This window comes from Eublepharis macularius, chromosome 8 (genome assembly GCF_028583425.1).
Source record: "Eublepharis macularius isolate TG4126 chromosome 8, MPM_Emac_v1.0, whole genome shotgun sequence".
NCBI lineage: Eukaryota > Metazoa > Chordata > Lepidosauria > Squamata > Eublepharidae > Eublepharis > Eublepharis macularius.
In genome coordinates, this window is record NC_072797.1 from 98,674,854 (window position 1) to 98,746,942 (window position 72,089).

Below are 72,089 nucleotides of genomic sequence, written 5' to 3' on the forward strand. Positions count from 1 at the left end.
AACCTGCCCTGAGCCTGCTTGTGGGGAGGGTGGGCTAAAAATCTAATCAATCAATCACAGAGCAAACTTTTTTGAAAAGGGACATAAAGCAGAAAAAATACTGGCACACAAATTGATGAAAAAATGGAGAGAAATACTATTTTAGTGATAAAGAGATGAGGGCAGGGACTGGTGACAAAAGGAACTATTTACATCTCAGAATCTAAAGATCAAATAGCATAAAAGTTCTTGGAGAAATTGTGAAGGCTGTCATTAGGAAATAAAGTAAAATTAGACCTAGGGATTACAGTAGAAGAACTAAAAGTAGCAATTAAAACAATTTTAAAAGAATAAATCCCAAGGGCCAGATGCATGTATACCTGACTTTATCCATTTTTATAGATCAAATTGCATATCCATTAACAATGTCAGGTAATAACATTTTTGCATTAAAAATACTTCCCAGAATATGGTCTAAAGGCAAAATACTTTTGATCTTAAAACCCAGGAAAGATAAGACTTTACTAGGTTTGCACAGACTCATTAGTCTACTTAACTATAATTATAAGATATTAGCAACCATTCTAGCAATAGACTAAAACCTGTTATTTCTAAATATGTATCATTTGACCAAGCTGGATTTATCTCTAATTGGCGTGTGTCTGGAAAAATAAGGAAATACTATGTAATTGAATGTGTTAAAGCAAAGTTGTTCACAGTGTTTATTCTATCATTGGATAACGAAAAAAGCCTTTGATAGGAAGGAAAATAGATTTCTCATGAAGTGTTTAGAGACTTTTTGGCTTTGCAGAAGCTTTTAAAGATTGGATTATATTCAATGCCTTCAGCAAGGGTAATGATTAATAGAGAACTCATGAAAATAATGATATATGGTGGAAATAGACAAGGATGTCCACTGTCAGTATTATTTGTTGTATCACTAGACCCTCAGGCAACAGGGAAATGATAAAATTCAAGACGAAGCAATGCGAGATTAAGTATATTATTTGACTGATCCAGCAAATTGTTGTAAGGAATTAATTCAGCATTTAAACGAATATAGTTAAATCACTGCCTATAAGATCAGCTTTAACATTTAATATGAACGTTTCTCAACTTGAAAATAACCCAGTTTTACAAAAGGTTAAAATTAAGGCATTCGAGTATCTTGTGATTGTTATCCCAAGGGAATATAAAGATCTAGTGTGCCTTAACGTCAATCAAGTTGTCCACAAAATTAGAGCAGTTCTTGACTCTGGGGAAATTATAGACTGTTATTCTTAGAAGGAATTAATGCAATCAAAATGAACGTGTTGCTAAGGCTGACCTTATTGTTTAACAACATCCCAGCATGCATCCAAATTAACAATGCTATCCTAAACTGAGTTACTCCAGTCTGAACCCATTGAAGTCAATGGGCTTAGACTGCAATAACTCAATTACTGAAGGAATATCAGAAGATTATAAATGATTTTATCTGGAATGGTAAACAGCTAAGAATTAAAATTAAAACAGTTCAGTAGAAATGGATAAAAGGAGTGTGTGGAGTTCTGTAATTATTATGCTGCAAAATAAATGGGGAGGGGGTTGGAATGGATTAAACTACAAGAGACTAGATTATTATTGGCAATTGAAGGTGATTTTATAAAAATACCTTTATATGTGTGGATTTGGATGAAAATGTAGGAAAGAAAATGACTTGATGATGTCCTGGGGAAATTTTAGCAATAAAATAATTCTGGCTACTTCTCTCATATCATCAGCAGTGAGATAAAGGGATGTAAAAATTACCCAGATTATGAAAAGTGCAGGAACCTGGAAAAAAACTTGGTTTAGCACACTATGGAGACTGAATTAAAGAGAATAAAATCATCCCTTATGAAGCAGTAAAGCCAGTAAGACGGGATGCAAGATTTTTAAAAATTATTATCTACAAATGAAAAATTATTTGGCTTATTTTTGAAGAAGTATAAAATCTTAAGAAATCTCTTCAGATAGGAAGAACTGGCAATAAAAAATATAAAAAATAATACCTAAATTATATTCTCTTCTAGTGGAATTAGAGGAGGTGGAAAAGCCATGAGATAAAGTGGCATAAATGTCTTGCATATTCATTGACTCAGGATAAGCTCACTGCCTATAGGCTGGAAGTTGTGCCATTAGAGAGAGAGATTTAATCAGGAGGATATTTGGCAATATATGTACTAAAAGAGTCTCTGTTTTCAATGTTTACAATTAAGGAAAAATTGTTTTAAAACAGGACAACAATGGCATTTGTCCCCCTGGAGATTGTCATAGATCTACGGTAATCTGTCAGGCAGATGTTGCTATTGTTAAAGATTTTTTATTCCTTGGCTCAATCTTCAAACAAAAAGAAGAGTACAAGTAAGAAATCAGAAGGAGATTGAGACTGGGAGGGAAAGCCATGAAGGAACTAGAAAAGATCCTTAAGGATAAGGAAGTGTCACTAGGAACCAAAATCAAGACAGTTCATACTATGGTATTTACCATTACTATATATCAGTGTGAAAGCTGGACATTAAGCTGTCAGGAAGAAAACTGATGCATTCAAAATGTGGTTTTGGAAGAGAGTTTTGTGGATACCATGGACAGTCAAAAAGATCAAATTAAGTCTGAATTCTCCCTAGAAGTTAATGTGACAAAAGTGAAGCTATCATACTTTAGTTGCCTCATGAGAAAGCAAAACTGGGGTTAGCAACATCTAGCTGGAGCATAAACTGATTTCCAGACCACAGGGATCAGTTCCCATGGGAAATACGATAGCTTTGGAGGGTAGATCCTACAGAATTATACCCCACTGAGGTCCCTCCCTTCTCCAAACTCTGCCTTCTCCAGGTTCTACCTCAAAATCTCCATGAATTTCACAACCTGGAGCTAGCAACCATAAACATTTGAAACATTAAAAAAAACTTTAAAATGTGTTTAAAATAAAAATATATGGACACATCAACAAGCACACACACACACACACACACACACAACCAGGGAGGAGGGCCAATAAGAGTTTACTAGGAGTACACACAAAAAAAGTGAATTAAGAAATTAGTTGGTAACATATATTTAATGTATATTTATGTATTTTTCTATAATTTATGTATTTATATATTTATAAATTTAAAAAGAAGCAAAGAAGAAACAATTAAAAACCTGAAGCGACCGTAAAAAATAATAAAACGAGAACATGGTCTTAAAATGAGCAGCAAAGCCCAGCAATAAAGCCCAGGTAGTTTAAACATATAAGTTAACCAATCAAAATTTAAAAGCTTGCCAAATAATATAAAATAACAGTGAAACAACAGAGCAAAGTCCTATATTCAGTTCCTTTCCAAAGTTCTCCATGGCACCATCTCCAGATGGTCAACGATGATGGGCCTGACCAAGTATCATGGGACAAGGAATTTCAAGGCTCATGAGGGTGATTGCTGGAAATGTCCTTTCTTGTGTATCCATCCCTTTTCTTCACTCTGAAGAGGCATGAAGAAAGGGACAGTTCTTCCACTTCATCAGTTTTTCTTCTTGTGCAGGCAGACTCCTGATGTAAGGAATACAGAGGCAGTAGCCTCCTGTTGGTGCAAAGGTACCACTAAACCCACATTTTAAAAAAATGTTGGCCGAATGTGCTCTGCAAGCACAAGGAAATTTGGTAGCCATCCCACTACACCCAAAGGGCATAATTCAAAGATAAGACTGCTCTATTAGCAGCTAGGACTGCCAGCCTCCAGGTGGTAGCTGATCTCCCAGAATTACAACTGATCTCCAGCTGACATACATCAGTTCTTCTGAAGGAAATGGCTGCTTTGAAGGGTGGACTTGATGGCATTATACCCTGCTGAGCTCCCTTCTCCAGGTCCCACCCCAAAAATCTCCAGGAACTTCTCAACCTGGAACTGGCAACTAGAGATGGGCACGAACCTAAATACGAACCAAAAAAACCCACAAACCAGCCTGGTTCGGGGTTCGCTAACCAGGGTTCATGGAAGCTTGTTTCCACGATCTTCCACGAACTGGACTACTGGTTCATTTGGTTCATATTAAAGGGCCAGTTTAAATGGCCATTTCTCCAGGGGAAATGGCCATTTAAACTTTTCCTGCCACTTGCAAGCAGCAGGGCCCTTTAAACGGCCCAATCCCCAGCCCCAGTCCCCCCCCCCAAGCCCCAGCCCCAGCCTCCCACTTACCTTCCATCTGATGCTGGGGTGGTAGAGGCATCCTCCGCTGCCCTGCAGGCCCGCACAGCAGTGGAGGAGGTGGAAAAGGGCCATGGCTGCCATTTGAGGGGCAGGAGGGCCCTTTTCCTCCTCCTCCACTGCTCTGCGGGTGCGCAGGGCAGCAGAGGAAGACAAAAACAGCCTTTCTGCCACAGCTGCCATATTTTCCCTTTTAACAAATCCTTAATGGTCAAAAAGCTAAGAAAGTTTTTTTTTTACTAAAGTCCAGGAAAGCTACACCCTTCTGAGCTTTTTAAAGGCTTGCACTGCCAGACTATCGAGACTGCAAATTCTTAAGCATTTTGTTCAAGAAACTTTGATAACATGTGACGGACTTCTCAGAATCTGGCTGAATGTTAATGGTAGGACTCAGAAAATAACAATCTTGCCCTTTTTCTTCAATTTTAACAGGATATCCTCTAAAGCTTAATATTAATTTGGATAATATAGATTTGCTGGATTCTTTTTTGTCAATCTGTTACAAGTTAGCTGAAATAGAGCAGGGCTTACTGGTGGCTTGCATAAGTAGCAGCTGAAAAGTTCTTTCCATCATGCTAGCCAAAAAACAAACACTCAAATCCAGATGGCTTGGTTGACCTGTACCAGTGTCACTCCTTAGCCAACAGATTTTTGTTGCCTCCTATGCATATTGACTCAGGAGTAAGACCCAATTTCTTCAGTGGGGCTTAAACCTAGATGTGACCCAGAATTCCATTCCCATTTAGTTTCAATGCACTGCAGCTCTGCAACTGACCAGAGTCTTTTTAGGAGTGATGATAAATCATCTCCTAAGGCTTTTATATTTACTGTATTGCTCATGGGCTTTCTATAATCCGCAGACAATGCTCACATTCAGAAACTTTGTGTGTCAGCAATCACACAATGACAGCAGTGTTTACATTCCCACACCTGGTTGCACAAAGACAACCCAGCAAAGAACATGAATTTTTATGACACACCAAAACTCTCAGCCCATAGTTTTCTCCCACTGGCAAGCACAGGCTTGAAACTGAGAGCAAATCCTTGAGTTTATGAATTATGCCTAGCTGAGGACAGATGTCCAAAACTAAGTGTGTGCAGTAAGAAAGAGAGTACTACCTCCAATCATTCCAGGAAAGTATGAAAGAAGTTCCATTAAATAAGAAGTTCTGATATGGAACTTTCAGGGCTGGCAATGGGTGGTGAATAAGGGTCCTGAGTTGGCCTCTTACACTGGATGAAATGAGCTGCAGTCTTTTGTAGAACTCCCACCAAAGCCACAAACTGAGCCCCACATACCTTTAAATTAAGAGTGTACATGTACACAGTTAAGGTGCACTCAGAATGCTGGTTAATCCAGTTTTGCTGGATTTTAATTTGGCCTTGGGCCCAGCCCATAGGCATTCATCTGAGTGACAAACTGACTTGTCACCACTAGAGATGTGCATGAAGTAGGAAAAGACTAACCCTGAGTTTCATGGTTTTTAGTATTCCATGAAACATGAACTTTTGTGAAATTGTCCCATTTCATGAAACAATTCATTGGGTTTGTGATGCGTCAGATCCTGGGGCCCTACAGTGGCCCCCTTCATACCCAGAGATGCCAAACACACAGGGAGACTTCAGCAGGCTCTCCTCCAGCCACCCTCCAAGTAGCTCTCTTCAGGCTCTTTGCTGACTTTTCCCTCCCATCCTCCTGGCCTTCTGCTTTCTGCTGCTGGAAGAAAAATCAAGTGGAGTGGATCTGCTTAGGTTTTCCTGTCTTCAGGTTCTCTTTGCTAACTTTTCCTTCCCATCCTCCCGCTGCTCTGACATGCCCTTCCCCCACCCCCACCCCCACCTCCAAGTTCTTGAAGGAAAAGCCAAGCAGAGTGGATCTGCTCAGGATCCGTTCCGGGGAGCACGGGGTGGGGGGGTGGGGTGGGAGGTGGGAAGGCATGTCAGAGCAGCAGGAGGACAGGAGGTAGAGAGTCAGGGAAGGTTTCCTGAAGCTGGCAAGCAGTGGCAGAAGGAGCTGCTGAGGCTGCCACCACCACTGCTATTCTACTATCCCATTCCTAAAAATGGAGAAGGGAAACAGAGAGGGGAAGGAGTCTCCGACTACAGTTCCCAGGTAAACTTGCACAGACCAGCATTGCTCAGCTATCAGGTTGGCAGGGAGAGCTGCCTATCAAGGTTATGTGAGCTAAGATTGGGGTTTCCACAGCAACAAAAGGTCTGCAAACATTCTGGGCCTATGTTGCCTATGGAATCAATGGATCAATGCCAGCCTGTCTGGCATCACAAAGCATTCATGAATCGAACAAATTGGCCCCCAAAGTTGTGGATTTTGTGAAAAAAACAGTCCCACACAAGGCATTTTTGTGATATATGAATTGGCCCAATTCATCACAAAATTTGATTCATATTTCGATTTGTGCCCATGTCTAGTCACCACCACCAAGCCTCAAGGGGAAGTAGTGTTTCTTTACTACCCTATGATGCCAACTTGAGGACTGCTAAATAAAATTACACATCTGGCATGTGGTAAGTGCATGGTCCTGTAGACTCTCCAACATTCCAGGGCCGTATTAATGGAGTGGGATGACTGCAATAGTTAACCATCTTTTATATTTAATTTAAATGCTGCAATATTCTCTGAGCCTTTCAGATGAGATGGGAAAAATTGCAAATGAACCCCTGAAGCAAATTGTTTTTTAAAAAAATATGCACCACTAGGTTGCTTTATCTTACATCAGTCAAGCTTCTTTCTTTTGTAGCTAGTTCAACTGTACCATGTTAGTTTCTTGCCTGATTTGCCACATATAGGAGTTAAGGCAGAGTTCAATTCTTATATTTTGTCTTATCTGTACATTTTGCCATACTGTCCATTTCAGTTTTGATGAGACTGCCATGCTAGCACAGGGCATTCTTATAGCCTTGTGGACAGATAAAGAGAGAGAACCAGTGTGGTCTAGTGGTTAGAGTATCGGACTATGATCTGGGAGACCCAGTTTTGAATCCCCTCTGCAATGGAACCTTGGACCAGTCACACACTCTCAACTTAACCTATCTCACAGGGTTGTTGGGAGGATAAAACAGAAGACAGGAGAAATATGTAAACCCCCTTTGGTTCCTGTTGGGGAGAAAGGTGGGGTATGAATAACTAACTAAATAAACACTTCTGTACAATGCTTCTGTACAAAGAGTTAAGAAAGTGACTGAAAACTGAAATATGGCTTTTGGAATGTTATCCCCTTTTGCAGCCCTGCTTCTTAGAACATCATTTAATCCGGTTCTGACAGGTCTTTTAGCTGTTGCACCAGTTAATCTGTCTGGTGTGATGGTAGCACACTATAATTCTGCATCTTCAGTTATTCGCTTAAAGCTATCATCCAAGTCTCATAGGTCAAAAAATGGTGTGGAGTTGCCATTTTTCTCTGCCCTTCAATGCTAGTTCTGTAGAAATGACACAACTGTGAGACACCTCATTGCTACAGCAATCACTTTCCCCATTAAATTAGAATATCAAATGTTTGACTGATTTTCAAAGGCTAACTAGGCAAAGGTAGAGATGGGCACAAACCAAAATACGAACCAAAGTTCATGACAAATCAAGCCGGTTCGTGATTCATGAACTGGTGGTTCGTCAGAACCCATTTCTGATGAACTGTCGTGAACTTTAGGCTGGTTCATTTAGTTCATTTTTTGGTTCGTCACTGCAGGCAGCCTGGTGCCGATCAATCAGTTTCCTAGGCAACTGGAGATAGACTTCCTGCAGACTTTCTGCTGACCTGGAAGTGGCCTTCTACTAGCCCAGAAGTGACCTTCTGCTGACCCGGAAGTGACAATTTGCTGACCTGGATGTGGCATTTTCACAAACCAAATGCACTGGTTCACGAACCGGGGCAGGTTCATGAAAGTTCATGGTTTGTGGTTTGTGAAATGCGACGAACCACAAACCGCACGGTTCTTTTTTTTCCGGTCGTGCCCATCTCTAGGCAAAGGCTATCTCAAGCAGGCAGGCAGTGAATGTCAATGTTGGTATGATAGCTTTGAAAACTATTAAGTACAACTGCCAGTGTCCAAGCTCATGCTGGAAACATTTGCAGGGATAGGCATATTCCTTGACCTATATTGGCTACAGTGGTTGATAATAATAACACTGAGAGGCAGGCTAAGTATCTTTTAAATAAAACAAGGAATTATTAATAGCAGGACTGGGCCCACCAAACCTGTGGCAGAGCTGAAACAAGGCAAGAGGAAATATGCTAGAATATCAAACAGGCAGCAGGTGGACTGCTGTCATGGGAAACAGCAGAATTGCTCAATATAATGAGCAAACTGGGTTTGGTATGTTGGTATTAAGAAGAGGCTTCTGTGATAGCTTGACCAATCACCGTCAACCCCTTTTTGGCTAGAGCAGAATGATAGCATGCAAGCTGAATTTGCTGCTTCCTATCCCTCAGGTCTCAGATCAAGGGTCTGTTGCAGAATTCAGAGTGATGCTGCCATGTTTCCATTAGCTCCTAGGTACAGCAGAACTTTTTCAGCGTGCTCTGGTACAGGACACACTATCAGATTTCCTATTGACTTAAGAAAAAGACCAGGCTGCTAGTCTCAACTTGGCCAAAGAAAAAATCTTACTTGCCAATAGCTTAGGATTGGCAAATACCTCAGAAGTCTTGGGAGCATTAGGCTCCTGACAGTGTAACATTATTACATGGAACAAATGGGAACAGTGTAAATCAGAATATGAGCAATGAAAAGCTTTGAGTTATTTACTCCAGAAACGTATTAGGAGAGAACCTATCAGGTCATTTCCTGGTTACAGATGAGGCCAGTACATTTTGCACTGCAAAGCTGGTGGCTTCTGTTTCTGAGTTTTGGCTGATCCCAGCTTTAATTTAAACAAATCTAAACTATCTGTTGTGGGTGGGTGCCTCCAGCTGTTACCCAGATGTGGGAATCAGGTAGAGAGTTATGTTGCAGTGCTCATCTTGTTTACTGTGAGAGAAATAGTTTTCATTTCCTGTAGAATGAGAAAGCCAACTGTGCTTGTGCTCCCTAGATTCTGGTTGAATTCGACTTGCAAAATCATGAATGAACACAACTGACAGTCTGTAGCTCAGGCTAAATTGCCGCCTACAGTGATGAACATTTTGGGAAGATCTTACTGCCCATGCAGGGACACTGTACTGAAGCAAGCAAGCATGGGATACAGCTGAAGTAAAACAGCACCGCTTGGGCAAAGATTGCTTTGGTGTGTGTATGTGAATGTGCAAACCAAGGAGGAAGATTTTAGGATTTCAAAGTAAGCACAAGCGCAAGACTGAAGTCTACAGGGGGAGAAAGAACTCAATAATAGAGAACATAGGTTATTTTTATTTGGAATGTCACTTTTGGCTACTCAGTTCCGTACCATTTGCATTGGTTAACCCTATAAAAGCAGATATATCTGTTCTTAATATACTTTTTGGCTTTGGATAAACATAAACAAAAAAGCAGAGATGAAGATCTACGTGCATTTTCCAGGCGACAGCTCATCCCGACATCAAGACTTGATAACGAAAACCAGAGATCCCTCTCTGTTTAAAACTTTCTTATACAAAGATATGTAACAGCTTGAACTAAAAAAAAAGTACTGGAGAGGCAGGAGGGCAGCGGAAGGATATGGTGCTCAGTAGTCCTCACCACAGAGAGCCACCAGAATGGTTTCATAATCGCCTTTTGTTTCATCCTGTATAGAGAACAGCAAAAGAGTCGTGTTATTATGGCTAAGTAACCACCTAGACTGAAAGCTCCTCATTGGCAGGCACTGTATAAGAAGAGATTTGTCCCCAAATGACTATACATTGGGTTGGATCCAGCAAACTTTTCCACTCAATTTTACCCAATTTCCCTCCGTATTACAGCTCCCCTCCCGCAATGCCTTTTGCAAATGCAGATCCCATGATTTCTCAACACAGCCTCTTTGAGTGGTGAAAGAGGATACCATCAGAAATCTTATTGGATCCAACTCACTTGGTCTTTATCTCTTTGATTTTGACTGCAGCTACAAAGCTAAGGAAAGAGTCCCTTAAACTTCAGCTTACTCTGGGTGAGTGAAACTATAAATGTGAATTATGTGACTCCAGTGTGCATGAGCATTCTTCAAGCCTTGCAGAAGCATATAGCTTAGCTCTGTTGAGAGATGGCTATCAAGCTCTAAAAAAAACCCTATAATTCAGCCAGAAATATTGTGATCGTATTTGACACTTGAGTGGATGTTAACTTTACACCAAAAACAAAGCGGATACATAAAATTAATGGTCCAGATCAGAGAAATCTTGGGACAAGGAAACCTGCTCAATAAGTGATCCATCCAGAACTCTGTTTAGCGTTCTGTCCTTGATAACCATGAGGGGTGTGGATAAGCGGCTAATTAAGTGCACCTGGTGGTTGTCCTTGATTAGGAGGCTCCTCCCCCAGCCTTAAGAAAAGGCTGGGTGGATTGAAAAGAGGGAAAGGAAGCTGAATCACAGGCGCATGGAAGTTGAGTACCTATTTGTCTAGTGGGCTTTGTTTTAGCTAAGATTAGGTCAAGCTCTTTTTTTTCTATTGCCATTGCTTTGCCTCAAGAGTGAGTATTGTTATTTTAACTATTCTCTTGAGCGAATAAATATCTTTCCTGTGTCTTGAGTGTCTGCCTGCTGTGCACAAGGGTTTCCAGCTAAGAACCCTGAAACGGGTGAGTCTGGTATAAACTGGCGGGGCATACTACTTTGGGAGAGCTTCTGGGGTACTGTGTGGCTGTTATCAGCACAAGAACCAGGCCCAGAGGGTTTGCCCACTCTTTACAGGGTGCAAACTGCCAGGAGAAAAAGTCCTGTCCTGGGTTGTTTGACCAGGTGATGTTTGCCTCCATCCCATGAAAAGCATCATTTGCCCATTTCTACACATTATGCCTCTGTTAAAGAAGCAGGATTTTTTTCTTCTCTAGACCTGTTGGCAACCCTAATAATGGCACCTAAGTAGTATGGACTATTAGGGTTTGGGTTTTTTTAACGGCTATGTATCCACTTTTCATTTTCAGTGTATCATTTTCACTTTTAAAACAGCACAGCTGGCAAAGGGGTGCCTCTGCTGTAGGATCTCTAAAGTTCTCCTACCCGTTGCTGAGCAATTGCGAAATAAACAGCAACAGGGAAGGAAAAAAACACTGAAATCACCAGCCAAGCTTGTGGTGCCAGGGTTGAAGGCCCCTGATGAAGACGGGAGATGGTCTGCTTCTAGTCAGTACTTCCCACCACTGCTCAGCTGATCAGCAGGGGGGAAAAGAGGGGAAAACTGTTAAGGTTAAAGGCAACACAGAACTTTACTGGAGATATCATGTCATGGCAATGCTCTGAGGTCACTTCCAGTGTGCCCAGAAGTGATATTATTATGTCTTTGGGTGAAGTCATGGTATTTGGGGAAAAAACAGAGTTTTGTCCAAATACTAGAGTGGTTCTGAGAGCACCAGCACCATGATGATGTCACTTCCAGGAGTGACATTAGCATGTTGCTAGTGATGACATCACTAGTGAGCACCCCAGACACCTGTTAAGTCCCCCCACACACACACCTTTTGGCAGGGAGGACATGGGGCAATCCTGTGTGGTACATATACAATTACTGCAATTTAAAACAAATTACATACCAGAAGGGCCTGGCGTAGGGATGTCTTATACTTCTCCTTGTAATATCCTTTGATCTCATTCATATCAACTTCAGAACGCGACACCATGATCCTGTTCAGCGTTTTTCTGCAAGTTCCAGAACCCTGTTAGAAAAGGAAGGAAACATGTTATCTAACTCTTTGTGGTATGGCTTAATTTTATGGCAATAGCATTTTTGCTATCTAACATTCCGAATTTTCAGAGTTGTTATGATGACTGTCCTCCAGCCTTCCAGTGGTTAGGTCATGGCAGTATCAAGAGGGCAAAGGACATACCATCTTTATTAAAGGTAAGAGGGAAATAAGTCCTTTTACATGAGCTCTTCTGCCTATTTCAGTTTAGCTTAAATAATTCTCTGACGTTCTGTCTGCTTCAGTTATTAAATTTGCATTGCAATTACTGCAATCTTCATTGCAACATAAAGCTTACATTGCAGTCCTAAACACAGTTACACTTTTCTAAGCCATTGGACTTAGAAGGGTATAACTCTGTTTAGGATTGCACTGTTACAGGTGACCCCATAAGTTTTGGTTAAGATACATCAAGGGCCATTTATGAGCATTCACCCCGATCACAGTGGCTTTTGCATTGCACCTGTTCATTTCACACTGCCTGATGCAGTTTCAATTTGGCATCTGTGCTTCATTTCAGACCCACTTTGAAGCCTCAGTGCAGTTTTGGGCTTTTGGGGCTTGGCAATCGGGGCTTATTTCTGAGGGTCAGACTACATGAGACATTTTAAATAAGTCCTGACTCTCTTTTCTTGCAGCCACACAGCAGCTGAGGGGAATACCACTTCTAAAGCCTGCAAGGACCTGATATAGCTTGGGAATGCTACATGGATGGGGGGGGTGAGAATCCTGCCTTTCACTGCTGTTTTCTGGAACTAAAATAGCTTAAGTGGGGAGTTACATACAAAACATTGAAGCTTTCACTTGGAAAACCTGTGTTTGGCTTGAAAAAAATCATACGGGGGGTAGGGTTCCCAGGCCCCTATCCCATCCTGGTGGGAGGACCCCCAGGACTTATCTGTTTTAGTCTCCGCACACACACTTTGCACGCACTCACTTCTGGAGAGGCATGATGATGCCACCTTCAGTAAGTGATGTCATCATACTGGCCATAGGTGTGCTCTCGTGCATTGCACGGGCCTAATTCTGGAACCAGCAAAATGCAGGAGCAAACCCTCAGCTGGCACAATGACGTCACTTCAAGAAGTGATGTCCTTGCATCCCACCGGGAGCATGCCTGGTGTGTGCTTTCCTGGGTTGTCTGCCAGTGGTGGGCAATTGTGGGGTGTGTCACTTTCTGCTGATCTCAAGCAATCAGTGGGCAACAGAGCAAACCCCTGGGGGATTATACACCACTGGCAGGCAACTGGTAAGGAGGGAGGCAGGAGCTCCTTTCCCCCATGCTGTGGTCCCCAGCCAAATCATTCAATCACATTTCTTGAACCTGCAGTGTGTCTGTGGGAGGACCCATTAAATAATAACAACAATAACAATAACAACAATAACAATAATAATAACTGTACTTATACACCACTTTTCTAGACAGATTAGTGCCCCACCCAGAGCAGTGAACAAATTAGTGTTATTATAATCCCCACAATACAGCCGGGGAGCTGAGGCTGAGAGGAATGGCTTACCCAAGGCTACCTCCTAATCCCATGGCAGTAGTGGGATTTGAACCAGTAGAGTGCTGATTTGCAGCTGAACCACTTAACCACTGTGCTACAGCAGCCCTTATGTAGTTAGGCTCTGAGTAGACCTGCTTAGGATTGTTCCCACACCAATCAGACTGTAGGAATCCTAATGTTCAAGTAAAATATCTTATTTCGAGTTCCAGTCACTGGGTAGTAGTGCTACCAGCCTAAGAAGGCTTCCCTCAGTGAAAGAGCCACTTAAGATGCAGGGAGGCTTCTTAGAAGAAAGGGTTCAACTTGGTTCAGTGGCATGGTATCTAGAGTTACCAACCTCCAGGTGGCTGGTGGAGATCTCCTGGAATTAAATGTGATCTCCAGTCTAAAGAGATTGGAGAAAATGGCTGCTTTGGAAGGTGGACTCTATGACACTATACGCTGCTGAGGCCTCTCCTCTCCTCAAACCCTGCCCTCCCCAGGATCCACCCCCCCCGAATCTCCAGGAATTTTCCAAGACAGAGTTGGCAACCTTAATGGTATATGTGCCACTACCTCCAAAAGAGGTTCTTTGGTATATTCTTAAGTTTTACAATTCACCTGAAATCTGTGGGAATCTTCCACGTATGCATAATGAGATAACCTCTAACCCTACTAGTCAATGGGAACATATATCATCTATTTAAAAACAGCTACATTAACTGCCAGTTTGTTTGAGTCCCATTTGATACTCTGGTTATGAACTTTAGAGCCTTGCACAACCTAGGATCTACCTGTCCAAAGTATCATCCCCTATCACTTCCCCTGCAAAAACTACAGTCTCCCTACTGCCACCGCCTAGCTTTTCCTCCACTGTGGGTGGCTTACCTGGTATCCATCACAGCCTTTTCCATCATAGCTCCCACCCTATGGAATGGGGCCTCTGAGGAGGTGAGGGGGGCACCCTCTCTAGAGACATTTGGGAAGTGCTGCAAGGCCAATGTTATTTACCAGGGGTTTTAATGGGGTGTAAGATGCCCCCCAGGAGGGACCTATGGGGGGTATTGAATATTTGAGTTTGTAAGCCACTTTGAGCCATGTGGAAAAGTGGAATATAATAAATAAATAAATTCAGCATATATCTTTAGAAAAGAGTTCCCTTTTAATCTCTATATTGGCAATATGTTTTACCTTCATTGCATGATACAGTTTTTCAGCAAAGAAACTTGGTTTGCTTGCGGCAGCTGTCACTGGAATGCAACAGAAGGTTTATTTATAACAGTAGCATAACAGAAACAACATATACGAACAGAAGCAAATACAGCTCATGAAAACTGCATGTTGTCCATGTCAGTATTTTCCACACAGAGAAAAGCTTGTATAGTTTCCCTGTTGCTGCAGCAGCTACCGATGCAACACAACAGCAATGGAGCTTCCATATGACAGGTTTTGCCATCATTTCCTTGCTCCAGCTCTTGAACACCACCTATTCCCCTCACCCTGAGCCACTAGGGCTTTTTCAGATACTTTGTTTAATATTGCAAGTTGAATATAGTTATAACATTATAATGATCAGTTTATTGGGTTCTCTGAATTCTCAGCTTTCAATTATAAAAGTTAACCCTCTAGCCCCTTTTGTTGTGGAGATATGCCTCTCCCTTTATATACAGACTTTTTAAAAAAAAATTAAAGCTGGGAATTCAGAGAACCTGATAAAACAATTGTTATAACTTTATAACAACATAACAATATTCAATTCCTAATTTAAAAATAAAAAGCTACCTATGGCAAGTAGATGAAATGGCCACCATAGGGGCAGGGGAAAGGGCTGCCATGTGGGTGGGACTAGGAAAATCCATACTTTTCCATCCACATGACGACTATCTGGGGTTAGCTGAGATCTTTCCCAAAACTTCACAGCAAAGTAGGTTTGGGAAATACTGGAGAAAAGCCAGGAAATCCTTGGGTGGTACATGAATGTTCCATGAAACTGTGGAGAAGCAGGGCAGGGGGAATGCTACAGCATAATTAAAGCAAACTACAGATTACACAGACATGCATGAAACGAAATCCAAACAGCTACATTTTGTAAGTAAAACAGCTTTGAGATAAGACAGCCTTATACAGAGAAGTAAAAAGGAGTGTGCTTAACCTTGACACTTGTTTTTCATTCTAAATCAGATTTTCCTTCATATGGTCATTTGGAAGGGATTTAAGGAAGGATTTAGGCTTGTCAGATTCCCACCAATGGTGGGCAAACAATTGGCAGTTGCAGCCTCTGCCTCTCAATCGCTGGCAATTGGTGGAAAAAGGCTAGGCCACCCAGAGGTTCCCTGCAATTAGCTGGAACCTGGCAAGGAAGCTAGGGGAATGGGTGTTAAATGCAACCAATCCCCTGACAATGACATCACTTCCAGGCAGGGCTGGATCTAGGGTTGCCCGCGCCTGGGTCAACCCAAGCCCTGTAGTCCCCTGTGCACGCACAAAGCGCGCACACTCCCAGCACTGCATGAAGACATCACTTTTGTGACGTCATCATGGGGGGCCCCTCGGGAAAAGCATGCCACCCTGCTGCCACTGGAGGGAAGGGAGCACGTGGCAAGCTGGTCACCCCACAACACGGCACACCACGGAGCTGGCAGCAGCCGCGCACATGGCTGAGTAGAGGGCTGGAAGGCTGCCTGCGCGCGTTCCCCTTCTCCACTGATGGGGCGGCCAGCATGCCACGTGATCCCTTCTCTCCAGCAGTAGGTAGCATAGGAGGCAAGCTTCCAGAGGGCACCCTGCACTGCTGCCAGCCACCCCATCAGTGGGGCAGGCAAATGGCTCGGCGGCCTTCTAGCCCTCCATTCTAGCCTGTGCAGCCACCGCCAACTCCGCAGCGTGCCGTGTTCTGGGGGGGTGGCTTGCCGCCCCCTCTTTGGTGGCACCGGGGGCAGGGTAACCCCCTGCCCCCCCTCAATCCAGCCCTGCTTCCAGGGAGACCCAGTAGTAAGAACATTGCACCAGGACCAATGTTTTAGGAATTGTTCCAAGACATAGTGAAACACTATTGTGTTTTATGCATGAAGCCAGTAAATCAGTATTCGATCCGTTCGAAATAGAGTCGGCATGGCTCTCCTGCATTCTGCACGGTCAGAAGCAGCTTCGAGTTGGAGTCTGGGTGTAATTTTACACATATCGAATACCTCGTTTGAATGAATCGATGTAGTGGCATGTTTTCCGGGGGTTTGGTTTTTTAAAAAATTCGTGATTGCGTAGTGTTGTTGCTATGCTACTTCCGCAGACCCTTCCTCATGGCCTGTGGCTGTGTACTAGTGGCGGCAGTGGCAGCAGCAAATTTCTTTTGGGGGACTGCAGGAGGGAAGGGAACAGAATATTGACTGAAGAAAGCAAGGGGAAGGGGAAAGCGGGAAGAATCTAGAGAAACAGCTGCGCTTCAGGGTTTGCCCTTTGAATGAGCTGCTGAAGATGCAAATTCTTCTTCCAGGCACAAGCCCCCCTCCCCACCCCCAACTCGAAGGCATCCTGGGAGAGAACAGCAGCAGCAGTCCACCTCAGAATGGTCTTTGGGTGCCCTCGCGTCCAGCAGGCTTGTGCCTGGAAGAAGGATTGCGTCTTCAGCAGCTCATTCAAAGCGCACACCCAGAGGCGCAGCTGTTTCTCCAGGTCCTTCCCACTTTCTCCATTCCCTTCCTTTTTGCTTTCTTCTGTCATTATTCCGTCCCATCCCCCCCAGTTCCCCAAAGAACTTATCACTTTTCCTCTGCTCCTTTCCAGTATGTGTCACCATCCTTTTGTATTCCTGTTGCATAGCCTTGGTTTTTGTACGGCATTCAAAAGCCGTCCTCCTGTGCCCCCTGACCAACATCTCCCATGCGATCTTCTCAAAGGTGTTCTCCTCTCCCCATATATCAAGGAGATCAAGCGTCTTCCGCTCTCTCCAAGATACCCCTCTGCCTCCAGGGGCTCCAACAGCAGCCATATCCATGAACCTGTTATGAGGAGAATGACACTAAACAGCACAGATCCAGAGGAGTTAGCCATGTTAGTCTGTAGTAGCAAAATCAAAAAGAGTCCAGTAGCACCTTTAAGACTAACCAATTTTATTTTATTGTAGCATAAGCTTTCGAGAATCAAGTTCTCTTCAAGTTCGGATCAGGCATCTGATGAAGAGAACTTGATTCTTGAAAGCTTATGCTACAGTAAAATAAAATTGGTTAGTCTTAAAGGTGCTACTGGACTCTTTTTGATTTTACTAAACAGCACAGTGAGGGGAAAATGCTTTTGGTGCCAAGAGGACAATTTACCTAACAGGATCGAAATCTACATCGCAGAAATGTTACCTCATTATTAGATTAAAAAGGCAGGGGTGAAGAGCTGCCATTGCAGGAGGAACACTAAACTTATTCCATATTAGCTGTTTTATGCTTCATGGCATTTTCAGTGCTGTAACTTCAAACACTGATGATCACTTTTCTGAGGGAAATCATGCATTACAAATGTATTACATTTCACAGCAGCGTTACCACAGTACCCCTGACTCTCTTCCCCACCCAAAAAAAGGACGGAATTGTTTACATATCATAGCAGCATTACTACTTCTTCGCCAAACAAAAAAGAGTGGTCATATTATAGCAGTGTTACTGCGTTTCCACTAATTTAAAAAAAAATGGTTCTCACATCACAGCAGTGTTATTGCAGTATCTCTAATAAAAAAAAAATGGTGGAAAAAGTAACAGGAGCTGAGGATGATAGACCAATCAGCTCCCAAGAAAAAAAAGGGGGGGCGGCTCAAAAGCAGAACTAGAGTATTTGAATCTGCAGTGACAGAACCCCAAATGCTCATGGCATGTCATCAGCTTTTTAAGAAAAAATTGGGGAATGAGCGCAGGTGGAAAAACCGGTTAAAACCGGTCAAACCCCGTTTCTGCTTCCCATGACCCCCCAACACATGCAGAACTCTGGAGAACATGGGAAGCAGAACTGATTCACAGACACTATAAAGTGACCATGCACAAAACACTTATGTTTGGGGTAAATTCCTAAAGAATTGGCCCCGATGTGATGCTGTTTCTTTCAGGTTGCACCAAAAGTGACATTGGCAGGCATCACTGCAAAAGGAATGTAACTGACACGCGCAACCCTCCCCTGCCAGTTGCCAGCAGGGGCCTGGCAACCCTAGAGTGATTACATTTTTTATAAACCGTCCTACGTAAGTTTTCCTATGCTCTACTAGAACCTCTCACTCGGATCTGTTTATCTTTTCTTTTTCTTTCTAACATGAAATATTAAGCACCTGACCCTCCTCCTTTTTAGTCTAAAGTAGTAATGCCCAGTCTGCCACCTGAGAATTTGACCACCTCATTCTGTTGCACATGTAGGCTAGGTCTAAGGAATACAGAGGAAGGGTCCTGGGAGCTCTTTTGAGTGGAAAGAATAGCCAAAGTTGGGGGGAGGGGGAAGCAGAGCCCTCTCTCCTCAGATTTCCTCAGCCAAAACTTGCAGCCTCCTGAGGGTATTTTTGGATTTAATCAGTTTGGACGGTTTTGCTAGCGCTCCAAAATATCTGACTAGGTCTCTGGAGCCATCTTTTTCTGCACTCTCAATGTAGCTACCATGAATTCACTTAGAAAGCAATTTGATTACTGGGAAAAGAGGAGTCTGGCTATATCCTATGTTTACTTTAAGCCACGGGCTTATTAGTTTATTTTTTTTTTTAAAGAAAGAAAATGAAGGCACAAATGAAGTAATTATGGAACCAAGTTGCCTACCAATTGCTGTCAGGCAGGCCTCAATGTCTCCTTTCAGTTCCAGGTCCAGAGCTTTGGTCATGTCATGTTTGCTATATTTACAGTATTTTTGAAAAACTGAAAACAAAGCACAAGTAACAGAAAATTTGAGCCGCACATTTACTTCCTTTGCTCTTAGATATGAACTATAAATTTTATGCAACTTCTGCAGAATGTTGAGAGTGCAAACACTGCAGCTATTCATTTCTAAACAGTTTTGTATGGTTAGAAGCAGCAAACCACAGTCAGGAAAGGAGTATCAATGGACCCTGGTACTCTTGCTTTCGGTTAAGGTTACTGTCGTTTCTTGTGCTTCTTGTCACTGCTGGCTGAGCTTAAGTCCAAAATGGTTTTCAAGTGTAGGTTTCTCTTTCACAAACCAAATGCTGTACTGAAGCCAAGCCATGGCGAGACCAGGCACACTTATGCTCCACTGAAATCTACATTGTCTGTTGCACTCCACAGCATATATTTATTAAATTTATACACAACAAACTCAGAGGAGCTTAGAGTGGCATTTCAATCTCACCCAACCAAATGAGGTAGATTAAGGTGAAAGATTATGATGTCCCCAAAATTCATAGGAGACTGAGTAGAGATTTAAATCTGAGTTTCCCACATGCAAACCACAAGACTCTAAACATTATACTATGCTGATTCCCGTAGCCCACAGTCTCTTTCCTGGACCATGATACTTTATCTCCAAGGATCTGACAAGCCACATATTCATCTATTCTGTAAAACTTTTAGGAATAAACAGATGTTCTTTATTTTACTTTATATATTAACAGACTTTTCTCAGCTTCATAATGGGGTGCAAAAACTACCATGGTGACGGCAGGAAGCAAAACAAGAATAGGTGAGATTGGCATCCACACCCTTTCCTGTGCTGCTCACTGCTGCCACTGTCCCCCCAACTCCTCCCCCCCCCCCGTAAATCTACAGCTCAGCAGGGAATGGGGGAAAGCCCTTTAAAGGGCTAAAGAGGGAGATCGTGTGCTGCCCTGCACCATTTGGGAAGTGGAGCTTAACTCTGCATTTGTCAGTTACGGCTGAACAAAGGGGGTGTCTATATGGGCTCCACCACACAGCCACTCTGTAAATTCCCCTTTGAGTCAAATTAAGACAAGTTTATTTTAAAATTCATTTTAAAAGCAAAAGCAAAAGATTTTAATAATAACAACAATAACATTTGATTTATATACCGCCCTTCAGGACAACTTAATGCCCACTCAAAGTGGTTTACAAAGTATGTCATTATTATTCCCACAACAATAATCACCCTGTGAGGTGGGTGGAGCTCCTAGAAGCTGTGACTGACCCACGGTCACCCAGCTGGCTTCATGTAGAGAAGTGGGGAATGAAAAACGGTTCTCCAAATTAGAGTCCCACGATCTTAACCACTCCTCCACTTGAAGCTAGCTGGGTGACCTTGGGCTAGTCACAGTTCTCTGGAGCTCTCTCAGCCCCACCCACCTCACAGGGTGTATGTTGTGGGGATAATAATGACATACTTTGTAAACCGCTCTGAGTGGGCATTAAGTTGTCATAAAGGGTGGTATATAAATCAAATGTTGTTGTTGTTACACCAAACTGTATTGTAGATTATATTGTGTGTGTGCATGTCATACAGTTTTTATATACAATTTACAAAGAATTAGGCACATAATCTCTACTATACCTATGAATGCTGATTTACTGTTACACAAATAACATTGAAATAAATGTGCACCTTGTCAGGAAGAAATCGTGTGAAAATAAAGAGCTGTGATTTCCATTTGCAAAATCAAAAGGGGAGTTTACTGGATGAAACAGCAAGGAAGAAAAAATTGAAATCATCTTATACTTTTGTGCTGTAATACAGAGTTCCTGATTGGACTATTGGCTGGACTGGAACTTTTTAATATAAAATGGTGTTTTTAGAGAAGACGTTTATCCAAGTGTAATGGGAAAACATCTCCCTAAGATTAGATACATTCATATTCCATCTTGTGGCAAGTGCCATAAGGAACATAGGAGGAATGGTCCCCATTTCTTAAGACCGCTGAACATTTCAGTTAGCTTGATTGAATCCATCTATTACTCGGATGAAAACTTGTTCAGATCAAGTAGCTGCATTTGTGTTTCTTGATATCTCTTGCATGTGACCAAAATCATTTTCTCCGACAAAGCTTGCTTGCTTTCCACCTACCTCTTCGGAGATGTGAGTGACTTCTTGTAGTGAGGATGTTAATGAAAACATTCACATCTGTTCCTTTTCTTCTCTCTCCAGCTTCATACATGGCCTGTTATAATAAACCAGATAAATGTACATAAGAGCCTCTAAGTATCAGCACCATTAGGTTCAATCCGAGAGAGGTAATCATGCAACAGCATTCCATTCAGAAACCAAGGCCCTTCCTTTCCCAGCACTATATCCCACAATTTAGCGCGAACTTTTCACTTTTCCATATGACGCCTAGTCTTATCCCAATTGCCATTAGATGGTGGAGATGCTGAAAGACTGTGACTTGTATAAGACCCCCTATTCAATTCTAAGCTAAGGTTCAAGCCAAGGACTTTCTAGCACTCCCTGAAAGTGGGATTATCACACTTCATAACACAACACTCTAGCCATTTCCCCATCTCTTAAAAATAGCACCACACTCATGGAATGCTGGTGGCTTTTTCGCGCAATTATGATGTCACTGTTTCCAAAATGGAGGAAGGCAGTTATGATTCCGTATTTGGGCACCACGAGAATGGAATCATATCTGCCTTCCTTCATTTTGGAAATGGTGACATTAAAAATCGTGCGAAAAAGCCACCAGCATTCTGTGAGCAGGGTGCTATTTTTAAGTTATGGGGAAACGGCCTCTCACATCTCAGTTTACACAACCAATATTTGCAATCAACATTGCTAAGATGAACACCAAGCATTTTTTTTCAGTGAGTCAATCATCAATTCTTATAGTAAATAGATGACTCATAGGATGGTTCTCATTTGTTGTAGCAACATCAGAAAAAATGAAGTGCGCCTTTGTGAAAGATGATTTGATAAACTGCCATAGGGACTTAGTCTTTTTTTAAAGACTAAAGCTGTACTTTCACAGCTGCTAATACACAGCTTTTAATGAATGTTGTAGTAATCCATTATAGTAACAATCTTTATTTACAGAACAACTTGTGATCAATATAAAAAGAAAAAAGCAATTTCACCCAGAAATTGACCCTTTTAACTTGGATTATTATTTCTTGTTTCTCTGCTTGAGTCTCCAAGGTACAAACAAAGCAAATGCCATTTAAGTACAGAAGAAAACTGCCTGCAATTTCACATATTCTCTGTTGTGATGACCTAAGTTCGTGTTACATACAAATCAATGTAGATGCAGCCTGATGGCTGCTTCAGGAAGGAGGGACTTTGAGAGCAGAACAAGATAAGGGGAGGAGATGTTTAACCCTTTGCTTGCCAGCCATTTTTTCTGCCCAGATGCTTTCATATAGAACTCCACAAGAGAAAAGAGGCTTGGAAGGTGGAATATGGAGCAGAAAAACTGCACATGGAGAAAGCATATCTTTCTTACATCTTTCTCATCAGGTTTCTAATCAAAATCACTCCCTCCAAAGTTGCTCTTGCCTACAATGGGATATAGAGCCCATTGGTGGGGTTTTGTTATATGCATTTATGTGCAACATATAGTTTTCCTTGAAGCCTAACTTCATTTGTATATTGCATGAAGAGAAATGCCTAAATTTCCTGTCCATATATGGATGGTACAATGAGGTTTAAAAGAAAATTGCTCTATTTTATTTATCAGTGATATTGCAGAACACAGAAATGGATTTTTTTCAACTTCATGATCGACTCAAAAGCTGCCTTGTTATGACCCAAGAATCAAATTTCTGTACATGAATCATCTGCAGATTGCTTCTGAAGCACATGGGCATTCAAGATCTCAGTCATCAGGGAAAGACCTTGGTCTATATACATTTGATCTATTTATGGCCTACTTTTCAACCAGATTGGCTCCCAAAGTGGCATACAATTAATGCCTTTTTTCACATCATATTTGTTCTTTGACCTTCAAGCCACAATGTTTTTTTTTTTAATTCAACAAACAGCTTTGAAATCTCCAGTTAAACATCAGTCGCAACCTGGAAAGGACATTGGATAGATCATTATGACAAGCTCCAACTTTCAATCTACTGACAGGCAGAAGTGACAAATTTCCCATGTTAGGTTGCCAGCACGTCTCCATAAATCTGCTCTTCAAAAGGCCCATACAATGTAAGAAAACCATCTTTGGAGGAAGGCTCACTCATATCATGATAAGCTTGAGGGTAAAAGCATAAGGAAAGATACCAGAGATGGGGAAAGAATGGAGGAACCTCTTGTCATGCTGTGCTCTACAGCAGACAAAACAATGAGTTTGTCCAGTGCTTCTTCCAAACCAAAGTTCAGCACATGCCAGAACCCATGAATTTTCCAGCATGTTCAAACCATTGGGGTGAGTGGAGAGGTTGGCTCATTGTGGACCACAAATTACGTCTGGCTAGTAAGCCCAGTCAAATTTGTTGACCCCTGGTTTCCATAATTCAAGTGCCACTGTTCCTATTCCTGTAACCCACTATCAGTCAAAGCTGTTGCGGCAACTTACACAAATAAAGTCATACAACAAATAATGCAATATAGCCATCAGCAAAATCAGAATCCACAGCAAAACATGTAAAATTTCCAAGGAATTGTACATACTCAAGACTAAGAAACAACATCTCAGAACATTTGCCAGTTAAGTGGGAATGGTTAAAATTAGGACTACCAACAAACTCCTTAAGGAAAAGCCTCTTTGTTTCACCGGGGAACTTCCCAGGGGTGATCTTAGTGATCTTGGGACCCTGAGCAAAAGTCCAGGAGAAGGTTCCAGAATCACTGCCAGCAGCACCCTCAACTGCGGCAAAGCCGAAGGTGGACTTCACCCTGTGCAAGGTGCATAGGAGCCACCACTGCCACCATAAGCTAGCTGCCTGAGCCCAAGGTGGGGCAGGTACAAGCAGTGACAGGAGCCTGCTGTTTTTCTCCCCCTTCTTCAGAGGGGTGGGGCCATGGGCAGCTGCCCTCCACAAGTGCAGGGTCCAGGGCAGCAGCCCCTGTTGCAGTTGCCCATTGGCTAAGAGCTTCCTGGAGCCTGCTTGTAAAGGCTGTGTACCAAAGCACTGTCGCTTAGAGAAAAATTCTCCAAGCACCACAGTCTGCTGGGGCACAAATGCTTTAAACAATATAAAGAAGAAGGGACCAGATCTGCAGGTCACCTACAGGCCTTTTCTTCAACTAGGCCTTGTCCTCCCCCAGGCCTGGAAAAGATGCTTCTGTCATGTGGGTCTGGCTGTTTAGCTGAGTCCTGGCCTTTTTAAGGAGGGCAGTCTTTTTGTTGTTGGCTTGTTTTTGAAAAATGTGTGTTAGGAAGAGGAAATTTATAAACGCAGTATATTGGGGAGAGTCACTGGATAGATAGTTTGGATAGGTAGTTTGGAGCAGTAGTAGTAAATGGTCTTGGGTCTCTTGTTCCTTAGCAAGAGGGGGAGGCATATGTTTGAGGAGAATTTATTTGCACAGAGGAGCTGTCTTTGGTGAAAGACATGGAGAGAGAAATAGCAAAGGTAGCGCACAATGACTCAGAATGCAAGGCTGTTCTTACCCGGGCATCGTTATCTGCCAGCTCATCATTCACGTGAGGATTTTCATCACGGTCACCCTGCGATAAATTAAACACTGCCTGTTAGTGCCTTTTTTAAATGCTACAGTCCTGGAATGGCTTGGAACTTCTAAAAGAGGAACTTCTGATTCTGTTCCAGGTTAGTTTACCATGTGTGGTTGAAACTGCATACCTTTACTAGGGCAAGCAAAGCTTTCTGGAAGTCTCCAGATGTGTCTGAGGCAATGTCTTTGGCAAGATCTCTCTTATAAACTGCAAAAAATGAACACACTCTTGAATCACATGGCCTTAAAGAAAATAATCATCATGTTAATGACTCGTTCTCAAACAGTTGATATTTTTATTTCCTGTGTCATCTTGAGAAAATGCGCCCTTTGAAAAAAATGTGTCCTTCATTCACATAGAGTTGTGAATCTCCCAACACAGAGACATCATCTCAATGGGGGAAATGTGTGTGTTTGGAAAAGAAACAGGCACTCTAGTCAACATCACACTTCACTTATAAGTTCAAAAAACTGCTCTGTGATCAGTCAGGTCATTGGTCCCTCTCGCTCAGTAATGGTGGTTTAAGGTCTCAAGCAAGGAAAGTCTTGTTCAGCTGAACAATCAGCTGCAAAATACCCCCAATAGCAAAAGGATGGCAAGGTTGCATTCTGGTGTTTCATGTGCTTTGCTGACCAGATACCTATAGGATTCTTCGATGCGATGACAAGACATGCCCTTTCCTGCTTAGAAGGTAATAAAAAACAGAATAGTTCAGCAGAAGTCTCCTTCCTGCAACAGCATGTTCCTTAAGTTATTGTTTAAAAACTACCAGGAAATTACCTTCCTGATATGCTCTGCTTGCTGCTCTGATTTCTTTGTTGTTCCTTGTTGTCAGAATCTCAATTAAAGTTGCTTCATCTGTTCCAAGCCCCTGTTTGATAATAAATCAGTTGATTTCATTTAGGAAATGAAAAATCAAGAGGCAAAAAAAACCCCATAAGCAACAATGACATATTCATTTAAGGTTCAAAATTGTTTTGGCTTCAGCTGGTGAACGTAAACTGCAGTTTAAGGGAAGTGGGGGCAGAATGCTCATTTGCACTATAAACAACTCTCTTCTGCAAGAACAAGTATCAGATCAGATCATTCAGGAGAGAGGCTCAAAAGCTATTTGAACCTCACATACAAAAATACTCAGAGAATGTTTTATTATAAGAATTAATTATTAGAAGTTATTAAAAATTTAAGTAATGAGAGGCAGCATTAAGCATATTTTTTCAGTAACATTCAAATATATCTGCATGTCGCAGACAATCAGTAATCAAATACTTAGAAATCTTGACCAGTCACAGGGGCCACATTTGTCAGGGATGATAGGATAACTGTTTATTGCATGTTTTTAGCCACGCAAAAGCCTTTCTAGAATTACTGGGGAAAGATGCAGCCAGGTGAAACTGTAAGGATTAGTCTTCTACTATAATTGTGTGATGTGTCCCTAATTCCTTGTGAGTAAGACCATACAGACAGCACGGACTACAGGCAGAACTTAAGCATTCACGGGAAGGGTGGGGTAAAAATCTAATAAAATAAATAAAAGTGCCCTTGCACATTGCTTGTGTCAGTTGTGTGTATCAAGTCCAAATCACAATCTCATAAACCCGTGGTCTGGAAATGCACAGAAATGCAGCTATCTGTTGATATACCAGTGCTGGTGTGAATCTGAAAACTGGTCATCATTGGTGGTCTTAGTTATTCAAGGGCTCAAGACAAAGGCAAAGCATTCTTTTTATCACACCCTTCTCTTAAGGAACAGGTACAGGCAGGCTTTGGAAAAGGGCATGGCTAAGCAGCAACTCCTGCCAGGGAGCCTGGCAGTATCCACAGGCTAGAAACGGTAGTAGTGGCTTGTGCCAGCCCATTAGCCACTTGGGGCACCTCTTGCCAGCTTCTTCCAATCTCTTCCTAATGGCTCAGGTCCACCTGCTTTGTGCTAGGAAGGTGTGAGCCTCTATGAGCAGAGAGTGGATACAAGCTGCTGCCAGCCAGTAGGCATCATTGTATACAGGGTGGCAGATACAAGCCAGCAGCCCTGGCTTACCCAGGGCCAGGTCAGCTCCTGGTGAATCAGCAGCAGGGCAAAGCTGGTGAGAGTTACTAGGTGGCAGGGGGCTGAGAGCTGCTGTCATCCAGCAAGCACCACTGCCAGGATGCCTGATGGGAGCTTCCACACAGTCAGCAGCCCTCCCTCCCTCCCTGCCTCCTCCATCTGTTGGTTTAGGCCCTTTTCCAAAGCTGTTTTGGCCTCAAGTCTGCCACTGGCTGATTGCTGCCACTGATCTGCCTGAGAGTCGGGCAGCTGCTGGCTGAACAGTCAAGGTTGCCAAAGGGGCCACTGGTCTGCTGCTAGTGCTTGGGCAGCATTTGGACCAGCTACACTGTTAGGAACCCCCCACAGTTCAAGGCTGCAGTAGCTGCCCCGGTTGCTTCATGGCTAAGCCTGCCCCTGTATGGGATCCAGCTGATCAAGTGCATAAATAATAATGATTCTGATTGTAGCTGACCTGATACTCTTGGCAGGTTAGTTGGAGCCAATGGAACCCACTCAATGTCCTCTCTCCTTTCAACTAGCATGCACATTGGGCAATATGCATGGGATTTGCTTTCAGGTCATTAGTCTCAAGGACCAGCTTTCCTTCTGGAATAAGGGCCAATCAGGCCCTGTCCTCACACATACCTTCATGGCAGCCCTGAGCTCATCAGCATCAAAATGGGCTGGAGTCTTCAGCAGTGCCAGAATCACCTCTTCCAAGGGGCTTTTGAGTGCTTTTTTCAAGCTGTCTTCCAGAGGCTAAGGGGGAAAGCAACAAAAAATTCAACTTGAACACACCTTCTGAATATTATGATTTTCCCCCAACAGGAATATAATTCTTACAAGTCTTGTTCGTTCAGTCAGTCTTTTTTTTTTGTCCATCAAACCACACCAAGTTTGTCTCTTGATATCATGAATAAAACCAAGAAGATCCTAGACCCCTAGAGCCTGATGACCTCATTTCTTTTATTGCTCTTCTTGCTTCAGCCCTATTGTCACAGACCCAGATGATGCCAAATATAAACTCCTTGCGGAGGACGGTCTTTTCCTATAGACTGTACCTTTCCCTTTAATTGCAAGTAGGCATCTTTGATCTGCTGGCGCTGGCTGTTAGTTCTTCGGGTGCAAATATCAATGATGGTTTGTTCATCAACCCCTGCAAAGAGGATTGTAAGAGGTTACAGAATCATTTTATTTTTCAGTATGCAAAAGATTATTTTTATCAAAGCAGTATACTGATATCAATTAAGGACAGGGACCAAATTCCTCATTGTTTTCACAAACATATTCTGCTGCTCCAAAATCCCCCTTTTCAACATCTTTTAAAAATGCTCTATGTTACGCTTTTCATTTAGATGTTTCAGTCGCCCTCGCAAGCCCCAGTATGTCATCATGCAGCAGGTGTGATTAACTGTAGTCATCTCACACAGAACAATGCCACCTCACAAGTCATGATAATTTGGAACTTCAAAATCTCTCTGTGCATAGAAAGATAATTGCCTCCCCTGGTGTGTTAGGTTTCCATATGCAGGAAAATTTTGGTGGGAGTGACCATATAACATACAATTTACCCATTTACTCACAGGCTGTACCACCTCCCAAGCAAGATACTTTGAGTCATTTCAGTACCATCTAAACCTTTATTTCAAGGAATGTCTTTCTTACCTTTAGCAGTTATGGCTTTGTCCAGTGCCGCAGCATCAGCTGAAGGATTGAAGTTTGGGTAGGCATTGACTGCTGAACCACTTTTAGAATTTTTCTAAAATAAAGCAACACTGAGTAACAATAAAGGAGCTACTTGCAGTCATTAATTTAAGTGGGGATCATTGTCCCAATCCACAGTTATGAGACTGACTCCATTAATAAAAAACACCAGAAAGCTTTTAGAGAGAATTACTAAGTTAAGCCCCTTGGCACAGAGTGGTAAGCTGCAGAGCTGAAGCCCAAGCTCTGCTTACAACCTGAGTTTGATCCCAGCGGAAGCCGGGTTCAGGTAGCCAGCTCAAGGTTGACTCAGCCTTTCATCCTTCTGAGGAAAGTAAAATGAGTAACCAGTTTCCTGTAGGTAAAGTGTAGATGACTCAGGAAGGCAATTGCAAACCACCCCATTAAAAGTTTACCAAGAAAATGTCGTGATGTAATGTCCCCCCATGGGTCAGTAATGACTCAGTGCTTGCACAGGGGACTACTTTTACCTTTTTTCTTTTTTTTACTAAGTTCAGCAGCATCTGTTTCTTACATAAGCTCAGCTGAAGTGAACAGAAAGTGAATTCAAAGACCCTGGCCCTCTGCAGTCCCCAACAGATGAGAATCAAGCGGCTGTCTGGAGGGATCAGTGTGAGGTCTCTGCAGCTACCATTTGGTGGACAAGCCCATGTGACGGACTGCACTTTTTAAAAGCCTGGAAGTGCTGTACAAATAGCTGAAGGACTGTTAAAGGGGGTAATCCTTCACAGACACAGAAAGTTTGAGTGACAGGCTACTCTAAGGAGTCTGATTGGGTAGCATGAGCTGGAAAGAGGAGAGTCTGTTTTCAGTCCTAGCTGAGAGAAATCCAGCATGAAGAGCTGGGAGATGGAGTCTAACTGAAAACAGTTTAACACCAACAAGAGAACTGGGGAAAAGTTGGCAAAGAAGTTTGGGAAGTAGGTGCAGACTCCCAAATGAGCTAAAGAAAAGGGGATAGATCTTCTAAGGAGAGGAGATTTTCCCTACCCAGTCAAACAGGGAAGTAGCTCTGGAGAGTGGAGAGATCCCTGGTCAGGTGTGGGTGGAAACTGCCTGTGGAGCCCTTAAGATTCAGTTAAAAACTGAAGGAAACCCCAATCCCCTTCTCTTCAAACAGTTTGAAGAGAACTAGAAAGTGTGTACCAGTATTTTTAAATCCAAAAGAGAAAGAGAATACTAAAAGAAAGTGTGCTAAAGAAAAGGAATGTATCTGTGAAGAACATAAGAACTAAAGTCTGTGCATGTACTGATTTGACCTCAGAGATATCTATGTTGAATTACTTCAGAAATTTTCAACCCCTACTTTCACCTGACCTTTCCCCTCTAAAATAATTTCTTTAAAAAAAATTTAAAAACACCACTGGTCCCATTTCTGATGTTTAAGGATGAAGAAGAGGAAAAGAGGATGAGAGAACCTAATAGCCCAATTTTTCACAATTCAACTATCAGGTGATAACCTCAGAAATTATAGGACCCTTCATAACATTTTGTTCAATTCAATTCCTATTATTCAGTGGCTGAAAAATGCCCCAATTTCAACAATAATTAAATTCAATAAGCAGTTGTTTGCATGTATGACTAAAGGATCTCCCACTATCATCTTGAATTAGGGGTTGAATCACTGGCCGTTTTCACACTGTCTATAAATTGCGCAAGACTCACAGAAGGCTGCCAGCTTCCTCGGTGATTTTTGACGCCATCTGTTTACAAAACGCCACAAACAGTGATTTACGGCGTTTTGTAATGGATGGTGTTAAAAATTGCGCGAGGGAGCCGGCAGCCTTCCATGAGTCTTGTGTGATTTATAGACAGTGTGAAAATGGCCACTGATTCCAACCAACATCAGTCATTACGAGAACATAGCCAAAACCAGCATTAATTCCTTATCAGTCAATCAGAAATACATGTGTGTAGGTCTTGGTTTGCACAGCCTTACATGCATGGATTCTTATTCCTAATACATCTTATACAACATACCAGCACTTATTTTTACATTTGTTCAAGTAAGAATGCTACGAATTGTTAATACTGGGATTCTTACAGAATCCTGTTCTGACCAATGTTAGTTGACATGCAGTTTAAGCATTCTACTTGTGCTGTTATGTAACTAAACTGATTTATGTCATTTGCATTTAATTCTGTTCTTACAACGTATTGTGGTTCTTCATTGTCTATAAAATAGGCCTGCTTCAGAAATTCCGATACAAAAGACATGTTGATTCAAATTTCTGCAAAGAGAAAACAAAAGCATACATTATAAAATTTACTTCTTACAGTCTACAGATCATCTGTGCATTATGCCTTCAGGTCATTCTGACAGCCATGAAATAAGAGAACACACACACACAAGCTGATCCTCATTTGCAACCCCAACCGGAATGAAGAGGCAGACACAGACTTGGATTAAAGGGCCGTTTATTAAAATGACCATAACTTAACAAGGCAAGGGCCAACTAAGCGGTACATGTCAAGCCACGGGGTCAACTCCGGACCTACCGCCTTGACCTGCCTGGGCGAGCCCCAAAGCCCCGAGTGTAGGCCATCCTATGAATGGCTGCAACCCGGCCAGCCAGGCAATGGATCCCCCCAACAAGCACCTAATGCCACAGCTGTACAGCATGAGGAGAGGCCTTGTGTTTGGGGATCCCCGCAGGCTAGCCGTCAACAAGCATACCACACTAAATGGCAGGCCCTGTTCCCCACCCTTGGGGAAGCGCCACTGGGTGCTCACCATCCCGCACCCTATTCCCAAAATCTCCTGCCACCGCATTCTGACAGCCATGAAATAAGAGAACACACACACACAAGCTGATCCTCATTTTATACTGGGTGGTGTTCTGCTAGGTCAGAAGCAGGACAGAAGTTTCTCACATGCTACTTTTTACCCAGACAGTGTTACATCTGTAGGGAAACTTGTAGTGGGAGAGTTATATGTGACCTGTAGGCTGCCAATCAGCCCCAGCTGATCTGAGCAAGAAAAAACACTCACATCTTGTTAACTTGCTGTATCCTTATTTGTGGCCCAGTGGGTCTACTCACTAATGAGGGGCAGTAAAGCAATAACACAGTATTCATCTATTTTATAAGGCAAATTTAAGATTGAAAGATTGCTCAAGTCAGGTCAAGTCTGAGAAGAGAATGGCATTGAGGTCTTAAGAACATAAGTAGAACCTCGAGATCAGACCATTGGTCAATCAAGTCCAGCATACTGTTTCTCAAAGCTGTCAATCAGAGCCAAACAGGGTAGAGAGGCTGAGGTTCTCCCCTGGGGCTGCCTCCCAGCACTGGTATTCAGAGATGTACGGACTCTGTATGTGAAGGTTCTTTTCAGTCCCTGTGGTTAGTGGTCATTGATGGTCCTCACTAGAGATGGGCCCGATCTGAATTACGATTTCAAAAAAACCCCGATTTTGGCATTTGCGCCATCATGACTCAGCTAATCGGTTCCATCCACGGCATCCGTTCCAGCAGTCAGGAATTTGCTTGTTCCGGACTTGATTGGATGGGTCAGTTTCTGTTCGGAATTGCAGACACTCTGGCACCAGTAATTTATTTCCGGGGCAACGGAGTCAGGGGAATGAGCTGTGTTTGCCCTCCTTCTGTCGCCCTCGAAACATGAATGGAAGCCCAGCTTTCCTTGATTAGCAGGCTTCCTTCCAACCACAGAGGCTGGGAGGCTGCCCGCGCCGTTCGCCTTTCCCCAGAACAAGGGGCGGCCAGCTTGCAGGAGAAGCAAAAGGCAGCACAGGTGGCTGGGAGGCCGCCTGCGCCGTTCGTCTTTCCCCAGGACAAGGGGCGCGTGGGCAAGCCAGCCGCCCCTTGTCCTGGGGAAAGGCAAAAGGCAGTGCGGGTGGCTGGGAGGCCGCCCGCGCCGTTCGTCTTTCCCCAAGACAAGGGGCACGTGGGCAAGCCGGCCACCCCTTGTTCTGGGGAAAGGCAAAAGGCAGCGCGGGAGGCTGGGAGGCCGCCTGTGCCGTTCATCTTTCCCTAGGACAAAGGGCGCGTGGGCAAGCCGGCCTCCCCTTGTCTTGCGGCGCAGGAGAATGGCTCAGGCAGCCTCCAAGCCACTCGCACTGCCGCCAGCTCCGCAGCGCACCAGGACAGCTGGCTTGCTGTGTGGGCGGGGGGGGGACGACTCAGGAGCGCACGCATGCATGCAAGAGCCTGACTACGGTTGCCCTGGGCACTGGCAACCATACATCCGGCCCTGGGAATGTCCCCTCCCTGAGGGGAGGCAGCTCATTGCCCGGTTAAAAACTCCCCCCCTCTACTGTAAGTGTGTGTGTGTGTGTGTGTGTGTGTGTGTGTGTGTGTGTGTGTGTGTGTGTGTGTGTGTGAATGTCCCCTCCCTCCCCCTGCCCGCCAGGCCTAGCGGCCGCTGCCACCAACCACCATTCCTATATCGCTGGAAACAGAGGGGCACCCTCCTGCTTTGGCCTCCCCGATTCCCGATTCTGGACCAGAAACAAGACTTGATCGATTAGAATCGGCTACCTGCGTTTGGCGGCAGCCCAGATCCACGAATGGCTAGATCGGAATTTTTTGTTGGATCGTGCCCATGTCTAGTCCTCACTTTCTTGGGTCTGCCTAATCCCTTTTAGAGTTATCTCTGTTTGTGGCCATCACTACCTCCACTGGCAATGAATTCTACAGTTTAATTACTTGTTGACTAAAGTAGTACTTCCTTTTGTCTGTCCTAAACTGTTTATCAACAATTTCATTGGGTGCACCTGAGTTCTAGTATTATGGAAGAGGGGCAGAGGAAGCTTCCTCTATCTAATTTCTCCATCTCATGCATATTTATATAAACCTCTCTCATGTCTCCCCTTAGCCTTTTCTGGACTAAAAAGTCCCAGACTCTTCAGCCTTCCCTCATAGGAAAAGTTCTCCCAACCCCAAAATAATCTTGGGTGCCCTCCTTTGTACTTATTCCAGCTCTGCAATATCCTTTTAGAGATATGGTGACCAGAACTTCACACAGTATATCAAATGAGGCCATGCTATAGATCTGTACAGGGGCATTACAGTATTGAAAGTTTTAGTTTCAATCCCTTTCCTATTTATTCCTAGCATGGAGCTGGCCTTTTTCACCACTGAGGTTATAGCTTCAGACCCATCACTCTTCCACATCATGGCTCAACTATACTAGTAGTCCCAATAAAGTGTAATAAGTAACACACCCTTCATAATTTTACAAAAAATCCTTAGCTGTAGTCTGACTACCAGGTATTTTGAATTATGTGGTAGATCAATCTTCAGCATTCAGTTCTAGAAAAACAAAAGCACCTAGGTTTTCTCATCAATGTTCAAAATAGTTGGGATGTTCTAGTGCTGCTGAGATACTGGTATTGTGTGTAATTAGGAAACTACTTTATTAAATAGCTGGTCCAAGACATAAATTCCCACAAAATGGCTTCCTTTCCAGTTATGTGCAGGTTAACTTGCTTTAGTGAGATTTGGAGACAGTCTTCTACAGATTCCTGTATAATCAACTCCACCTTCGCTTAGACTTTAGCACAATAGCAGGTACTAAGCTAAGGAGTATGAAGAAAGGTCTGGCAGTGTTACCATTCCCCCAGGCCACTAACATTCAGGGGTTCAGCAGAGTTTCAAGGCTGAAGGGATTCCCGATCATCCCATATGGGTTAGTTTGGACAAGTCTCCTTTCAACATTCAGATTAGTCAGGGTGTTTCTCTATTATACCTTACACTTCTGCACTCCAAACCCATGAAGACATGTAGATGAACTATGTAGTTAGGGTGAAAATAGAGGACAGGGCCAAAAACTTGCCCTATTCCATCTCCCCATCATAGTTAATTGCACAGAGAGAGCCTGACGAATTCTTGTTTGGCCCATATAATGATCCACTAGCCCTTGCTAGTGGAATGGCAGTGTGGAATGAGTGGAAGGGCAGTGTTCTAAAGCTGCAGGACGCTCAGTTCCAGGGCACACCACGCCACCTGCATTAACTGGCTAATTTATTTATGAAGCCCCACTCCTTCATCTCATTCTTTTGAGCAGGGACACAGCAAAGTTACTTCTGCAGTTGAGGAAGTGAGGTGAAGGTCTCCTGAAATGAGTAAGAAGTGGAATGGAGAAGCACAGACAAATACTTCAAATCTTGTATCCGTGGTCCACTTAGGAACGCTTGGGAAGTTATATTTTTGAAGACATTTTACAGTTGACATGCATGTGTTATATGAATTAAATAACACATGGATTTCACTGGATGGTCCATGAAACGCAGACCTCCAAAGCCACTGTTTTGGAACAGATGGCTGCAAATGTTGTCTTGTTAGGGAAGAACTGTCAGGACAACAACAACAACAACAGATTTATATAACGCCCTTCAGGACAACTTAACACCCACTCAGAGCAGTTTACAAAGTATGTTATTTTTATCCTCAAAACAATCACTGCATGAGGTGGGTGGGGCTGAGAGAGCTCTGAAAGAACTGCAACTGACCCAAGGTCTCTCAGCTGGCTTCAAGTGGAGGAGTGAGGAATCAAACCCAGCTCTCCAGATTAGAGTCCCGCACTCCTAACCACTACACCAAACTGGCTCAATGCACCTATCTGTCAGATTGAACAAAATGTTTGTATAAAAGACATGAGAAGGATTTCTGTGTTTGTAAATGTGAACCACAACACTTCAGCTACAGGAGTGTGTAAGCATTTGTTTCAGTTCTTAGCAGCATGTTCATTAAGAAGTATTTCCCAGTTTTCAGTAGGATTTGGTCTCAAGCAAATGTGCCAAGGATCACAATTTGTATGTCAAAACTTTCTCACAGCAAACACAGGACTATTTTTGTCATCACCCTACACTTCTGTAAAATTCCAACAAACAATATGAATGGGCCAAAAGCTTGAAAAACCTGTCCAAAACAAAAGAACCACAAACGAGGAACAAGCAGCCTCACCCATCTTTGAATGCATTTGTGGAAAGTCTGAGCAGATCAGCAGTGAGATTCTGCCACTCTTACTCATACTTAGAACAGTTAACTACATAAAAACTAATTAATGGGTAAGCAATTACTTCCTTTGCATGCCCCAAGATCATATGTTAGTGGACAGCTAAAGTTGACAAGAAAGTGACAGCACTGCTAGTGTTAAATAGTTAAGCAATGTCATCATAACCACTTTTTTTTTAAAAAAACCATTTAAGGAAGACAGGCACATTTTTTCCCTCTAACTCACTTGTTAGAGGTTAAAAATAATTTGCTTTTCCATAGTAACCCCCCTCCTCCACCAGCACAAACATCTTTGGTTCTGAAAGTTTTAAAATGTTGTACGTACTTAGAGGGGGAAAGTAAACTAACATTCGTAGTTTTGAAGTTATACAGCATTAATGGCCCCAGTGAGTCGAAAACATACAGCCTGCAGACAACTTAGTTCATTCACTTGGAGACAAACCCCAATCCTAGCTCTGCACACACATTCTTAGAAATAATATAAATAAGAAACATTCAATAAACAGGATTCCAACAACATATTTCTACAATCAACAAACATGAAGAAAAACTTTTTTAAAAAGTCATACCTTTTGCTTTTCAGATCCCTGAAATGCTATTGCCTGGTCTGGAAAATTACAGACTGAGGGACTAAAGCTTTAGGCTTGTGGTTTTTATAAAGCCATCAGGAAGCCGCACCTAGCAACCAACGTTTATTCCTACAACTCTTCTGATTGGTTGCTCTGTGGCAGAAGGCTAAACATGAGATCTAGCCAAAAGACACACCCAGATGACTTTGAAACAAAACTGCCCACTCAAAAGAAGAAACGGATTTTTCAGTAAAAACTGCCAGGCCATGAATGGAGGCAAATTAGTACTAATGCATTCTGTACTGGTCAGCAGAGTTAACAGTGAAAATGACTGCAAATTGTAACTTCTGCCATGTTTCGTATAGACAAAAGTATCCATACATACTATAAACAGACTTCCATCCTCACCTGGAATGGGCTTCCACTGTTCCCTCCAGGAACACACACCCTGGTATCAAGCTGTCTGTATTGCCACTGGTAGTCTGTTGCCTTTTCAGGCTCTTTCTCCATGTTCCCACAACTATTAGCTGCACTTATCACCAGTCAGCATGCAAGGTATCGACCCATCATGAGAGTCATCATTCACATAGGGGGAGCTTGGTGATTGGCAGGCAGCCATGGAAAAAAATCCAGCCAGTGTGGTTTTGGAATGTGTGGGTTTCTCTGCGCATGAATATTAATGAGATGAAAAGGAATATCTGAATATGTATAAGCATGGAAGGAGATGCCTAAATGTTTCCTCAACCAGTTCAGCAAGACCATTCCATGTACAGAAGAGTATTCCTGCAACAAGACTGCATTAGTGGATTCAAACATATATCACTAAAAGGGTTACAAACCCCTGTATCTATCACCTGACTGTGAGGGCACTATGTGAGGGCATAGACTGTGAGCTATGCAAACTCTATTAAACAGCCTGCCAGGATCTCCTCTCACAGCAGGGGTGAGACCTCAGCCTAAGCACTTCCCATTCCTTTGCCCTCTAGGCAGGGTGGGTTCCAGGTGCCTACTTTGCCCCCACCAGGCCCCCCACTTAAGCCTCCTTAAACATGCCCCCTGCATCCCTGTGCATTCTTCTCTGGCTCACTTGTGAGCCCTCCCACTGGCCACACTAACAGCCACCCATCCTCTTTCTTCTTGAGTTTGCTGGGCAGTGCTGCGGCTGAAACACTATTGCCATAGCTGCCAGGTGCACCAGTGCTATGCTCAATGAACAGCCAGGAGCACAGGTGGCAGAGAACTCAAGGGCACACAGGGGGAGGGCACATGGTGAGTGGCAGAGGAGGGGCATAGGCATAGGGGTGGCAGAGGAGGTGCATAGGCAGAGGGTTGGCAGCAATGTGTTCCACCAGAAGCCTTGGGCAAGGCATCTACCCCACCTCAGACCCTGTCCCCAGAACTCCCCTGCCAGGAACCCCCTGACTTCTCAGGCCAAGCTCTTTCTGAGATGCAAGGTAGACCCCATGTTTAATATTAAGCCAGAGAGTTAAGATGAGGCAATGTGCAATTAAGAGGCCAGTGAATGAGGGAGTGGCCTGATTCCCATGGGAACTCTAATGTACCCTAATCAACACTCTGTTCTGTGCTCCCTGATTCTTATCAATGTCCTGGCCATGATTCACAACCAAAGTTTGCAAGCCAATAATCAGACCTCTCAGGCCACTCAGAAAATCTCCCTTACAGTGTAAAATCCTCCAGAATATGAATCAATTGCATCGTCAGGTAAGAGATTTCATGTCCTGGCCCACTGATATCACGTTAGTCAAGGTAGCCACACTGGTAATTCAATCATGCCATTCAAACCTTTCTGTTTTCAGCATTTCCCTCGCAGAAAAATCCCAATTCCCCAATAGCAGCATTGATCATTCTCGTAAGAGCAGAATGGGTCCAAATTGAAAGGATAGATTCAAGCCATTTCCACATGTCCTTAAAGGGACAGCCCACTCTCCAAATGATGTGGGCTTTTCCCCTTCACTCTAAAGTCTCCAATTTCAAAACGGTAGCAGGCTGTTTGGCTTCTGTTTTGTTGACGCCTTTTGGGGGACCATGGGAAAGTTCATTCTCAGAAAAGGTGCCAAAAAATGGAAGCCAAACAGCCTGCAACTGCTTTGAAAACGGAGATGTCTGAAGGGGGAATGCCACCAGCATTCAGTGAGTGGGCTGTCCCTTTAAGGACATGTGGAAATGGCCTCAACATCCCCCAATTGTACAAGAGATCCAAACGACTAGACCAATCCTGGCTATCCTCTGAAGGGTATCAACCACGATATTTGCCCCAATAATCAACACCCAGATAACAATATAAGAAGGGCACCCTTGAATGGGAAATGTGGTTTCAATCCTAACCCCAGGATTGTTCATTCATCAATGGAAGGAGCTCTCACCCAGACCTTTTACTCATCACTTTGGAACTTGATTGTGTTTGCTGCAGGATCAAGAAACATGCCATATTTTGTATTACAGTTAATCTGCACTCTTGTCTTCCCAGCTCTCCATTCCAGTTCCCTTCCCTTTCCTGCTCAAAGATAACCTTGATCCTGTACCCTTTTCCTCCTCCCAACTTCTGCCTCCTTCCCTCCTTCTCTGGGGACACAGTGGATTCATAAACATTGGCAGATTTCTGATGCTGGAGCCCAGCAGGAGGAGGACACATCTAGCTTAAAAGGAACAGCTTCTATTAGGAATTATTTGATTTGCTTACTGGTTACTTATTTTCCAAGCATTTAATGGTTTTGCATCTATTTAGTTACTTTCTGTATATCATACTTTAGGGCAATATAATGGATTCCCTGAATCTGCCTGTTTTTTCTTGTTTATCCTTCCTATATTTTATATAGGCCTCCCACTTACCCACCCACCCCAGATCCTATTTCCCACACCCAAAGCATTAAGGAGTGTGAGAAAATATGCCCTTCACATGGTGACTATTTAGGAATTTCCCCTAGTCTTTTTATAAGGGGAGGCAGCCTAGCACATAACCCAAAACTGGCATCATATTCCACCCCCCAAACTCCATCCACCACCAAGCATTGCTCCCCCCAGTTGTCTGGTGTTTGCTGAAACAGTTGGGAAACTTGGATTTATGTGATCATTAAGTCTTCAATTCAATTGCAATCTCCTCCAACAGCACGAAAGCATCTGTGTCCAGAGGTGCACATGTAACAATAATGCACATGCAGCCCCTCCTCTGCTAGTAGATGTCAGTCTGCTAGCACATGTCAGCCATGTGTCTAAAGGAGGAGGAGTGGGAGATTCATGCACAGCAGCCAGCATACAGCTCAATCTACTTTTGTATATCAGAATCACTGGATTGAATCCTTTCTTCCCTAGTGCCAGAATACACTGTCCTCAGGTCAGTCCAGAGCCATCATGAAACCTGTCCGTCAGAGGTGCCTTTGTGAGTTCTCTATGGGGAACTCAATTCTCAGGTGTGCCAGGTCTACTTTGGATTGAGACATGGCACATGGAAAAAGGAGGTTAGGTCTTCCCCTCCACCATCTTCCTGACCTGAAACAGGCTTAAGGGTAATGTTTGAGGGAACTAGTTGCCAGGCACAGCAATCCTGGCAACCGTCAGGGGGAGTTATTGGGGGGGGGGGTCACCAGCAGTGTCCTTTTCCTTTTTTGTAAAGGGAAATGTAGCTGTAGTAGTGTGTACTGTGGATGAAGTGTGATTAACCATTAAGTGTTCTAAAACCAACTGCCCTGATTCTAAAAAATATTTTAGGTTGAGATGTCAGTCCTAGGTCTACTTGGGAAGTAAGGTCTGTAATTGAATATATAGAGCTGTTTACCCAAGCTGCGCATGTTGCAATGAACGAAATAAAAAGGAAATTAAGGGGCTAGGAATTAATACCTATCAAAATGCACGTTCCATATTTTATTACTTAATTACTTCATTTATAGTCCACATTACTTCCCAATGAGGACAGAAAGTCCTCACTCTGTTTTATTCTCACAACTGACCTGTAGGGTGGCCCAAGGTCACCCAAATAATAGTTTTTAAAAAAACACAGTACATCAATTTTACAAAAAATATGTCTACCAACAATGTTAACATTATAATGGTTATTGCAATAGGAAATACACTGAGCTGGTTTCTCTTAAATTATGAAAGTTTGGGTTGCCAACAACCAGGGAAGCAGGTACTGCCGAGTCGTGACCTCTAAGCCTAATGTATGGAAATGGGCAGTAGAAGCCTTTCAAGGCATGGGTGTAAATAACATCTAAGGATGGGAAATAGGATTACCAACTAGAGATGGGCATGAACTGAAATACAAACCAAAATTAAGCACGAACCAGGCCAGTTCATGGTTCGCGAACCACGGTTCGTCAGATCCCATTTCTGACGAACCGCCATGAACTTTTAGGCTGGTTCGTTTGGTTCGTTTTTTGGTTTGTCACTGCAGACAGCCTGGTGCCAATCAATCGGTTTCCTAGGCAACAGGGGATGGACTTCCTGCAGACCTTCTGCTGGCCTGGAAGTGACTTTCTGCTGACCTGAAAGTGACCTTCTGCTAACCCAAAAGTGATTATTTTCTGACCTGGATGTGACATTTTCACATCCAAATGAACCGGTTCGTGAACCAGGGGCAGGTTCGTGAAAGTTTGTGGTTCGTGGTTTGTGAAATTTGATGAACCACCAACCACATGGTTCAGGTTTTTTTCGGTTCATGCCCATCTCTATTACCAACTCTGGGTTGGGAAATTCCTGGAGATTTAGGGGTGGAACACAAAAAAAGGTGGAGTTTCGGGAGGGAAGGGGGCAGGGCTGTGATATCACAGAATCCACCCTCGGAAGCTTTCCTCCAGAGGTTCTGATCTCTGTTGTTTGAAGATCAGCTGTAATTCTAGGAGAACTCCAACTCCCTTCCCTTAAGACTGGCAACCAAAATAGGGAGCTGTTCCAAGCTAGCCCATTATTGGCTTGAGCAGTTTAGTGGGCTGGAGAAAAAGCACCTTTGGTGGTTGAGCAGCATCAGCTGAGCCCTTAGTTGCTAAAACAGCTAGAAGAGAATGAAGCTTAATACGTTTAAGCACTGTTTTATGTGCAGGTGAGAATAAGCGAAGCCAGCAGCCACTCTGGCTAAGTTTGAGACAGGGTGGGCTTTCCCAAAATATTAGGTGCTGTGGTAAGCTACTTGTTAGCACCAACTTGTATTAAGTCAAGGATGTTTAACTGATATCAATCAACCATTAATAAACTAATTAACCTGCATTCTAATGTCTTGTGTCCTTATTTGGGAGTACTGGTCCAATTAATTTTGTTAGTCTTTAAGGTGCCACTGGGTTCCTGTTTCTAGTACTGGGGCTTTGTCAACACTGTAAATAGTTGGGTTGTGCCATTCCAGTTAAGTCTTTTAACCCCTAAGACAATATAAAGAACAAAATTAAAAATTAAAAAAGCAACATTTTTTTTCACTTAACTATTTTTATTTTTGTATAATGTCAGCTGCCTGTACAGCTCATACTTTTTTGGCTTTTGTTGAGGGCTAGGGTTGCAAACAGGCCTGGAGAAGCTTTTCATGACATGGAGGCAAATAATATAACATAGTAGATATCGATGTATTGTCGAAGGCTTTCACGGCCGGAGAATGATGGTTCTTGATGGTAGAGACCCCTTCACCTCTGCAGGAGTATACTGCATACCCTGCAGCTGTGTACAAGTTTACATCAGGACCACACAGCACAGCAGACAAGAATAAAAGAACATGAAAGACACTGCAGACTTGGCCAACCTGGAAAATCAGCAGTGACTGAACATAGCCTAACTCAAACAGGACACAATATCTTATTCCAGGACACTAAAATACTGGACAACACATCCAATTACTTTGTCAGATTGCACAGGGAAGCCATTGAAATTCACAAGCATAAGCAAAACTTCAACAGGAAAGAAGAGAGTTTAAGAATGGTTTCCAGTCCTGAAAAACACCAGACTAACAAAATACTCTACATCTTAAAATAGCCCTGCAGATAAGATTAGCATATCCATATGCAAAAGAACCTCCTCAGGATACAGTGAAGCTTCCCCCCAATAGCATTCCACACCCTGGGAAACTCTTACAGGATGACTCAGCCCAACCCCACCTTCCTGAGTAGATATAAATTACCTGCTAACATCTTCTCCACCCTTGACACTGAGAGATCTCAGTCTTTTGGTGCTACACCTCTGAAGATGCCAGCCACAGCTGCTGGCGAAATGTCAGGAACTACAATGCCAAGACCACGGCTATACAGCCCAGAAAATCCACAACAACCATAGTAAATATCATCCCTCTATTAAACTTCCATTAAAGTTATGGGACATTTTTCTCCAGGTCTGTTGGCAACCATAGAAGGAGGGCAGTTTCATCTGATTCCTATTCTCATGGCAGCCCACTGTACATTGAATAGGGTTGTCAATGTCTGGATAGGGCCTGGATATCTCCCAGAATTACAACTAGAGACTACAAAGATCAATTTGTCTGGAGAAAATGGCTGCTTTGGAGAGCGGACTCAATAACATTATACCCAGATGAAGTCTTTCCCCTCCGTAAACTCTGCCCTCCTCAAGTTCCACCCCCAAATCTCCATGAAATTCCCAACCTGGACTTGGCAACCCTAACATTGAAGCATTTTTTCCATTGAGCTTTTTTCAGGGGGTGTCTTGGGAGGCTGCTATGAGTAATGAAAAGTAGTCAAAATACAGATACACCAGCTTCTGCTCATAGTCATAAGATCTAACCCATCTGATCTAGCCCAATACAGTTTAACAATTTCTGAATACCCAGTATTTTGAGGCCAGTAAGTTTTATAATTACATTGATATTAAAGATGAAAAAAGTCCACTTTAACCAATAATCCATTTCAACATATATGAATATTTGCATGAAATATCCTGTTCTGTCTAATTTGAGTCAAGTGCCACTAAAGGATTCATGTTTATAATACATCCTGCAAAGTTAAGCAAATTCAAGATTTCTTAATGGGGCGGGATATTCTGAACTAGATTTTATTAGTAACAATAATCCCTAAAATCTTTGACAACATACTTTATAGAAATCATGTTTGCAATGCATTCGCAATGTTTAAATGAAATTTATAGAAAAGGAAGAGGATGTCCATTTTTCTTGGACCATTATTAAATATCTACCCTTCATATACTGACAATTTCCATAAACTAAATTAAACATCAATTTGAGATGGAACAATCTGAGATGAAACCACTGAGGGTAGAGAGTAGAGATGGGCACAATCCACATTATGATCGAAAAAACCCCACGATAATGGCAATCACGCGATCGGGACCCGGCGGATCATGCTCGGCCACGGCCGACGATGCAGCGATCGGGGGGGGGGGGGCTGGATCAGGGCTTGATTGGGGTGATCGTGCTCGGATTGGGAAGCCAGACACTCAGGCGCCAGCAATCTATTCCCCTGGCAATGGAGCCAGGGGAATACCTGAGCTGTGTTTGCCCTCCTTCTGTCGCCCTGGAAACCCAAATGGAAGCCCAGCTTGCCTTGATCAGCAGGGTTTCCTTCCAACCACAGAGCAGCAAAGCAGTCACAAGTTGGGAGAAGACAGCCAGAGGAGGGAGGGGGAAGGGGGTGTTCTGTAGCCATGGGCACTCCAATCTCATCCCTGCAAACCCTGATAGGCAGCTCTGACGGCCAAACACAGACCAGACCCCCCCCCTGAGGGGGGGTGGCTCGTCGACATCTCCCCGTGCCCACCGGGCCCGGCTGCCACCGCCAGCACCCACCTTCCCACATAGCTGGGAATAGCAGCACGCCCCGCTTTGGCCTCCACGATCCACGATCCATGATCCACGGATCAGGAATGGGAGATGATTGGTGTGGATCGTTTATTGGGGATCGTTGCCAGTGCCGATCCACAATCGGCTGGATCGTTAATTTATTTTAGATCGTGCCCATCTCTAGTAGAGAGTGCTCCATATTTTGTTTTGTTTTTTAAAAAGTTTAGCAACCCTAGAGAAAGGGAAAAGAAGCCACGTTTCAAACTGATGCCTGAAGGAGAATGTCTTCATTCAGAAAAACAAATGGGGAAAGGAATGGCTCCCATTCAGAAATGTATTGGCCTGTTACAAACCTGTAATCTTTGGTTATTTTGCATATATATCCTCCATAGGAAAGCCTGACAAGACTGATTACTTTCCAGGGAACAATTAAGTGTTGTAGATAGTAATGAGAAAACTGATTGCATCTACTTATGTTGTAGAATGGAAGTAATTAGTCAGAACTCCAGTTTCAGGGAATCACTGAATCAGAAAATTCCAAGTGGTTAAAAAACTGTAGTGAACAGCAGCAAAATGCTCCTCCCTTTTTCATTTAATGTTTTCTGCAAAGTGCAGTCATGTTTACAGAGTAAAACTGTCACATAGAAAATAACTGCTAAGAGGCAAAGTAGAAGGAAAAAAGTTTTTCTCGTCCAACATTATCACTTGGTTTCTGTTCCTTATTTTAAAACCAGGAGCAACCACATGAAAAAAATTGGCTGTGTAAACTTTCCCTTCCCATGATCAGTAACACTGGTTTTGGAACATCACTTATCATAAGGATGGATTAAATATGCAGTGGCTCTTTCTTACAAAAAGAGGTATGCATGTAGATTAGAGATGGGCACAAACTGAAATACGAACCAAAGTTTGGCACAAACCAGGCCAGTTTGTGGTTCACGAACCAGCGGTTCATCAGAGCCCATTTCTGATGAACCGCCACGAATGTTAGGGTGGTTCATTTGGTTCATTTTTCAGTTCGTCACTGCAGACAGCTTGGTGCCAATCAATCAGTTTCCTAGGCAACGGGGGATGGGCTTTCTGCAGACCTTCTGCTGACCCGGAAGTGACCTTCTGCTGACCCGGAAGTTGTGATTTGCTGGCCTGGAAGTGACGCTTTCACAAACTAAATGAACTGTTTCATGAACCGGGGCAGGTTCATGAAAGTTCGTGGTTCGTGGTTCGTGAAATGTGACAAACCACAAACCACATGGTTCATTTTTTTTCTGGTTCATGTCCATCTCTAATGTAGATACATGATGTATGTGTGTTCTCTGTAACATTCACAGGGCTGCAGACCAAAGCGTAAAATAGTAGCAGGATAGGTAAGTTCACCCCTATCTACTACATCTCAGAGATAGAAACGTGGTACACACAACATCCCCATACATTCCAAAACCAGTGTAGGTAATCTTGGGGATGGAGGGCCACTTCCTCCATGTGGCAATTGTGTGGAGACAAAGGGTAAGGCCAGTGTCCTTACTCCTGTTCTCCCTCCCTGCATGTTCATTGAATACATCGGCTGTCATGTGCACTGGACTAAAATGTAACAGTAGCAAACAAAACAGTTCATAACAGAAAAACCTAGGAATAAACCAAACCTCATCCAGAACAGCTCCCAACCAGGAAAACCAACCACATAATGAAGGCAAGAAAGGGATGAAAAATAACAGACAAGGTTAAGGACAGTTTGAGTAAGGGTACTCATAAATTTTTGATTAACTTTTTAAGGAACAAAACCCTTAAAGGCCTTCTACAACAACAGAGATTTCTGCAGCAAGGGGGTGTGGTGAACTTCCTGGAATAGGAAATTCCTAAAGGAATGGCTATTGGTGGAAAATACCAATAGTCACCATCTAGTTAAAAGATGTTGGACAAACCTCTTTTTTTGAGCCTTACTACATGGAAATAATAATGATCTCATTGGGCTGATGAAAAGGACAAAGGTTTAGAAAGCATTTTGCACAGTGGCTTCCTGAAGCCTAAGCATATTTACTTTGAAGTAGATGTCACAGATTAATTGGCATTTACTGCCAAGTAACAACCTGATCCTCTGCATATTTGCTCAGAAATACATTCCAAAGTGACTTGCTTCCCTGTAAATGTGCACAAGATTGCAAGCTTTAAAAGTTATTAAATGATAATGTTATTTTACGCATCCCACTTTTACGGCATCTTTACAGTGTGTGTTCCTTTGTGAAGAGACATTACTGAAGACTTGAAGATAATTTTCTTAATGACAAATATACAGACTGAGGGCCAAGCTACACATGACGAATGACACTTGAACAGCAAGTGTATTCCTCCCTGTTCACTTGCCCTCCACTCAATCCACTTGCCGTTCAAGTGTCATTCGTCATGTGTAGCTTGGCCCTGAGGACGTGGGAAACAAGCAGTCCACATGGACATGGTAGCAATAAAGCAGCACTATCAATCCTAAAGCTGTGTTAGTCATAAAATAGCATCTCTCCTGAACAGAACAGGAAAACCTATATTATCAAAGACTGTTCTTGCCAGTTAACTATAATTTCCAATATTTTTTTTGGCTCTGCCCAAATTCAAATTCAGATCAAAAATCTAAACAAGCTTTCCAATCCCACCAAGCTTAGTGTGTTGAAGAGCCTCCTTAGTGAGTCTTCAGTGCTAGTTGGTTAGTATTCCTTACTAGCAGCCAAATCATGCTATAACTAAGTAAATGGACCCTTGGAAGAGCTGAAGTACAGGTCCCCTAGCTATAACTCGAGGTAGGCATGCTAATTCATATAGCACAAAAGCAGGAGTGTGCAGAGTTGTAAGTCTGTCTACCAGTTTGCTTTTTGAATGAAAGCAGCAAAGGAGGCTGCCATTTTGAATGCTGCTTAATCCTTTTCTTCACTGCCAAGCTGTTTCAAATCATTTATAACATCTGCTTTGGTTCTTTGGAGAGATCCATGAACAATATTTTGAAACAGAAGCTATTATCTTTCAAAAAGACTAGTTTCTCCAGCAACTGGAAGACTAGTGGTACTTCCTGAGACAGTTACTACTGTGGCTTAACTATCCATATGAGACCAGTACAGGGACTGGCACAGCCCTTCTGCAGCCTGCTAGTTCCCTTGGGTGCACTGGTTCACCACATCTGAAAATATTCACAGATAATTCCACTTGGTAGGGGTCATACCTTTACTGTGAACAATCACTGTGAGCTGTGAACAATTCAGCAGGCATAGCAGGAATGTTGCTAGCCATAGCATCATTACTAACACCTTAACTTTGGTTCATCTATATATATAAAGTGTCTGACTCATCAACGCCTGGCACAAACCACTGGACCTAGAAACATGAAATTTGGAGATAACATTCCTTTCATGATGTAAACATCCACTAAGAAAGGATTTTAAGAAATTTGCCCCCTAAAGGGGTAAAATGTGTTTTTCCAAAGGGCTACAGCTTCCCTGTATGGCTGGTAGGCTGCTGCCTGCTTGCTCCTCCCGCCCACTGCCAGCTCAGCCACTCTTCCCTGATTGGGCCAGCCTTTCAAGGTCATTTGCATATGCGAGCTGATTGGGGCTTACAGCATTCCACATCCACACCTCATCCCCTCCTCCAAGACAGTTGGAATACAGAGGTCATTTGAGTATGCAGCCTGATTGGTCCTCATCCTCCACATTCTAAACAGTAGGCAGTTGCTATTGAGTCATTGAATGTGTCCTGTGGTAAAATGCACCTCCCAGTATTCCCCTCAAATTTCACTAGGGTTTCCAATCTCCCTGTGGGGCTTGGCTTTCCTGTCCGGCTGGAAGGCTCTTGCCTGCTTGCACACACACACACCCCTCTTATTGGTCAGCAGTGGAACTCTGTGTTCTGAGATAAAAATCAGGTAAAGGAAACTGCAGACAGTTGAAGAAAGACAGTACAAGACAAAATACCAAAAATGTTACATACCCATAAGTATTATAACTGGATATAAATACCGTAGCAAAGCACAGGTATTAAGCTAGTTCAGTATATGTCTGATAGCAGCTAACTAATGTGGCAAAGAAACAGCAGCACTGCTAATCAACAGAAAAGAATCACTAAGGCATATTTCCACTGTGCATAGGAAAAAACTGTGTGCCTTTAGGCATGGCCCTGACAAGCAGCAGCTCCGTGACTCAGAGGCACAGCCTTCTGCTTCCTCCTCCTGTTGCTTAGGGAAATTTTCTGTTGTTCATTGTGAGCTCCAAATCCCAGCACTCCCTTTGCCAGCTCAGTTTTGTAACCTGTTTGGCTGTTGTTTCTGCCTGCACAGCCCAGTGTCTAGGAATTTCATTTGTGATGTGGCAATCTATGAATGTACCTACTGGGAATGTGAAAGTACCCTGTGAACCAGCAGAAGGGAAGACCATGGACACTGGGCGGGCCTTTGGAATGGAAGTTCAGTGAAACCCACCCAGATGAAAAGCTTCCCATTATCTAGCAACTTGGGGGAGAGAAGGGGAAGTCTAAGTGAAATCCTATATTTCAGTTCTCCCTGCTAGGAAAGGATCAGAGAAACACAATGTTGCCCTGGCAGGATATATATTGTTATGCTTACGAAGCAGATGACTCCAACGTAGTAATTATATTTTGGCAACTGTGAGCCTTGGTACTAGTGGTATGAAGCTCCAGCAGAACTCTTATGCTAGTAGAACACCTGCATAAGTGACAGAATGGGTCCCCAGGGCTAGGCTGAGTGGTGGCTTAAGCCCACATGGCTTTAACAAGTGGTGCTGGCATAGCCCCACTCTACCATGCACAGCTCATGCTCATACTACTGTCCATTCACCTCTGTTCCTACCCCTCCTTTTCTGCCCCTTTTCATTTGTATCCCCACAACAGCCCTAGAATAGCCTGAGAGAGAATAATTGGGCCAGTAAACTTCATGACACAGTGGGGACTTAAACCCTAATCTCCCGGATCCTAGTCTAACTAACTGCTACACCACACTGCCCCCCACCCTATCAGGAACCTCAGCTCAATGGTTGTGACAGAGTTTTCCTGGCCTTGCCACAGGATCACTTGCAAGGGAGAAGGTAAATCCTAAGAATTTGGTGCCCTTTTCACTCTCCCCTGGTTACTGTGCATAAAGTGCCTTAAAGTTGCAGCTGACTTATAATGACCCTGAAGGGGTTTCAAGGGTTCAGATGTGGTTTGCCATTGTCTGCCTCTGTGTAGTGACCCTGGGCTTCCTTGGTGGTCTCCCATCCAAGTACTAACCAGGGCCAGCCTTGCTTAGACTCTGAGAATTGATGAGATCAGGCTAGCTTGGGCTAACCAGGTCGGGGTTAGCCTGGTTACCGTGGTCACCCCTGGTTATTATTGGTGTGATAGAGAACCCGTGTTTCTACAATTTAGTTGAAGTATTTATAACCCACTTTGCAAAACAGCCCAAGGCACTTAACATAAAGTTATCAGACCAAGAAAGAAACCCTGTCAAGATAAGATGAATGAGAATCTGATGTTCTGACAAGGTGTTCTGAGAACTCCAATGAACTCTGGCAACCAGCCAAAAGAAAGCCAGTAAGAGAGTGGTGTGGCCAGATGGAAGGGAGAAACACCATGGAAAGGGGTGTGTATGCAAAGAACACGAGGGTATAAATTGTATCATTTTCTTACATGAAACTTCTGGTCCCTATGCTAGTGATTAGTTACCTTATTCTTCTCTGGTGAACATGTCTTCTCCCAGCTCTTTCTTCTGGGAGCCTGTAGACAGGGATGAAACCATATGTGGTCCATCTATGTTTTTCTGTTAGATTCATATAGGGTCCCTTTAGCATTGGGATCCTGGGTGTGGCACATGAAGATAAGCATGTCATACATGAGGCTCCTGTAGGGGAAATTTCAGGAGATTTGGAAATGGAGCCAGAAGTGGTTAGGGAGAGGGGAGGGACCTAATGAGGTATAATGTTAACCCTACAGGAGCCTTACAGACAAAACTAATTTCTGTCATCTGGAAATCAGTTGTACTTTCAGGACATCTCCAGCCCCCACCTGGAGGATGGCAACCCTACTCCTGGTAGAGTACAAAGGCATCATCATGAGCCATATGCTCCTAGCCTCATGGTTAGGCTGATGCTTGGATCAGCTTGGACACCGCTGCCTCTCCCATTTTCTCTCTAAGCATATTATGTCCAGCAGGTCACTCCACAGGTCTGTTTTACCTTGTGGAGGCCAGGTCAGGATTTGGTCACCTCTCTGTTTGCTTTTTTTCTTTGCTGTTTTTCACTACCCTGTTGGGTGACTCATGGAATGGGCTGCTTGGTGTTCTAGTGTGCATTCCTCTGTGTTTCCCTCACCGAGACAATGATACAAATGCATTGTGTGCTACTATGTGCAGATTGTGAAAGGAATCATCGGGACCCAACTCCATCTTCTGGAACATTTGTCACATGGTGGTTATACGCATAGGCTTCCTACCCATTGGACTATGGGCTGGGCTGATTATGACTACTGGAATGTGCTCCATTTTCACCTATCCGCCTCTGGTTGCTTCAATGTTAAAAGAGTTGTTTCCAGGCAACTGCTAACTGTGCTTCAGCTGCCGTAGGGAAGTAGGAGTGTATGGTTGTAGGCAGGGCTCATTTTGAGGGAGAACGTGCAGCAACGCCGTTCCGGCAGTTCCCCAAAGAGGTCACATGACAGGTGGCCCTACCCAACTGACTCTCAGCCATTTTGGGCCCGTTTCGGCCTGGATTGGGGCCGAAATGGCCCAGATTGGGCTTCTGATGGGTGGTGGATCAATCTCCCACTCAGCAGTGGCCTGATCCTGAACATTTTGTGTCCCTTTTCAGCCATTTTCAGCCCCCTTTTGCCATTTTGGGCCCAATTGAATGACCAGGATTGGGTCCAAAACAGCCAGGATAGGTGATGCCAGGGGTGTGTGGCATATGCAAATCAGATATGCTAATGACACACTTACAGTGATGTCAAGGGGCATGGCATATGCTGATGAGTTATGCTATTGAGTTATGCTAACGAGTTCCTCCAGCTCTTTTTCTACGAAATGACCCCTGGTTGTAGGCAGCCATTACTGGCTTCCAAACCATGGAAGCCTGTCTCTGACAGGCAGGTACTTTGAGCTCTTCTTGGTAGTGTTCATGTGCATTTTATAAGGGAGGAGGCATGAAGTGGTTTTATAAGGGAGGTGGCATGAAGTGGTTTCTATTAAACCATTTGGCATCGATTATCTAAATCAGAGCTAATCGCTGAAAGAAATGGCATCCAATTTCAGATGGATGAGTACCAACTTTTTTTTTAATTGACTAAATTAATGTTATTTTCAGACATCACAAATCAACCCAAATCATCTACCCTTTCACTCAGCATGTTTATTATTCCCACTTTCACCTCAGCCAGTCGGTCCAGAAATTGGGGGAGGCCATCTACTGTCAATCAAGTGGCATCTCCCTTTACCATCACAGGAGAAGTGCTTTCAAACATCATGAAAGCATTTCAACATCACTGAAGGAGCAATTTATATTAACCACAGATTTAATTAATACAGAGCTGCCTTTGCTTTTCAGGGGTAATAAAGGCTGCCAGTAAAAACATTCATGTGCCACAGCAAAGAATAACAGAAATAGTAATAGGTTGTAATCAGGACAGCTGGTGTCGCCATGACATGATGACGTCTCAGAGTTGCTACAAGTCCATGAATGCATTTTATAAGTTGGCTGTCATAATCTTGTTGCAAAATAGCCCTGTAAGTTGGATGTGCTGTACCCTAGTTGTGCTTATGAAAAAATGCATAGTTAAAGCTCTGATTTGAACTCACAGACCTGACGGGGGGCTGCGGGATAGGGAGACTCTCATTGCCATATCATCCATTGCAGGACTGCCAAAGGAAACTATATTCCAAAAGATATCGTGAATTAGAGTTTTCATAGATATTAAATACATCAAAGACACAAAACAGGGACAGGCAACCTTTTCAAGGTAAGATCATATGTTTCTAACTGTGGTGTTGTGCAGGGCCAGTTTTTCTTAACCCTTAGCTCTCTGGCATGAGAAACTGCTCATTCTGAAACTGATCTGCATCTAGAAATATGCATACCATTGTCTGATGCACCAATGCACATCAGACGTTTGCACTGGAGCCAGCAGTAGCTTGCGCTAACTTTAAAATATTTTGTGTTGCATACAGGAACAACTGCAACGCCTCAGGAACAATGTTGACCGTGGCTTTCCCTACTATACAAGATGCTTTCTTTTAATTAGACTACATTCCATTTGCTAACAAAAGCATCATAGCAATAACACAGGAATCCATTTGCAGGCACTGATTGTGACAGAGGCCTTCATTCAGAGCTCCCTGACACACTTATGGTGCTTTGCTCAAGCAGAGACAGCAGTGCCCATTCCTGTCTTAGGGGGAAAGGATTCCCAGTGCCCACATGGAGCTTTCCTTATCCTTGAAGCGGATGGAGTTTCAGAACCCCCCAGATGTGCAGCAGAACCACTCAACTGCTGCACCGTACTTTCAGCGAATGGTCTGACTACTGGCCAAAGACGAAACCCGATTCCCCATCAAAAGTACTGCTTCATTTCCAATGGAAGTGATACCTTATTCCCTACCAAGGCTCTTGCATTTTTAAACATGTTCTGTGTCAAATTCTTGCACATGATGCAGCTTAATTTTTTCCATAGGTTAGTCCATTATCCACGATCTTCTGTTTGCTTACCATGGAAGAAGGTAAATTTGTTCTAGTTTTTTTTTTAAAAGTAAACTGTTTGCTCAGTGAAGTTATATCAGGCATATTGGGAGTGGCAAATTTGAGTTATTTAATTATTGTTTGTTAAAGGAGATAGCTTGTTTATAAACCCTGAATGCCACTGCTAATGCAGCTTTTGCTCTCATGCCATACTTGAAGCATCAGAGAAGATGTTAAGTAGAACAAAAAAATATGCTACCTGATATTAAATGTGAACTGTTCTGGCAGGGCAGAAGAAAACTTGCGCTGACCATTCTCCCTACTTGTACAGCTATGAGAATCCAGGGAGCGAAAAGCACAATACACTTCGATAGACTAGGGCAGTTTTATTTAAACTTTGCAAGAATTTCATTGTTTCAGGATTGCAGATGCGAGGTTGGGTGCGGTGACTTTCAGAAGTGAACTTATATAAGATGGTTTCAAGAAGAGGTCTGGCCCTTATCACCAACTTGTATGTTTTCATGACAAAGCCACTCCTTAATCTGAAATATTTTAAAACTGTTTTGAAAGGTCATTGCTGCACAATACAAGGAATGCTGCAATCCATTTCTCTCTATTTCCTGCTTCTGAAACCAGGCAGTTGCATTCAAAGTATGGCTTAACTATGATGAAACCTTTACAACAGAAAAAAGTGGTTTGCCTGTTTGGCAAGAAATTCAGCATTCAGTGAACTACAGAAATCATTACTTTCAAGTCCAATAAAGACTCTCACTGCCTTTAGACATAAGCAAAAAAAAGGCATTTTAGTAAAATAACAGGTTAGTTTTATTAAGGCTGGATATAGAGAGAGTCCCTGGTGCAAACGAAAGGTACTTCTGCTCCGGGAGGGAGGGGGGTTCCTCGCATTTTGCAGATTCCCTTCTCCAGCGGCAGTCCTACACACAACATCCCAGAATTTCTAGTGGGCTCCCCAATGGTCAGTTGGCTTTAGGGGTATCACAGGGAGTTGCAGGAGGGAAGAAGGCAGAAAGGCTGGAAACAGAGCTCCACTCTGACAGTTTTTGAATGTAACACAGTATATCCAGGGTCCTCCTGAGTATTTGAATAAAAGTGTAAGTAATAAGTTAACTCAACCAAACCATTCTAGCTTTTAATTTAGTAAAGATACCCAAGTGATTGATTTTCCTGTTGACTAAAAATCAGTTGACAACACAAAGCTTTGTTTATGTATTTATTTAGAATAGTTATATTTGCAAGCTGAGCCCACCTTGAGGTTTTTGCTCCAAGAGTATCTCAAATACTGTGCAGAGCAGCTTTGTACTTGCACAATAGCTGAGTGTAATGTGGGGTCATCACCACGTCACGCCTGGATCAATATGCGACAATTGTACCTTATGTGTTGTAGCTTGTGACTCCTTTTGCATCTACGCATCAGTGATTACTGGAGAACATGGTGCATATCCCCCAGGGTCATGGTCAGATCACTGCAGTGATCCTTTGCCATGAGCATTGAACAAATGGAAACCTTTTGTTGTGCCTGTTAGTCAGATGCATCACTTAAAATGATCTACAGTCAATACAGTCCTTTTTTCACCCCCACACATAGTGTCCTCAGACTGTATGGTGTGCTATAGTGGTGTCATAGTAATAATGCTGTGAAACACAAGTTTTTGTTAATCAAAGAAGTTTTTAAAACTCCATCCTCTGCATCAGTACAAACTTCAGGGTACAAGCCAGAAGTGGTAATGGGCAGCTCTGGGAATCCCTGGAAACTATTGTAAAACTATAGAGTTTTGCCGTAGAGCTGCAGTGATTCCTAGATATACCCATAGTCTACCCATTCCTAGATCTACCCATCTACAACCTGGAAGTGACATAATAGCATCACCAATGTTACCAATGTCACATGCTCTCCCATGTCCCTGTCCCCCGACTCTCCGCCCAGCCTTGCAAACCTAGGCAGGGCCATGGAGGATTGCCTAATCCTTTATGAACATACTTGACCACTGAAGTCACCTTCTGAGGTCCTACTTTGGGTGCTCCTGCCTTCTAAGATTAGTTGGGTGGTAACCCAGGAGAGAGCCTTCCCACCTGTGGTACCAAAACTCTGTTACTCTCTCCCTAGGGAGACTCATCTGTCCTCTTTTTTTGCTGTCTTCCGCCAGCAGGTTAAAACTTTTTTCTTCCGTGTTCCTTCCTTCTCTCCCTATGTTTTAATTGCTATTTTTATTATTTTATTTATTTATATTTTATTTGTCAGATTTATATCCCGCCCTCCCTCCTAGCGGGCTTAGGGTGGGTCACACAACATCATAAAACCATGGTTAAAAATACAATAAAAGTTAAATCATAAAACAATAACATCAATAGATCTCATTGGAGCATGTGACATTGGTGATGTCATTATATCACTTCCAGGTACAACCTGGAAGTGACAGTGAGTAGATCTAGGAATCACTGCAACTCTATGGTAAAACTTTATAGTTTTACAATAGTTTCCAGTGTATGTGGGTGTTTTAGCTCGGTTTTGTTTGTGACACATTTTGATAAGGATGTATTTTTATTATCTGTGTTTTCATTCTGTTAGCCACTGAGGTGACCCTCTTGTGGGCAGAAAGGCAGGGTATAAATTCTGCAAATGAAATAAACCCTGGTTTAAAATTTTGCTCAGTTGTAAAGCACCCTGGGTACAGTTGCCAACTCCAAGTGGGGCTTGGCATTGTACTGAAGTTACAGCAGATCTTCAGACTACAGAGGTCAGTTCCCCTGAAGAAAATGACAGCTTCAGAGGGCAAACTCTATAGTATACTAAATCCCCCATAGATCTCCAGAAATTTCCCAGGCCAGAGTTGACAACCCTACTAGGTGATCTTATTTGAGTCTATCTGCCTCCCTCCCCCCAACTCATCTTGTAGGATAGTTGTGAAAGCACTACGCTAAGTTTCTTAGAAGACGGATAAATTAAAGGATCCAGCCTTACCTAGCAGGGCAACTGTTGTGTTCTTAACTCTCTGGGTTGTGACAAATGCCAGTAAAAGGAATTAAGACCACCTACTATTCTGTTGTCATCCAGTTATAAGGCTGCTATCAAATTAAAAGGGTTTCAACACCTAGAGTTTCTTAATTAACAGTCTTGATTGGAACCAATCATTTAAGTGACTTCAATTAATTTATCATTGGTGATACCTGAATGGTAATTAAGGTAACAAATGCTTCTAGTAAATTTCACTGACATTATTTGTTTCAAGTATCACCTTAATGCACTGCTGGTTATCAAGAGATTCAGTTGTACACCGAATGACAAGATGTCCATAGCTTTCAGTGTACAACTGTCAGGTAAATATCCCTTTTTTTGCAATAATGACATCAATATTGGATAAAAATTCAAATGGGGGGAGGGGGAATTTACTCACACTTCAGTTTGAAATTTACATTCATAATCTGAGTTAATGAAATTATCACATCATACAACTTCATCTATTAATTTGTTATGCTTTATTAAACCACCTTCTGTTATTCAATGAACAAAAGTAAGCACCAACTTAAATTTGATAGTGAGTGAGGAATAATATACTTAAATAAATATATAATCTAAGTACCCATGTAAAACCCCATTTAAGGATTCTTTGTAATTTAAGTTGGTTTCTATTCATGTAATGAATTGGAGGGGGGGGTAGAAATGGTAGCCAAGGAAAAGGAATGAAAAATACTGCATTACTTATGTTGAAAGAGACAGAATAACTTATGGGATGCTCTGGGAAGTCAAGGCTGCTTCGTATATTATACACTGGCAAATATTTGTTTGCAAGAAAAGGGAGTATCCCAAAAGTTGACTGAAAACATCCCTTTAATGTCAACTTGCTTTAATGTGCTCCTCTTTCTTTTTGGTGTTTAAATGTATTTACCACCATGTGTGAAAAGCTGTGGCTAATTCTGGAATTGGTGCACGTTCTCCAAAGTAGTAGAAAATGTATATTTGTATCTTGGATATTTTTATGTATATCTTGGGTATTTTTATGTATAGATTATAACAACATAGCATATAAAGAGGATTATCAAAGTTATCTCAGGGTGACAAGTGAACAGAATGCCTACCTGGTCCCTATTAATTTTCATAGAAAATTCTGTATGTATTATAATTGGTCCTAGTATGCCAAGGAATAACATAATGCAACTAATAATTAGTATTTGGTAATATTATTATTAATTATTATTATAATATTTATTATTAACAGTATTACTATTGATCATAAATAAATAAATAGTATTGTGTCCTCTCTAAACATTGACCATCATATTCTGCTAACTATCCTTCTGGGACATCTGGAGAGTCACTTTGGGGAAACATGGATAGATGAACATTGGCCTGGTGCAGCAGGGTTCTTCTTATGTTTTTATATATTGATTTCCAGTGCCCTGAATGAACAGGAAGAAACTTAGCAACTTTGGGCATGATCCAGAAAAGTTCTTGTCCTGAGTAGACCCTATCCTTCCCTTCTCTGCACCCTGCCTGCTGAGCTGCACCAAATTCTAGACCTGATCAAGGTTGGGAAATGGCATGCCCACTAGGGTATGGAACACACATCTAGGACTGCTGTGAATGGGTGAAGAAGTTGCAACAGCTCTTAAATAAAGAGCCTGGCAGGCACATTAGCTTATGCCCCCTTACTTGGGACTGTTGCAGTTGCTCGCACAAGTTATAGAGACAGATCCCAATACTGCACAGCTGTTGGCTAGGAAGACAGGATGGGGAATCAGCAGACCTATGAAATTATGGCTTGATCTGACATTTGGGAATTCTTGTTACTGAAATGTTTATTGCTTTCTGTGAAAGGCATCCCTTACATAGAAAGAAAGTAGTGGTCTATGGTCATGGCTAGACATGGGCACGAACAGCATTACGAATGGAAAAACCCCACGAAAAGCCCATTTGTCTGTTCGCGAACAAGCCATTTGTGAGGCCCCATTCTAAATGAACAAGTGGTTATTGCAAGCCTTGTTCACTGCCTTCCTCAGCCATTCGTCAGCCAGACAGTCTGTCACCTTTCAATCAATTCCCCTGGCAACAAGGCCTATGGATCATGCCTTTCCCAGGGTGCAATTTCTCTGAAACTTGGAGGGGCTTCAGAGGACAGTGAGGACTATGTCCCCTGCAAATTTGGTGGGTACTGGACATTGGGAAGGTCAGTTTGTGGGGTATTTAAAGGGCCCTGCCCCTTGCACGTGGCAGCAAAGGGCCCTTTAAACTATCAGCTGGCAGGTGGCAGGGGTGAATCCCCCCTGCCACCTGCCAGCTGATAGTTTAAAGGGATCTTTAAAGGGCCAGGAACAACGGACAATGAACATGTTTGTGAACAGGGTCATGTTTGTTACTGTTCATTGTTCGTTGTTTGTGGATTGCAATGAACAACTTATTCAGGTTTTTTTTTCCGTTTGTGCCCATGTCTAGTCATGGCACTGCAGCCTAAACAGACATTTGTAGGAGAACAAGCCATTTTATATGTTTAAACTGCATCTAGTAGCCAAAACAGATGGGATTCTGGTAGGGTTTGATTCCCCACTCCTCCACTTGAAGCCAGCTGGGTGACCTTTGGTCAGTCACAGCTCTTTCAGAGCTCTCTCAGTCCCATCCCCTACACAGGGCGATTGTTGTTGGGATAATAATAACATAATTTGTAAATTGCTCTGAGTGGGCATTAAGTTGTCCTGAATGGCAGTATATAAATCGAATGTTATTATTATTATTAATAAGATGTGGGAAGATGTTCCATCCATCTTTATTACTAAACATCATAATTAAAGGTTCTAAGTAAGGTTAGAGCTGCAGCGCTGGGGAGGAGAAGAGTTATTCTTTTTCCTGCACCATTTTCTGTACTTCCAGTTCCTCTTCTATAAGCTGCTATGTGCTCTTTGCAGGGAAATGCAGAAGCACAAGAGAGGCAACCTGCCTGCTTCTCCCAACCATACAAATGACCAGAGGATGGCATTTGAGGTTGGAAAAATGGCACGGATGAAAGTGTTAACTCCCACCCCACCTACTGCACCAAATCTGAATTGGAGCATTCCATGACTAGGCTAATAGAAAAGCTACTGGAGATCTGATGATGGATCTTCCCACACTGAGTGGGCTGTAAACTAAGAGCAAACAGATATAGGGACACCTTAAATGAGTTTCACTTGTCCAGCATTGTGAGAGGTCAGAATATCTGTGCGGAGTATTTGCTGAGAGTTTCTAACACAATGGAAGCAATATTATAATTAGTGAAAGTACTTTTTGCTGTCCCTCAATATGCCATAGATAATCGTTAGGGTAAATTGTACAGCTACAGCATCTGATTCCCTCAACATGCATAATTTTAATTTGATCAGCTGGAACAAAATGCAACAGTGCCAAAGGGTGCAAGCATAATAAATTATAGAGAATAATAATGGGAGGTATTAATTGCTAGGCACTTGTTCTCCTGCTTTATCTGTTAATTGTATCCATATATCATTCCATGTATATAAATTTGCCTTCAATTATTTTTACTATCACAGGAGTAAGAAGGCAGTCAGCCTAAAGGCACATTGGATGTTTTTTGTTTTTTGTTTTTTCAAACTCACAGTAAGAATTTGGAAGCTGCACGGAGGAATAGGGTCAAGAACACTGTTGGGTAATTGTTAGGTAACCTTATTGCCTAAAGCTAAGGAACTTAAATGGTCAAGAAAGCTCTGTGGTTAGGATGGTATGGGGAAGAGCCAGGAAAAAATTACATGTCAAAGTATGTGGCATCAGCAGCATATTACTCCTGGGTATTGGGAGGGGGGTGTTGTGTGTTTGTGTAAATAATGAAGACAAAGTTTGAGGATTAAAAGGAAAGCAGTCTACATCCTTAGAGAGACTAGAGGAGTGGTTCTCAACATTTTTGGGGCATAGTCCCCTTGGTTCCATAAACTCATTCCCAGTGCCCCCCAAAGTTTGAGGATTAAAAGGAAAGCAGTCTACATCCTTAGAGAGACTAGAGGAGTGGTTCTCAACATTTTTGGGGCATAGTCCCCTTGGTTCCATAAACTCATTCCCAGTGCCCCCCAAAGTTCGAGGATTAAAAGGAAAGCAGTCTACATCCTTAGAGAGACTAGAAGAGTGGTTCTCAACATTTTGGGCCCATAGTCTCCTTGGTTCCATAAACATTCCCAGTGCCCCTTACCCTATCCTATCCTACCCTACCCTACCCTACCCTATAAAAAGCATTATTCAGAACAGCCACTAAGGAAAATAGTTTTTAAAAATTCAATAAACTTCAAAACAGTAACAATTAATTGCACAGTTATTCAAAATTCAATTAAAATTGTAGTTTAATTAATTTCAAACTATAGTTTCTACATTTGTTCTGCTTCTCCCATATCTATTCTGAAACAAAGAATTGAATGATTAAATACTGTTAAATTAAGGACATACCAGCAAAAACTTGGAAAATGACAGACAAAAACACACATAGTGCTGACAGTTTTTCAAAACATGGTATACTGGTCCGACTAGAACACTGGTGGTGTGTTTACTAAAAATCCCAACAGTTTCTACCAGATTTTAGCATCATGCATATGCAGAAACCTGAAGCAATGAAAGTGTTTCACTCTAGGCTCTAGCCTAGTCAATCCTGAATAAACAAACGACAGGCTTGGAGGGGCCCACCTCCAGCACCCACCTGCCACCCCCTTGCCTCTTAGCACTCCCTAGGTGCCATTCGCTTTGGGAGCCACTGGACTAGGGGGACAATCCTAAAGCCAGCCTGTAAACTGCTTAGGATAGCAGCTAAGCCCCACACCATATGTACTCAGAGGTGGTCAATCAGCATGGCAGCCCATCCCTAGGGATTATGTCTGATGTTAAAAAAATCGCAGCTGTGCAGCTCTTCCAGGGCTGCCTTGTAGCAGGGCTTGACTATGGGCACAGTAAGCCTATGAATATAGCTCCAGGTGGGTAGCCATGTTGGCAGGCAGCAGAGCAGCAAGATTCAAGGCCAATAGCACTTGGAAGGCCAGCAAAATTCTCAAGCTATGAGCCTTCAGGAATCAAGGGGAGATTTGATTCTCGAAAGCTTATACCCTGAAAAGCTTGTTGGTTTTCAAGGCGCTACTGGATTCCAATCTTACTAAGTCTGTGCTTTTCCAGAGCACTAGGCTTTTGCGGTCTTTTCTTTATTTTTTATTTTACTTCATTTTTACCCTCCCTTTCCCCCCAATAGTGATTCAAAGTGGCTCACATCCTCTCCTCTATTTTTTTTTCGTACAACAACCCTGTGAAGCCGGTTAAGCTGAAAGCGTGTGATAGGCCCAAGGTCACTCAGGTAGCTTCAATGCCAGAATGGGGAATTGAACCTGGGTCACCCAGATCCTACTCCACCACTATAACCACGACATCATACTGGCTCTCTGTCCTAGTATACACTGCTGTCACCAAGGCCAGTGGAGGATTTGGAATGCCCCATAATGTGTCTTATCCTTATGTTTCCAGTTGGGTATATTATTACACGAATGGTGTATAGTGTGTGGGGTGTAGATTTTAGTCTTGCCTCCTCCATCTGTTTTCCTGCTAATAGACTTGTTCCTGGCCAAAAAGTTATTTTTGTTTGGAGGGATTTAACATTCCGCCACCCCCCCCCCACACACACACACTTTGGGTACCCAGATCAGTGCTTGTTCCCCATAAGTGGTTGGTGGAATGCCTTCTGTGTGTTCTCTTGCTTCTGTCCTACTGTCTGTGCCTGGAAGAAACCTGCTCATGGTATTGCTCTCCACTCAGATCTGAACCATTGCCTGGGCAGTGCTGTGGGCTTTCCCCTGTCCAATGAGCTAAGTGATATGGAATCGGTTTGGACACACTTCTTCTGCACATCTGCCTTCCCTATGCATTTTTGCAGTTGTGGGATCAGTTTATTTTCTTCCTCATGTGCCTTCAATCATGACGATTTTCAAGTGAGGGTGCTGTCATCAGTGACATCACTGGTGGTGTGACAGAACCCCCCTCCCCGCTTTTTTGCACATGATTAAAAATGAACACCAGCATGGGGAACCCTAAAAGGGGAGCTGCTCCACCACTCATCCCTAAGTCCCCCCTTCTGTGATCCAAATTGAAGTGTCCCACTAGAGGCAAAGAGGTAGAGATTGGTATCAGCAAGGCAAAATGACTTCTCTGGAGACAGAGCCTGGAGCAGCATCGGCTATGTCCCTTTCACCTCCCATCCCTGGCAGCCAAAGCTTTGCAATTTATTTTCAGAAGTCATAGTCTTTGTATTGTTATATTGACCTACCGTTGTAATATTAGATGCAGAAGATTCTCTGAATTCCCAGCTTTCTATTTTAAAGTTAAGTCTCTAGGTCCCTCCCTTGTAGATATAAAAGGAAAAAGGCATATCTCTGCAAGGGAAAAGGCCAGAGACTTACTTTTCTTAAAAATGAAAGCTGGGAATTTAGAGAACCTGCTGCATCTATTATTAGAACAGTAGGCCAATATAGTGATATGAAAATGACAATTTAAAAAATGATTGGAAACAAAGGCTGGGGCAGGAGAGGTTCAATGATGACGAATGTCCAGTCATCAAAAGGTGGGTTGGAGATGAGTGAGAGTAGATGGGACAAACAAAACCAAATGAAACACTACATGAGGAACAAAAGTAACTCAGAATCAGCTTTAAAAAAAGAGCAGAGTAAGAATGGTCTCAAAAGAAATGAGGGGGGAAACAGAAAAAACAAAAACAAATCTGACATGAAAACAAAAGACAAAAATGTGTGTGTGGAAATCAGGATAAACCAAAGCAGTGTGGGGCCAGAATCCACCCCCCCCCCAAAATCTATGCTGAAAACCTCCAATTTGCCCTGAATCTAGATACCAAGTTAAATTCTTCATTTATGTTACTCATCTAGAAATGAAAGCAATTAGTAAATTCCTACTTGAGTCCGCTCTATAAAGGGAAGGAACAACAGCTGTTATTCCTCCTAGAAACAAGGAAAAACAATACATTTTAGGCACTCACATACCAAAAGACTACACCTCCCTATTACAACACAAGGAGGTACAACACAAGGAGGCAGACTTGTGGAAACAGCCTGGTTATCCAGCTAGGACTTTAACTAGAGGAAGAACCATTGTGAGATGACTCTTGCCCTTCTGCAGTTACTGAGTTCCTCAGTTACTGGGTGTTCATATTGATTTTACTGCTGCTTGGATAGGTAGTCAATTTGAGATGGATCTTCCACTGATTGTAGATCAGCTGCCCCAGGACTTTTTATTTTCAGACAACCAAGACAGAAATGGTGACAACTTGTGGCTATCGTAGAAATACTGGAAATTAAATACTAGAAATTAAAAATCATTCTCACAGATGTTTGCTTAAAATCCTGAAATCTGAAATCCTCATTAGGAATAGATTGGGATTACTACTTACTTGGTTAACTTCACTAATGGTTACTTTAGAATGACCAATGAAGTTTCCTTAATAATACTGTCAAAAATTAACACCAAGTTGAATCATGGCTTTCAGATCATTCAGTGTCTCCCTAGCTGCTCCCTTCACCCTCACTGAATGTAACAAAATTAGTCAGGGACTGCTGGAAGTTGGATGGGTACTACTGACTAAGGCCTTGGGATAGGGGGGCAGGTGTTTGGTGAGGTCATCATTGCCTCATTCCAGGACCTATATGCCTCAGAGAAAGCCTACAAGACAATAGGCCTTCTCAGAGTCCATGGGCCTGTAACAGCCAACAAACCCAATGCAGACCATTCTGTATTCACTTTCCAGAAATCAAGTTAATGTTCAGTAAATTAATCTGGTTGTTCTGAATTAATTACAAATCAGATTTTAGGCAGTTTGTCTATATTTTGTTTATATCTAGCCACCTATCTTACGCCTGAAGAAAATATCCCCATGACATCCCAATCTTGGCTGTGGAAGAAGAAAAGAAATGCTATCTTCCCTACTACTGAACGCCAAAGCAAAACAGGTAAAAATTAACTCTGCTTCCTTCCAAGTTCATTTCATACTTCAGAGTTCCAAAATGTTTACAAGGAAATTGTAAAATCTTGTGAATGGTAGCAAAAAATGCTTGCTCTAAACTTTTCCACCACTGTACTAAAAACACCCACTTTGAAAATACCAGACAAAGTAAAACTTACTTCCAGAACATAACTCAGGTAAATATCCTGTGCCTCTTGGGCACAAAGAAGAAAAAATGTATGAGAGGCACAAAAGACGTATGAAAAAGAGGTTTGGAGACACAGGAAACCTGTGGGGCATGGAAAGGATCCGCAAAAGGAACAGGGATCACAGAGCAGTGAAGGCCCAAAAGACCCAGAGGGAGAACTCAATCCCACAGAAGCTGCTTCACAAGCTCTGAGGGCACTCCATCCGTCACCAGTGCCGCCTCCTTTGAGTGCTTTTTCTTTATGCCAAGAAAGGCAAGCTAGGCGGGATCTTTCAAACTCTCTTCCAAGCTCCTCCTCAACTGGTCTTCTTCTGAGGAGGAAAGCAGTATTGCCAGAGATGTAGGGCGTGGCCTGGGAATTGCCAAGGAGTCAGCAGTAGGAGCCTGGCCTCGTGGCCTCAGGGCTCAGACTCCCATTGCCGCCTCCCCCAGCAGGGCAGGCAACTAGTGCTGCTTCCAGGGATGAATGGCAACAAACAGCCAGGAAGGGAATGAACCAGTCATTTTAAACCTTGCCACTGAGTTTCTGCTCTCATTCTCTAGCATTTGTGAATGAACATTGCAACGAGAAGCCAGAGGTTCCAAACTGCCGAGCTGAACATGAAAATTGTGCTTTGTTATTGTTTCAGCTTGTTGGGAAGGTGATGCTACATAGTTCACGGCACTCGTGTAGTTACAACACAAGGCATAATTTTTGTAGCCTCCTTTGGTGACTGAAAGGTTATGTAATATTTATTCTGTCACTCTAAAAGTATTAGGAATCTTTAACAACAGCAAATCATGACTGCAATGTCTCTGTCTGGAGTCTTCCCATGTGAATCTCAAAAGCGCTCTGAGAGCTTAATGGAAAAGATAATAAGGGAGTTTAGCTGCATGCCTGAATCTATTTGGAGGCAGCGATGCAATCCTGTGTGATCACTCCCTGTTTGCCAAACCTTCTTCACGAGGAATGTAACTATCAGCCAAAACGTTGACTGTTTGGCCTGTCCTGTTATTTTAAATATTCCACTGTGCGGAGCCCTTCCCACCACCCACTAGCTACCAATCAGTGAGCTATGGGGAAACCTCTGTTTCTTTCCCATCTCTCTTTCTTCTCATGTATTCCAACTTCTCACTTGTTTCTTTCTATTGGCATATTTCACTTGCCATCTGTTTGCCTATCTTTTACTCTCTTCCCAGTCCTTTGCTTCTCTCTTTCTAATATACACACACACACACTGCCACTGCCAACTCCACCATGGATCTCGTTTCTTTCACTCTCCAGCCTTCTCAACCATCGCTTTCTCTGTTGCTCCTCTTTTCCCATCTCCCTCCTGTGTGTTTCTCTTTTTACCCCTCCCGTCCCCTCCCCTTCCTATACATGTGTTTGTGATGAGGCTTTTCCATCACAGTGCAACATAAAATGGGTGCAGATTTTTGTTTCAGTCCCTTTATATGGTGGAGCTAGAATTGGTCCTGTCCATCACAAAAGGTTACTACGTGTGCAGAATATATATTTATCTATTAGATGTCACTAGAAAGTATGTTGTAAGTTGATATGAGAAGAAAATATGATTTGCTTGGACCATGCTCATTTAATGGAATTCTGCGTAAAGGTGAATGTGCATGCAGAAATTCACAGGTACAAAGACAAAAAACCCTGAATATTGCCTTTGTTGAGCAACAGTAATAAGGCTAAACATGACCCAGGCACTATTAAAAACGTTTCAGAGCTACACCTCAAGAGAAATGGCTGAGATCAGCACTTGGGTTACCTGCACAACTGCCGTTCCAGGAAAGACTGTTATCAACAGAGGAATAATCAGTGTTGTGCAAAGGTTTGTCATCTACAATATGAGCTACTGAAGGGTTGCATTGAATAGAAGATGATTTTTAGCAAGCAGATGATCTGTAGCAGTTATACTAAAATGTTTGGGAATCATTGTGTGTGACATTGGCATTAAAACTAAAGACAGACAATTAAGTACAAATTGAGCATGGCAAAAATACCTTCTCCCCCCATATGAAATGTCTTCTGAAAGCGGTACATGTGTGCATTTACACATTACAGGTTCATTGCTGAATGGAGGAAGACCTTGTTCATGATCCTTCTGCCTTCTCCCATGTGTGTTGAATCAACACCGAGCAACCTCTGAACATTGCCATTTACATTCAGATCATAAGGCAGTTCAGATTGTGATAAGATGTGTTGCAGAAAAATCCTGCACTATATGTCTGTTGCTGTTATGAATCTGAAACAGAGTTGATACAAATATAAAACAAAGCATAAGCATGTTAAGCAATGCAGACATTACATAGTAGGAGCATATTTACAGCAACAGATAGCACGCACTAGTATAGTCTGCAGTCCCTATCACTTTATCAAACCATGTCTCTGAACCAATTTATTACAGTACAGCCTTATTGCCTATGTAAAAAAACCCTCTTGAATAATTCAGTTTTGCATAGTTTTAGGAAAGCCAGGAGAGCAGTAGCCTTCCTATGTTTATCAGGCAGGCAAGCCATTCCATAAGGTGGGAGCTACTACAATGAATATTGTACAGCATTCTCTGAAGTGGCTCTCACCTTATGGAATGGCCATGAAGGACTATGCGTGTAATAGCCATATAGCTCTCAATAACTGAGCTGTGGTGTTCTGTACCAATTGGAGTGTCTCAACTGAAGGAGAGACCTATTTAGAGTGCATTACCGTACTCTAGTCTGAATGTTATCATAGCATGCTTCTAGGCAGCCAGATTAGCCCTATCAAGGTTGTGAGTGTTAGTGAATTTTGGAGTAGCCCCCTAATTTCCATTTGAGAAGGGGGACCTCAAATTGGCAAACAGAGGTAACAACAACAACATTTGATTTATATACCACCCTTCAGGAAAACTTAACACCCACTCAGAGTGTTTTACAAAGTATGTTGTTATTATCCCCACAACAAACACCCTGTGAGGTGGGTGGGGCTGAGAGAGCTCTGAGAAGCTATGCCTGACCCAAGGTCACCCAGCTGGCTTCAAGTGGAGGAGTGGGGAATCGAATCTTGTTCTCCAGATTAGAGTCCCACAACTCCAAACCACTACATCAAACTGGTAAAAAAATTTCTCTCAACAGGGGGCTATCTTGTATGCTAGACTGATTTGTGTGCCTTCTTCCAGGCACACACACCCCCTCCCCACCCCACACACAAGGGCGCCCTGGGAGAGAGCAGCAGCAGCCCTCCCCGGAATGGTCTTTGGGTGCTCTTGCGCCCAGCAGGCTTGTGCCTGGAAGAAGGATTTGCGTCGTCAGCAGCTCATTTGAAGCACACACCCTGAGGCGCAGCTGTTTCTCTAGGTCCTTCCCGCTTTCTCCTTTCCCTTCTTCTTTGCTTTCTTCTGTCATTATTCTGTCCCATCCCCCCACAGTCCCCCAAAAGAAATTTACTACTTTTCCTCCACTCCTTTCCAGTTTGTGAGGCGACAGGCAGGAGATGGGGGGAATGCTTGGCGTGCATGCATCCTCCCAGCCCTCCCGCTCAGTTGCTCCGCGGCACATGCCCCCGTCCCCAACACCCCCTCTGGCACCTCTGCACCTGAGGTGATTGCCAGACCTGCCTCCATAGATGCACCAGCCCTGGTGGGAAGACCATTTTAATTGGGGAGGTGATTTTTGCAGGAGTCAGTGCCAAATTCACCCTTGCCTTTGGTAGATAAAGGCCAGACCATTATTCAGGTCAAATCTCCATTCCTGAAAGAAGACCTCCCCTCAAAATATTGAGTCCAAGGTGTGACGTCTTCAATGTGTTGGGCCTGTCACAATTTGAAAGAGGTCCAGGGCCACCAGAGAGGCTATAAAAACCTTAGGAAGCCTTGGAAAGGAGCATTCAGCACGAATGTTGAGGTCACCCAGAAGAATCAGTGTCTCCAGCACCACAACTGAGAGCACCTCTGCCAACTCAGAGAAGGAGCCCACTGGGAAACTAGATGGTTGGTAACCAAGCAGAATGGCTCTTCTATCCTTAGCCTCCAACATAAAGAACATATAGTCAATGTCAGCTATAATTTGTACTAGTAGTCTGCGAAAGCTGAAGGACTCACAGAGGATAATAGCTACGCCTCTTCCCTATCTACCTGTGTGGGGCTGGTGAAGGACTGCCTAACCTCATGGAGTTTGTTGGGACAAACACACCACAGTATTTTATTCCGAGCAGATCTCTGTTATGCAAACCAGGTCAATTTCCTCTTTCTGTAATATCTCAGTGAGGTGTGCAGTTTTGTGTCTCACTGACCTGGTACTACCAGTATTATAGAAGAGGTGGGGGAAATAGGGGCCCTTGTATAGTCAATTCTTGGGATGCTATGGAGATTAGATAAGCAGTGAGCATTCTTGTCAGATACTGGCCATCACTGAAGAAACCCACCCCCGTATCTACCAGCTCTCATTTGTGCTGAAATAGTGCATTCATCAAACATCCTGCTCCAGGTAAGGAATGCTCCCAGAACCACTAAGATACCCCACAAACACCCCACATTCAACATGCCAGTTTCTATGTCCATTGAGAAGCCACACAGAAGCCCAGGGCTACAGTCATGCCATGTTGATGTTAGCGTTGTCCAGCAAGTGTTGTTCTATGTCAGTACTGCTGGTTTCCAGATACCTTCCTCTACATTACATGCAATGGCTGGACCCCAGTCGTGCAGCGAAAAGTCACACAGGCCAAGAGCCCTTGTGCTCTCACCCTTTGGCTCATGCTTCTCACTAGGTGCTGTCTCTTTGTAGATGGGGAAACTGCAGTCAGTTCTTATTTTTAGCCATATAAAAAGGCACAGGAAGCAATCATGGAGCAAAGAGCAAATGCCAAAGAGGCCGCTTTTCCTTTCTCCCCCCAGCCCCAATAAGGGTCGGCTGAATTCAGCCTTACAATCCCAACCTTTCACAAAGTGCTGTCCCTTCATAGCAGGGGAAACTGCAGTCTGTTTGCACCTCCTGATAAGATTAAGGCAGTTTGCCGTGGTTTGGCATGAGAAAACATCATGACTTCCTCATCTGATTAGAAAAACAGAGTCTTTTCTTTCTCTTGTACACAAGCTGTGTTGCACTAATTGTTTCTGCATTTTGAACAATGTAGAATGTGTTTTCATTTGACCAAGAATCCACATCATGACTGGAGTTCTGCATATTTTTGGGTACTTACTTAACCTCCCTGATAAGAATCAATGTGTGCAGATTTGCAGAAATGTTCAGCACATTGAAGGAATCCTATCTGATGTATTTTCTCAGTATACCTAAACTGGATAAACAAAACGGGTCTTGCAGTGCAATCCTAAGCAGAGTTACACCCTGCTACGTCTTTTGAAGTCGATGGACATAGAAGGATACAACTTTGCTTAGGATTTCACTGTTAATTACTTAACTATTTAAGTATATTTTGTAAAGTTACAAAAGTTCTCCTTGAAAGGTATTAGGGTTTTGTCATATGGTTTATGTTACAATTTCATATTCTTTGCTAATCTCATCTCTTCATATAAAACTATTTTTCCAGTTGTCAGATAATCTCTGGAACAGTGAAACATTTTTATGATTAAGAAATCAGCTGTTTAAAATAACCAACTGAGTAGATTAAAGATTTACCTTCTCCAAAATTAGACTTTAGGTGATATTAGTAGTAGTAGTATACATCAGTGTACATAGTGCTTTGCAGAGTTACTTAAACAAAAATTAGAAAAGGGAAGAAAGGTCTTGCCATGAACAGCAATGCTGCTTGCACACAAAGTCTTTGCTCCAGTTAAATAAAACAAAAAATCAATGGCCCCTTAAAGACTATGAAGATTTATTTCAATATGAACTACTGTGGGTCTTGCTACCCCTCTGCAATTTTGCTCCCAGTTTGGCAGGGATTTGGGGGTAGGTTGGGGGTGAGGTGGGGTGGGGATTTGAACATCCACACAATATCAGTCACTTTCCACGTTTCCCCCACCTTTGCTGTGATCTGTTCCAAATATGGCTTGGCACAACTTTCTTGGAAAAGTCTCAGGGCCAAACTGGACATTACAGCATCCATTAGTTTGACCTATGGATGACATAATGTCTAGTGTGGACCTCAGTCAAAGCATGTTTATATGCCAAGTGGATAGGAAGGTGCTCATTTTTGCAGCCCCCCCCCCCCATCGTCACCATTTTTACCTTCCTCAGTTCATTTGCAGTTGCCATTCCTCCCACCCAACCAGAAAGCTTTTTTAAAAATCAGCAATTGACATGTTGATGTAGAATTATGACACTGTAATGATCTGTCTGCTAGGGCCTCTGAATTCCCTATTTCCATATTTTTTTAACTCAGTAGCCCTTTTATTGCCTTTCCCCTTATATCTCCATAAAAACAGCTTTAAAACTTACTTTGGGGGCAGGGGGAATGAAGAATTCAGAGCACCTAGGAGATATAGATTATGACAATGTGCCAGCAGGATTTGAGTCCAGTGGCACTTTGGTGGCCAGCAAGAATTTTAGGGTATAAGCTTTCGTGAGTCAAAGCTCCCGTGGTCAGATACCTATTCCACTGAAGATCAACATGACTACCTACTTAAAACAATGCTTCAAGATTAATTTTTGCTCAAAATTGGAAGAACATAATCCCGAAGAAAGAGGATTGGTTAGAGGAATTAGCAGAATATATTCATCTATGTAAATTGTTTACCACATGGCCAAATGTCTGATAAATTTGGGAAATGGAATGCTTTTCTGTCTAGAATGAGTAATTAATTTTGAGTTTGTATAACCAATGTTGTATAATAGCTTTGTACTTTGTATTTTAGAATTTTGTTGGTATTCGTTTAATTTTTATAATTTTTAATAATAAAAAAAGAGAATCTGAATATGCTGTTACTTGTACGTGGGCTTTGTTTCTTCTGAGGGTAAGAATTAAAGGTTTAAGCCAATTCAAAGAAATCAATTTGAGAAAGTATTTAAAGAGAAAAGTGGCTCCAGAGTAAATGATTTAGGCAGGAGTTGCAAGCAGAGGTGACAGAAGCCATTTGAGGGAACACAAGACTTTTGGGTGGCTGGTGGAGGTTGATAGAGGGCACAAAGGCAACAAAAAAGAACGGCTTGATAACAAGGTCGGCAATAATGAAAAAGCTCCAGTTTAAATCAGTATGTATGCAGTATATCTAACCGCTCTTGTTCCCATTTGATCAATGTTTTACTGTTGCAGAAGCCTGGGTTCAAACTGTTATCCCCTCACACTCTCAAGTAACTGAAGATCCATTAAGAAGTAATGCTGAACCCAAATCACAAGGAACCGTAACCTCATCTCTCCCTCTGCCAGGCAGTGTTACCGATTACCTGGATGAGTTACAAGTCCATCCTTCACATACAGTGAAAAACATTGCCATTGATGAAGAAGCTGGACAAGGTAAGCGTTTGGTCACTGGCACACACAGCGTTCTCCAGTCGTGTCCATTTTTCAGGCACACAACAACTTAAACATCCTACAAAAGTGTGCAACAAATATTAAATGTCTACATTACTCTTATGTCAATTTGTTACATGAGTTTTAATAAATATTTCCCTACAGTGGTAGCTTTTCTGGGTAGTGAGAGGCAGGAGAGGCTCTATGGTGCTATAAATTAATACTCTTTCTGCCAGTGCCAGTGAAGTGCCAGCAAAAGTATGGGCTATTATGCTCTTTACATGCATCATACAATGAATTGGCTACCTGGATCCCAGATACTGATGGCTACCTGGATCCCAGATACTCCTTTATACCACCAAGGAGCTCCGACCTGGATAGCGCAGGTGAGCCTAATCTCATCAGATCTCAGAAGCTAAGCAGGGTCAGTCTTGGTTAGTCATCAGATGGAAGACCTCCAACAAAGACCAGAGTTGCAGAGGTAGGCAATGGCAAACCACCTCTGTTAGCTTCTTGCCATGAAAACCCCACCAGGGATCTCCATAAGTCAGCTATGACTTGAGTGCCCTCTCAGCCCTCTCTACCACCACACCACCAAGGAACTCATGTAGTAAGGGTTACTAGGTTGTAACCCAGAGAACCTAACATTAGTTACCATGAGCAATGAACAAAAGATGGTTCAGCTGCCATGCTTCACCCAGGTTCTTTTACTAATCCATCCAGTTACCTTTCGCCTGTTGAAGAGATAGATTTCTGTTTCCTACAGGCAGGGTTGGCTGAAGATATTCTGCTGCCCCAA

The 72,089-nt window shown here is 42.8% G+C and overlaps 1 protein-coding gene across 1 annotated transcript; it reads right to left on the reverse strand.

The window, feature by feature from the left end:
• Positions 1 to 9,531: 9,531 nt before the first annotated feature.
• ANXA1 (annexin A1) lies at positions 9,532 to 36,416 on the reverse strand. The gene is made up of 13 exons (XM_054986322.1): positions 36,313 to 36,416; positions 30,920 to 30,999; positions 28,709 to 28,802; positions 28,105 to 28,199; positions 27,689 to 27,802; positions 25,795 to 25,885; positions 25,142 to 25,221; positions 24,952 to 25,008; positions 21,468 to 21,561; positions 19,259 to 19,354; positions 14,676 to 14,734; positions 11,848 to 11,970; positions 9,532 to 9,906 (listed from the first exon to the last, which is right to left on the reverse strand). The coding sequence occupies exons 2-13, from the start codon at positions 30,983 to 30,985 to the stop codon at positions 9,847 to 9,849; spliced, it is 1,029 nt and encodes a 342-aa protein (XP_054842297.1). The 5' UTR covers positions 30,986 to 30,999; positions 36,313 to 36,416; the 3' UTR covers positions 9,532 to 9,846.
• Positions 36,417 to 72,089: the final 35,673 nt, after the last annotated feature.

What these genes read in the sequence shown, in the direction of transcription:
- ANXA1 (XM_054986322.1), bottom strand. Translation starts at nt 30,985, where the DNA reads ATGTCTTTTGTATCGGAATTTCTGAAGCAGGCCTATTTTATAGACAAT. An exon ending in AGCTCAGGGCTGCCATGAAG is followed by an intron (nt 25,886 to 27,688) that starts GTATGTGTGAGG and finishes ATTATCAAACAG; the next exon opens with GGGCTTGGAACAGATGAAGC. An exon ending in AACTGTATCATGCAATGAAG is followed by an intron (nt 11,971 to 14,675) that starts GTAAAACATATT and finishes CTTTTCTAACAG; the next exon opens with GGTTCTGGAACTTGCAGAAA.